The 72,089-nt window shown below is 36.0% G+C and overlaps 4 protein-coding genes across 4 annotated transcripts; 1 reads left to right on the forward strand and 3 right to left on the reverse strand.

Annotated features, from left to right (window-relative positions):
• The first annotated feature begins 14,419 nt into the window (after positions 1-14,419).
• Positions 14,420-14,923, forward strand: LOC104106670 (uncharacterized). The gene is made up of 2 exons (XM_009615269.1): positions 14,420-14,601; positions 14,725-14,923. The coding sequence occupies exons 1-2, from the start codon at positions 14,420-14,422 to the stop codon at positions 14,921-14,923; spliced, it is 381 nt and encodes a 126-aa protein (XP_009613564.1).
• A 14,695-nt stretch (positions 14,924-29,618) lies between these two features.
• Positions 29,619-32,111, reverse strand: LOC104103082 (BAG family molecular chaperone regulator 3-like). The gene is made up of 4 exons (XM_009610961.4): positions 31,451-32,111; positions 30,814-31,070; positions 30,574-30,720; positions 29,619-30,148 (listed from the first exon to the last, which is right to left on the reverse strand). The coding sequence occupies exons 1-4, from the start codon at positions 31,665-31,667 to the stop codon at positions 29,921-29,923; spliced, it is 849 nt and encodes a 282-aa protein (XP_009609256.1). The 5' UTR covers positions 31,668-32,111; the 3' UTR covers positions 29,619-29,920.
• Positions 32,112-38,169: 6,058 nt separating this feature from the next.
• Positions 38,170-44,568, reverse strand: LOC104103081 (lysophospholipid acyltransferase 1-like). The gene is made up of 8 exons (XM_009610960.4): positions 44,043-44,568; positions 42,605-42,660; positions 41,270-41,490; positions 40,754-41,159; positions 40,233-40,318; positions 38,825-38,888; positions 38,632-38,744; positions 38,170-38,542 (listed from the first exon to the last, which is right to left on the reverse strand). Exons 1-8 carry the CDS (start codon positions 44,345-44,347, stop codon positions 38,402-38,404), a joined length of 1,392 nt encoding a protein of 463 aa, XP_009609255.1. The 5' UTR covers positions 44,348-44,568; the 3' UTR covers positions 38,170-38,401.
• Positions 44,569-55,190: 10,622 nt separating this feature from the next.
• On the reverse strand, positions 55,191-58,740 carry LOC104103080 (F-box protein PP2-A12-like). Its single transcript, XM_009610959.4, has 3 exons — positions 58,172-58,740; positions 57,487-57,605; positions 55,191-56,070 (listed from the first exon to the last, which is right to left on the reverse strand). Exons 1-3 carry the CDS (start codon positions 58,472-58,474, stop codon positions 55,647-55,649), a joined length of 846 nt encoding a protein of 281 aa, XP_009609254.1. The 5' UTR covers positions 58,475-58,740; the 3' UTR covers positions 55,191-55,646.
• Positions 58,741-72,089: the final 13,349 nt, after the last annotated feature.

Consider the following 72,089-nt stretch of genomic DNA (forward strand, 5'->3'; position numbering starts at 1 on the left):
CTTATACTTGTGTAGTACAAATAGAAGAAAAGTCAGGTAACCTTTCATATTTACCTGGTATGATTAAAGTAATATAAAGATATTCAATCTTCTTTTCATTTATAGTCTCAATATGCCAACCACTTTGGCTAATATATTTGTAAATCAAAATATTTCTTTTGAGACTTACTACAATATTAATGTCATGAACAATTTCATTCATCCGGGTAGTAACAAATTAGTTCTTTCAGAGCTCTTAATTGCTTTTGTACTACAAGATCTTTTGTCACACCATCCATATAATGAATGTTTCCTTCACAAAGAGAATCATATCATAATAATTGTCATGTTCAAAATCATCACAAGCAAAATAATTTCTTGCTTTAATTTTGCTTTTAATAACTTTCATAAGGCATGACAAAATATTTCTGGCGCATCACATGCATGCTGTGAGCACCTAATTTTTTACCGTGCTTGAATATTTTCCGCTCCCATCTTTCCACGCGTGTCCCCACTCTTTGTCCCTCAAGCGTGTTCCCACTCCACTTTTCCTTGTCCCCCACGCTTGCCCCCCATGTTTGTCCCCCACACTTTGTCCCCCACTCACAACTCCTAACTCTTTTCTTCCTCATGAAAAACGGACAAAAGCAGCCCCAAAAAGAGGAGAGCTGAATCCTTTTCTTCCTATAAGAAAAAGCATAAAAATTCTAGCAAGGAAAACCAAAAAAGAGACCTCCAAAAACCCAGCTCAAAAACAGCCGAAAATCACTCAAAAAACGGCTCCAAAAGCACCTGAAAAAATAGCCCTTTTCCAGCAAACATTTGCTGTAAAAATAGCCAAAAAAGCGACGAATCGCAGCTGGAAATTCCAGCCCCCAGAAGGCAACAAAACAGCCCTTGAAACCAGCCTCAAATCACCCAAAAAATACCCTAAAACTCGGTTGTGTTACTGCTGAAAATCAGCCCCAAAAATACTTTTTTTTTCTTCCTCCAAACAACCATCAAAAGCGGTAATACACAGCTGCCGATAATCCCTAAACAGTCATTAAAACTAGTCACGAAAATAGTCATCGTCCAGGTCGGGAGTGGTGGTATTCCGTTCCAATCAAGTAGAGTTCGTCGCCGTCGTTCGAGCTACGATCTTGGTTTGAGATCCCCGTATATTTAGCTCAAGTTTTCTGGCCAGTTGTTTTGATCGTTGATTCAAAAATCTGACCTTCAATGGAGTTTCTTCATGTTTAAAATAAAGAAAGTTGCTACTAAAAGGTCATACTATACTTTACTTATCTTCTAATTTTCAGATCTTGTGTTGTGGGTGTTTGAGTTGTTTTGTTTGATTTCGCTTGTTTCTGTTTTGCTGCTTACGTGATACTAATATTTTGAGCCTTCCATTTGTGATATTTTCTTGTTTAACTGTAGAATCAATATGAAAATTTAAGTGTTTGTTTGCTCTTATTAATTGTCATAGTATCTTGTTTCATGTTAAATATGGTTTATGCGAATTCATTATTGATGTAAGTTGTCCGTTTGGTTAAGTTGAATTAACAGATGTTATAAATCGGTTTGGTTGATTTCTTTCCGTTGGAGTTAAAACTGGGAATAAAGATAATATTGTTTGGTCATGAAAGCATTTGGGTTAAAGGGATTATTATTATGGCATAGAGTAATAACAAATCATATTAGTTAGCCCATTCCTTATAAATTAATAAATCGTCCGAATCTTCCTAACTTTAGTAAGATAATTGAACTTGTTAATGTATCAAGAGCTGATCATACGCGTATTATCCACAGTCATTGCTCCATAATTCTCATGCCTCACAATAATCTCAAAATTAGTTTAGGAAAAATAATTCATAATAATCGCTAGTATTAATAAATCTATCATCGTGATTATGCACACATTCGTATGACATAATTGAGATTTTCAAAATTAAAATAGAAGTATGCGTTCGCGCAACTTTGGGCAAAAACAATCTTATATAATAAAATGTTATTAATTGTGTACACGTACGCGTAACATGATTTCGGCACAATAAACAAAACGGATTCACACACGTGATTTGTTTCAAAGATAATTTCATATTTTAATAATTAAAAGCGGATAGATAAAACGTGGAAATAAATAAATTACAGTTTATCCAAAATTAACTTAAGCCAAGTGGTAGTCAATAAAGCGACCGTGCTAGAACCACGAGACTCGGGGAATGCCTTACACCTTCTCCTCGGTCAACAGAATTTCTTATCCAGACTTTGTTTTCGCAGACCAATAATAAAAGAGTTAAATCTTCCTTTGATTAGGGATTCAAATAAAAGGTGACTTGGAATACCCAAAAATCAATTCCAAGTGGCGACTCTGAACAATAAAATAATCCCTATTTCAAATTGTCACTTTAATTGAAAAAATTCTTTAACCCACAATTCAAAACACATTATTTATCTTTTGGGGGGTAGAAAAGGGGTGTGACAGCTATAGCGACTCTGTTGGGGAACTTCAAGAATTCGAGCTTGTACATTGACTTTATTTGGCTTTATTAATTTTTGTATATATTGTGATTTATTTGTGACTAATGTGCTACTTGTCCACTCTTTTGATATTGTAGAACTGTACATATAAATTATATTCTCTCTCGCATCCCACTGGGTCTTCTGATAATTAGTTATATTGTGTTTGCCTACCAACATCACAAAAATTTTGTCTTGAGATAAAGCCAGTTAGCCTACCAGCTTCTGGTGAAAGATTTAGTCACACATGTTTAGGCGGGAGAGCCGTTAGCTAGCCAGTACTGTTCTACTACTGGTAATGCTTGACGCTCCTCGGCTCGAGTTGTCCGCCCGGGTAAGCCAGGTCTAGATACCATATCCTTTAGAATTTACAAACTTAGAAGAACAAGCCACGAACAATGAATATCCCTAGTAGGCTGCGCTTTATTTGCATCATGTGCATTTGACTTAGCAGCGCTCGACTCATGGGCCGAGTCTGTTTTAGGACAGGTACCTTGTTGAGACCATTATGTCATGTTATGTGCTACTTGTTGCATTATTTGGTAGGCTTGCATGTCGACCGACTTTAGCATATATCGGTTGAACGAAGAGAGAAAAAATGGTGTGGTTTAGTGCATATGGTTTTTAAAGATTAATTTTCATATAAAAAAAAAAGAAGAACATAGTCAATTTTTACCGAACTACGCGGGTCTGATTCTCACCGAATGTGAGATACGTAGGCAAATCTCATCGGTTTCGCTCCCAATTTTTAAAAATCCAAGAAGATATTTTCCTTTAATTACTTCTTTAGAAGCTAATTTTTTTTTTGAGACCAAAAATCCAAAAATATTTCTTCCTTTTTAAAAAAAAAAGTCTTTCTTCCAAAATCCAAAAAAATATATATATATTTTCTTTCTTTTGAAATTTTTTTAAAAAAAAAAAAATTCAAATATATATATATATATATATATATATATATATATATATATATATATTTTCTACTTTAGAAGTTTTTCTTTCACCAATTCCAAAAAAAAATCGATTTGTTTTTTTGCTAGGAAATTTTGTCGGATTAATTGTATATAAAAAAGAGTTAGTTTATCTATTTTATTTCTGATCCACCGAACTACACAGGTCTGATTCTCACCCGGAAAAAAAAACCAAAAATATTTGCTTTCTTTTTAGAAGTCTTTCATTTGAAAAAAAAATCAAAATCCAAAAATATGTTTTTTCCTTCTTTAGAAGTTTTTCTCCCAAAAACAAAATCCAAAAAAAAAAATATATATTTTCTTTCTCCTTTAAGAATTCTTCTTTTCAAACATTCCAAAAGAAAAAAAGAGCTAGCTTAAGTACTTTGTTCCTAGTATTCCTGAACTACGTAATGATCTGATTCATGCGGCGTCATGATACGTAGGCAATCCACATCGGATTCGATCATAGCCATAAACAAATTGAGTATAAAAAAAAATCGAAAAAACATTGAGTGAAAAAAAGAAAGAAAGAGAAGGAGTGACAAAAAAATAACAAAGAAAAACAAAGAGCGAAAAAACAACAAAAAAAAGAAAAAAATCAAGATATGAAAAAAAATAAAATCAAAAAACAAAGGAAAAAAGAAAAAAGAAAAAGAAAGAGAGAGAGAGCCTCCAGAGATGGATTACCCTGTTGGTGAATCATACTCGATCTTGTTCCAATGCTAGATGTGAATACCACTCTGGAGCAGTCAGACATGATACAGAAGACTGTTAGACTCTTAAGAGAGCAGTGAAAGACATCATCAATGTCAAGGAAATAATGCTTAGGGATGAAGAGGCCCCTAATATGATGAACAATTCTCTGCCTACTCACACCAATGGGCTAGTAATCGGAATGATCTGTGAAGATGAAGAATTTGATCTGGCACTGAAGGCCATTGCAGCCATTGCCGAAACAGAAGAGAAACCTAAAAACGGGCGCCAAACCTGAAAAGTTCTCTGTCATATGGGAGTCTCGGTAGCCGGTCTTGCTATCTTTTCTGCGTCCGAATTATTTCAGGATCTAATCCGAATATTTTTACTTCACTGCTTTGCTTTCTGATGTAAACCCTTCTATCTTAAAAACTTTAATAAAAAAAAATCAAATGAAATTAATATTTCATTGTCGGGGAATGTTTCTTTTCTTAATCTTGCCACTTTTCTTATTCTCTTTTTAGTTCTGTTAATGCAGATTTTAATGACATGACATGCTTGCGGACTTCATGCCCAGATCCTAAAACGCTATCAGACTCCGAAATAATAGATCAAGAAATAAAATATTTTGAAGACAAGGCTTGTAAGAAACTTGGAACGAAGTTGAGATTCCCTCTCTTCGGATCATTGTTGTAGCTGGGATTGAGGATAAAGATTGGGTCAAGAACCGATTGAAATAATTGACACTGATGGATGAAAAATAATTGGCCGTAATTTGCCACGGGCAGTTGTGCCAACAAAGAATGGTCCGTGTCTACAACAAGAAAGTGCGGCCCAATAAATTTAAAATAGGACAACTCATTTTGAGACGTATCCTCCCAACTCATGAAGAAGCTAAAGGAAAATTGGCTCCAAATTGGAAAGGTACATACATTGTAATGAGAATACTGCAAAAGAGAGCGTTGTACCTGGGAAGCAACGAAGAAAGTGTCCCTGAAACAACCGTCAACGCGGATGCAGTCAAAAGGTACTATGTTTGACCCTCTATATAGCATTAATGTTCTCTGATTGGGATGATAAAGGCTTTCATTCTCGTTATCCAAACACCATCAACCCTTTGCTAACCCTTTTGAGCCGGTTACCTTTCTTTGATTACCCTCTTTGGAACATGAACATGTTATTTTAAAAAAAAAACAAATAAAAAGAAAAAAAAATGAAAAAAAAAAAATCAAACAAGTTCATGTTAATCGAACTACGTTCGACTTGATTCCGAAAGGATACGTAGGCAGCCTCTCTCTGGGGTTCAGTCACACCAAAATAAAAATTTACATTCCCCCAAAAGTTGAAACTGGGGGCAGGTGTTATAATGGTTCGGCGATGGTTTCGCCTGAGAGGTTCCAAAGTTGTAATTCAGTCCAAATTCTTTTTACCCAAATCCTTTTCAAGCCCTTCCGATCAATCAATGTGAATGTTCAAGAATTGGAGCATACAATCACTTAGATCTGATGCCACCAAAATGAGAGAAATAAAATGAGAGAGTTTTATTGGTGAAAACCCTCACGGGCACCATAGGGCGATGACGAGCAAAGAAAATGAAAATGAGAGAGTCTTGTTAGTAAAAACCCGCAAAGGGCACTATAAGCCAATAGTGAGAAGAGAATTGAGAGAGTTTAGCTGGTGAAAACCTGCAAAGGGCACTACTGATCGAAAAGAGGATCTTCACAGCCATTGGTATTGATAATCTTGGGCAAGGTTTCTAGGTTTCGAGGCAAAAGTTGTGATGAATTTCTAAGAGTCGGACGGTTTACACAGATCAGACATCAAGTCCAAAAGGCATGTCATGTTCATTGAAGTCTGCATATACTCCAGATAAGTCATTCTTTCCTTCCCCGAAAGGGATACCTCTTGTCTAAATTCATTTTCCATTCCATTGTTTGTTTTTCTTCTAATCCATTTTGGTCTAACTCTGTTCCAAAACTAAGGCAAAGAAGGGATAACAAGACTGATTTACAGGGCTTTAGTTTGATACAAGCTAATATGCAAAAAAGGCACCCAGACTCGGCAGCGACATCAAGTCGACTCCGACTAGCCATGGCGGCTAATGCTTAGAAATCAAAAACTCTTGTAAAGATGAAATCAAATTCAAAGTGCCTACAAGGAAAAATGAAGTTGAATAGGTTAAGTCCCAAGTGGCTAACCGTTTTGGCAAAGTTTGAAAAGCTAAAGGTTCCCCAATTCTTAGAAATTGAAAGTTTTGGAGGAAAGAAGTCGAAAGTGAAATTCCACAAAGGCAAAACAAAGTTGAAAAGGTTAAGTCCCACGCGACCAACCGTCATGTAAAAGTTTGAAAAGTCAAAGGCTCTTTGGGGCCAGACATGCTTGTGGTATTCAGAAAACATCTAGTGGCAGGTTGAAATCATCATCAAAAGAAGATGGGCACAAAGCTAAGCTTCCAAAGACATCAGGGCCACAAACTGACCACTATTTTCAAAACTCACAATTTTTCTTTGTTTGCAGCATGAACAAAACAGTGAAGAATAGTGATTTCTAAAGGACGAATGTCTCCAAAGGTAAGTTTCCTCAAAATCTCCACTTTCCTTTATTTTTAGCATGCATAACTATTGTTCATACCTCTCATTTTCGTAGCTTAACCTAGGTAGAACCTTTTTGCCTACGGGGATCCAGATCATAGTTCCGGGTAGAAGCACTTTTCGCCCAGGCTATTTTATGTAGCTTAACCCAGATAGAACTTTTTTGTCTAGGGGGATCCAGCTTATAGTTCCGGGTAGAAGTACTCTTCGCTCCTCTTGTTTTTCGTAGCTTAACCCAGGTAGAACCTTTTTGCCTAGGGGGATCCAGCTTATAGTTCCGAGTAGAAGCAGTTTTTGCCCAGGCTGTTTTACGTAGTTTAACCCAGATAGAACTTTTTCGCCTATGGGGATTCAGCTCATAGTTCCGGGTAGAAGTACTTTTTGCCCAAGCTGTCTTTCGTAGCTTAACCCAGATAGAACATTTTCGCCTAGGGGGATCCAATTCATAGTTCGGGTAGAAGTACTCTTCGCCCAGGTTATTTTACGTAGCTTAACCCAGGTAGAACTTTTTCGCCTAGGGGGATCCAGCACATAGTTCCGGGTAGAAGTACTCTTCGCTCAGGTTGTTTTTTGTAGCTTAACCCAGGTAGAACTTTTTCACCTAGGGGGATCCAGCTCATAGTTCCGGGTAGAAGTACTTTTAATATTCTTCTATTTAAATAATTTGAGGACGAAGATTTCCCCATAATTAACTTATGATTTCATAGAGTGGAGGACACAAAGCAAACCACCCATTTTATAGATGTTAAGCAGTTGTTGGGCTTTGATAAACAAAGCAATTGTTGGGCCTTACAGGGAGGGTCCACTGAATTTCATTGTTGGACTTGTATTTAGAAAGTGGATCCGCCAAGTTACAGGGACTAGGATAGAGAAATAAGAAGGGAAAGGTCTAGTGAAAATAAAATTTTGTAGTAACCAATTAAAAAAGAAAAACTTACACAAATGTCCCAAATAAGTCTCAACTTACCAACCTCTAACCATTAGTCATAGATTTACAACCATACCAAGCACATAAAAAAATTGAAAAATCAAATAAATAAGGTTCTTTCTCTCAAAGAACTACATGCAAAAATCGCCTTCCATATTTTTAAGCGTGATTAGCAACATTAGGTGCAGGACGGAAAGGAAATTTTATGGATGAGGTAGCAAATAAGATGATGAAATACAAAAAAAAAATACAATATTCCAAAAATCTAAGAAAAAAAGAAACTTTTTCAATGGGTATAGTTGAAATTCATTGAAAACATATAGATAAGTCAATATACAAATTTGAGGAAGGTTGGAGGTGATTTGGACTGGTTTTGTATCAAAATTTATAATTAAATCGAGTTCAAAAAATTCTTCTGCGACCCATGTATCACGCATGTATCTCACACACAGGTATACATGTGATACACAATTGATACAAATATGATACATATGTGATACACAAATGATACACAGTGTGATACACATATAATTTTTTTCATGTTCATTTTTTATTTCGAATTTTCAATTCAAACCACCTCAAAACTTCACCAAATCATTCCAAAACTGAGATTCAAGCTCCTTAAGATGTACCCAATCTATTCTAATAACACCCACTTAAAAGAAAGCAAAAATTTGATTTTTTTTGCTACAAATAGCTAATTAGCTAATATTAGTAATATTTAGCTAATATTAGTAATATTTTATGAATTGATTAATTTTTATAAAGATCTATTTATAAATGGACATAGCTGATAGTTTCTCATTAAAAATAGCCAATGTCATGGTATTTCAAACTTCACAGATGTATCTGTCAAAATGAGCTAGCCCCGCTCAACCCAACTCTGGCTTCACTACCCATGGAATTTGATGGCTAGGGCGGGCATACCCAACTTTCGAAAGGGCCTTAAAATAGCCGGCATAACTCAGCCTTAAGCGGGCTGAGGGCTAGTACGGGCTAACCCTTAATCTCTTTTTTTTGTACGAATATTTTTTAATCTATATTTGAACCTAAAATTATACAAAATTTGTTAATATTCTCAACATATGATGATGTGTAAGTAAATAAAAATTGTAAAACTATAAACTTTTACAAAGACAATATGTAAGTATTATATAAAACTTCATAGTACTCAAGAAAATTAATTTTATTTGCAAACTGACGAATTTAGTTGTTAATAAAACTTTGTAGTTGTCAGTAAAATTTCAAGAAATTTTCAATCAATAATCGAAATAAAGTAAAAGACACTCCATAAAAAGAAATCTTAACCTAAATCACGGACATATTCAAATCAATAAATACCTACTCAACAGTCACATATGTATAGAATATGGTTAACAGTAAAAGAAACAAAATAAGCTGAAGGGTTCCTAATAAACCAACAATTCTTATAATTTGTTGAAATAGATTTTGTTGCATTAATAAAGTATTGAGACTGTACAAAACACAAAAATTAATTTCAACTACGACATAAGAAATATAAAAATCAAGTAAATTCCTTTTTAAGAAACCATATCTCAGCAACTTAACTCAAATGACTCATTTATTTAATTATTATCTATGAGTAGAATTTGTCTCTTTTGACTCTTTTTAAAAAAATTATTTTACTTTGATATTTGAATTATATTTTTGGCCCACGGGCTGGCCCCCTCAGCCAAGCCTCAAGGGTCGACGGGTTAACTTGATTCCGGCCTATAAGCCACCTCACTTTTAAGTGGGGCTAGAAATATTTAGAGATTTTTTCTTTTCTATACAATAATTGAAACTTATTTATCAAAATTGTTCTAATTTTGTATATTACCCGCCCTAAACAAGTATTACTTACAAATTATATACATTCTACCTTAAAAAGCTCTCAATCTATTATTAGTGCCTTCAATCAAGGGATTTAATTACACCATTTTTCTTTTTTCTCTCCCCTCTCCCCTCTTCTCTCCAGATCGAACTTATATTTAGGAATTTCTATTTGATAATTGTTTTAAAATACATCCGTCAAAGCCATGAGATATTGCTGAAGTTGTCATCTTTCTTTTTTTGGGTCTTTTTTTTCTTTATTTTGCTGGTGAATTTAATCTGCGTCCTCAGCTTGCCTAGGGCTTTCCAATCGACTGAAACCTGAAATAAAAACCCCAATCACAGTAGGAAACCATCAGAAATTGCGTCGTTTATTCATAAATTCTCGCTGAAAACGAAGAACATTGGGAAAAGGGCTACAAAGAAGTACTTAAAAGATGGACTTTACAATCAAGAGAAGGTAATGTCTCCAAAAGCAGGCGACGAAAAACCTCCATTGAATGTTGCAGCCGAACTAAATTTAGTATCTCCTCAAACTTCAGAGAATATAAAATCAACTGAGAAAAGAACAATATATGGTACATCAACATACAATTAAAAATAAATTTCGTATAAATTTAATGCAAATTTAAATATCTACAACAACATACATAGTGAAAACAAATTTCATACAACTAATTATATATTATACAACTTATCTACAACTTTCATACATTATTTCTACACAGTTAAATAAAATTACAATATCATACAACTTAAATATAATTTTTATACAATATGTCTTTTGTATATATTTTGTATCTAATTTGTATATATTTTGTCTGTGGTGTGTGCTTCTTCCTCTCTAAAATTCCAATTAAAACTTATTCTCTTAATACAATTTTGATACATATGAACAATTTTATGTAAACAGACAATATTGATAACTTGAATACAAATTTTATACAACAATTCATACATTATACAACTATTTTTCAACTTTCATAAAATATTCAAATCAAAAATATATATAACTATAACAGAATACAATTTACATACAATTATAATACAACTTTACTACAATTTCGTAAGTATATTGTATGTCATGTCTTCTTATTCTTCTACTTCGAGTTTCAATCTGAAATTCAGCCAAAAAGAAGTCTAATCTTCACCAAAACACCCTCAAAATTGAGATATAAACTCCAAACAATATTCCTAATTGTTTGCAATAACACCCAATCCAAACAAATAATGGTTTTTGAAAACTCAAATTCAATTTCAAGGCTTCAAGGCTTTTTATTGACTGTCAATGGTGGAGAGTCAAATACCTTCAAAATTTATTGATTGACAAATTCAATTTGAACACCAGTTGTACAACATGAAAGTAAATTGCTAAGTTAAAACAATTGAAATCCATTGATGAATTCCATTAAAATTCTATACAACAAGAAAGCATAAAAAAGATAGAGAACGTCAAATAAAGAAAAATTGGGGAAAAACATATATATATATATATATATATATATATATATATATATATATATATAGAGAGAGAGAGAGAGAGAGAGAGTGGGCAAGTATAAAGGGATAAGGAAATAACTGATATTCCTTATTCAATTCCTAATATAAAGGGATACTCATTTAAAACTTATTTGTATATAATTGGTAAATTATATATGACCATGTAATTAAATTAAAACTTGAGTAGGGAGGGTAATAAAATTTCAAATAGTGTTAATTACCCTCAAAATCGGATAACAATTGAATTTGTTAGTGCTTTAAAGGATATGCAGATTAATTTGATACTAAACGATAAATTTGATAGCAATTGAAATAAATAACGATAAATTAACTGCAAACCACACGAATTGGATAATTTCAGCCTAGGAAAGTTGGCCACCGTCGAGCTGAATGTACTTTGATCGACAACAAGACACCAAAGAATAAGAACTTAAAGAATAACTGTAATGATTGTTTTTGAGTGTATGTTACAATATGTTTTATGAATTGTCAGGTCCCCTTTATATATTATGGGAGACCTACTTTTAGGGTATTATTGTATTGTTCTATAAAAGGTAAAAAGTCATTGATTTGTTGACTGTTGGTCCCCCTTTTTTGGTATGTTCCGTGATTTCCGCCGCAATGTCCTGTTCGTTGTGGGAATTTCGGACCCTTGTTGGATAAGCTAGCAATAGTTTCCTTGAGAGCTTTAAACCGGGACCGGTTATGACCTCGGTAAACTCGAAGGCATGTCTGGTGGTTTCAGTGGCTAATTCGGCAAGGCAGGAGACGATCTATGGGATTTTATCACCATCTCTCGATCCCGGCCTATTGTGTTGGATGCTCGGTCAAATTTCGAGTTCTATTTTACCCGTATACAGATAGTCCCCTCATTTTTCGGAGAGTAAATGACGAGAAACGATATGAGCTCCCAATTCTCACTTTAATAAATCATGACGTAAGCGATAAGAATAATTGAAACGTCCCGTCGGTCCAGTTTTTAATGCATTAAACGTTTGTCAGTCGTTGGTCGACCACTCCCAGATGTGAACCGTCGCTTGAAAAACTATAAATACCTCTTTCTTTGTCCATTCAAACTTTACATCCAAACCTTATGCCCTCGTGTCTAAGAGATTTCAACACTTCCAAGTTCTTTTGATTTTTCATAAGAGTTCTTCATTCGCCAATCATCCATTGTTCTTCACTTAAACCTTCTTTCCTTTACTTCTCTTCCATTTTTAAAGAAATGGCGAATACCTCAAAATATGTTCCCCAAAAAGAAACTCCATCTGCCTTGTGACAGGTTGTTGCGAAAAATATTTCTTTTGTCGCTGCCGAGGAACATGGACCAGAACCTCCTCTTAAAATGTTCATCCCCTGGGGATGCCCGATTAGTGTTGATTTCAAAATCGAAAAGCCCTCCCCGGTACCATGTCGGTGTGAGGCGGTCTCGGGGTATATCTGCTCGGTCACCGAGGATGTTCTCTCAGAGGTAAAAAAGGATTGCAACTGGGCCAACAAACATGTAATGGTCCCTAAACCCGACGAAGCTATCACCACCCATGTGGAGAGATTTTTAAGTGTTTACACTTATCCCTTTACGCTGGGTCCTTTAGACCCGGTCATCATTGATTTTTGTAAAAGATACAATATGACCCTCGGTCAAGTTCATCCTTCTTTCTGGAGGATTGTAATCCTCCTCTATTTTTCCATAAACAAGATTGAAGGATACTTTTTTACCATCGACCATCATATGCGCCTATACAGTCCCCGACTCTATCGAGGGGGACTGATCAAGATCGCCCGTCGGGCTAGTAAGGCCCCATTCTCGAGCATCGATGAAGATCGAGATCGAGGCTGGCTAGACCGATTCGTACGAGTGAAGACCTCGGATTTGATCCCAGCCGAGCAAATGGCATTCCCTGAAAAGTGGAACATGTTACGTAAGTATGCTCTTGCTTTTAAGTTTTACTTTATTGCTTTTTCTTTTCTCATCACTGTTCTATGGTGGCACAGCTGTTGCTCGAATCCCGGATGCAGTTCCTCGACTCAAGCAATAGTTCAAGGGCATCGTATCTCAAAGGCCCTATTCCGAGCTCTCGTGGCATGAGCTTTCAAAGGGCCGATGGTTGGCTTGTTCCCATGGTGAGATCCTTTTCGTAAGTGACATTTGGTTTCCTGTTTGCACGACTACGTTCTCACTTTTTTCTATTTCCTTTTGCAGGTTTATCAAAAGACGTTATAATGAGCCCTACATCCGGTAGTGATGATTTCCCCACCAAGCCCCCTGCTCCGAGACAAGATAAAAAGAAGAAAAGGAAAAGGGCTCCGAGTTCTCCGAACCCTGAGAAAAAAAGGCCAAGGAAAAGATTGGCGCATAAACCCAAGAAAAGAACCATTGTTCGAGCACTGCCTGCGGACTCACTCTATCGATTGAGGGATGAGTCTGAGGGGGAAGGAAAAGCCTTCTATCTAGAGGCCAGTGTGCCGCCGCAGCTCGTAGGGCAAGGGGCCTCCAAACCAGGGGGAGGTGAGGCCGATCTTCATCAAGTCGGGGAGGCCGAGGAGGAGGTAGGAACTGAAGCTTCCCGGTATGCGGGCAAAGCCCTGCAAGAAGCACTTGGCCAGATAGATATTGCCGAGTAGCCCTCGTTCAAAGAGTCAATGTTCAACGAGGCCCCATCGAAGGAGCGCATGAAGCGGATGACCTTTTTCGCGGCTTTTTCGATGTCGTGGATTCGTCGGCTACGGAAGATGTCACATGGTTGGGTGGCTTAGAGATACCGAGGAAACGCCAATCCCCGGATGCAAACGGACCTTCCTCGATCCCAAAATTAGTCAGTAAATTCCCTACCCCAAGTGCATATCCCGATCGAAAACGTACCATTTTTATTTCCCTTCTGGAGGACGCCTATGTTCTTTTCGCCCCCATAGAGGTGGCTAGTTATCTTCAGTGTCTGGTGACCGAGGATGATCAGGCCAAGATGAATGAGGTGGGTGCACCCTGCCTTATCAACGAAGCACAACAGGCGTTGAACCGGTAACTTCATGCTTTCCTAAGTGATTTTTTGATTTACACTAAGATTATTTTGTAGATAAATTAGTGTTTCTCTTAGTGCAGGTAGGCCTCATTGCTTCATCATGAGACCTTTCTAAGGTACCAGGATGAGCTAAAATAACTCGAAGTTGAAGTTCGAGAGCTCACTGAGAAGAGAGGCGCCTTTAAACTTCTTAGCGAGCAGTTCGAAGAGGAGGCCAAGAACCTCCGTGTCGAGCTGGAAGTTGCTCGAAGGGAACATGTTGATTTGGTCGAGCAGGTAAAAAATTTTAAGGTTAGTGATGATGAATTTGATTCGCTGACTGATGGTCAAAATCCACAGGTCCAACAAAAACTCAATCGGATTGACCAGCTCCGAGCTGAAATGGATATAGTTAAAGCTGAGACCGATGAATAGAGAGGCAGAATGGATTGTCTGGCATCGGGAAAAGAGGCTGCTCGGGCACAACTAACTTTGGTTGAAATCCAGTTTAGAGCGGCAAAGGAGAGGGCTGAGGTTCAGACCAAAAAGGTTGAGGAACTCCAATCCCGGTTAGGTTCGGCTATCTCAGATCGAGAAAGTCTGGACAAGGAGCTTAAAACGGCCATGTCAGAGGTCGTTGTGGTCAAAGCCGAAGTTGGCTAAATGGCGGCCCAGTACAAAGCCAATACCGAGATGGCTCAAGACCTTGTAAAAAATATAGTTGAGCATATGAAGTGGCAATCCTGAAGGGAGATCCTCGAAGAAGTTCAAGCTTGGGGTTTTGATTTATCGGTTGAGATTAAGGATACCAAGGTTCTCGAAGCTGAGGCCAAGAAGCTGGCCTATCCCGAGGAGGAAGATTTCGAGGACTCAAGTGGGTCCGAGGGTGGAGAAAACCTCGGGAATCCCGGTGACGAGGCGGGCTCTGGCCAAGATCAAGCTGCTTAAGTGCCTTTGTTTGATTTTGTTTCTTTTCTTTTTGTATTTAGTACTTTTTGTCAAGGCCGTTTGGCCTTTGTAAAGATTATACTTCATAAATACAAATTTTCTATTTCTCTTTGATAATTCTCGAGTTTTTCCTTTGCCTTTCTTTTTATTTTTTGCAAAGATTGAAATGCCTTAGCATTGAATAGCCATGTTCGGAGTTTCGAACAGGTTTTGCCTTTGATTTCATTTTTTCTAAGGCATCGTGGGGATCCGGTATGATCGGAAAGTTTTTCCAAAGTACTTATAATTCCTTAGATTATAATTTGCCGAAGGAACCTTTTATTACGGGTTTCGGACGTCTCCGAGCCGTTTTAATATAGTCGTAGCCTTTAGTTTAGGCGACGCTAAATAGGCTTCGTGGCCTCGGGTTTCAATATCCTGGAATGGCCGTAGCCTTTTAGTTCGGGCAGTGCCAAATAAGCTTCGTACCCTCAGGTTTCAATATCCCGGAATGGTCGTAGCCTTTTAGTTCGGGCAGTGTCAAATATACTTAGTGCCCTCGAGTTTCAATATCCCGGAATGGTCTTAACCTTTTAGTTCGGGCAGTGGCAAATAAGCTTCTTGCCCTCGGGTTTCAATATCCTGGAATAGTCGTAGCCTTTTAATTTGGGCAACGCCAAATAGTCTTCGTGCCCTCGGGTTTCAATATCCGGAATGGCCATAGCCTTTTAATTTGGGCAACGCCAAATAGGCTTCGTGCCTTCGGGTTTCAATATCCCAGAATGGCCGTAGCCTTTTAGTTCAGGCAATGTCAAATAAGCTTCGTGCCCTCGGGCTTTTATATCCTCGAATGGTCGTAGTCTTTTGTGGCAGTCCTCGAGTGATGTGACCCTTAGGCTTGATATCTTCGGGGAGCCAACTGAAATATCTTTGAAAGGACAGGAACTTTTATCCATAAGGCATAGACTTCCTTTCAATTTTGTGCTTAGTATACAAAGTTAAACTTGTATTTTGTGTCTAGGCTCGGGTGATCTATGTGGGTACTGTTCAATCAACTGTTTGGCATTTATAGAGAATCTTATTAACTGAGCCTAGATTGTTCGAGCACAAGAATAAAAAATAATCCCCCCGGATTATGCCCCCCTCCCCCGTGTTCGGGGTTTGTCGTAGATAAGCCTCGAATACTATTGACTTCGATTATAAGTTAGCACGATTTCATTGTTGTCTCGTTAAAAACCTTGCCGTAAAATCCATTTTAGACAAAATCAGATCAAGGGAAAAAGAGTGCAACGCGTGCTTTCAGGCCTAAATAATTGTGTTGGGTACCTGCAAGTGTTAGTAAAAAATGTGGTTGAGTAAAAGAAGGTGATCGAGATCGTACCTTAACAGTAATATCGCTTTAAGTGAATTATATTCCAGTTGTTTGGTAGTTGTTCACCGTTTGTTGTTCCGATTTGTACGACCCTTTTCCGGTGATCTCAATAATCTGATACGGACCTTTCCAGTTAGGTCCTAGATTTTCTTTGTTCGGATTTCGAGTGTTTAACGTGATCTTCCTCAATACCAAGTCTCCGACATTGAAGTGTCGAAGTTTGGCTCTTCGATTATAATATCTCTCGATTTGTTGTTTCTGGGCTGCCATTCGAATGAGGGCGGCATCACGTCTCTCGTCTAGTAGTTCGAGACTTATGTTCAGGATCTCGTTATTTGCTTCTCCGATAGCATATCGGAACCTGAGACTCGGTTCTCTGACTTTGACCGGTATCAGAGCTTCAGCACCATAAACCAGCGAGAACGGGGTGGCCGCAGTACTAGACTTCGAAGTTGTATGATATGCCCAGAGGACTTCGGGCAGGATTTCCTTCCATTTTCCTTTGGCGTCAGTCAACCTCTTTTTGAGGTTTTGGATTATGGTTTTATTAGTGGATTATGCTTGTCCATTTCCACTAGGGTGATAGGGTGTTGATAGGATCCTTTTGATCTTATGGTCCTCGAGAAACTTGCTTACTCTGCTGCCAATGAACTGTTTCCCATTGTCTAACACGATCTCGGCAGACATTCTGAATCGACATATAACATGGTACCAAACGAAATCGATGACCTCCTTCTCAATGGCCTTCTCATATGCCTGGGCTTCCACCCATTTAGAAAAATAGCCAGTCATAAATAAAATAAATTGGGCCTTATCGGGTGCTCGTGGAAGCGGACCAACGATGTCCATCCCCCATTTCATGAATGGCCACGTTGACAAGACCGAATGCAACAGCTCTCCGGCTAGATGAATCATCGGAGCATTCCTTTGGCACTCATCACATCTTCGTACGAATTCCTTCGCATCGTTTTCTATGTCGATCCAGTAGTAACCGACCCTGATTATTTTACGGACCAATGCTTCGGTACCTGAATGATTTCTACATGTGCCTTCGTGAATTTCCCTTAGAACGTACTCGGTATCTCCCGGTCCTAAACATATTGCGATCAGGCCATCGAACATTCTTATGACTAAGGTTCCATCCTCGGACAAACTAAATCGGGCTGCCTTCGTACGTAGGGCCCTCGATTCCTTTGGATCCGAGGGCAATTTTCAACTTTTCAGGTATTCTATGTATTTGTTTCTCCAATCCCATGTTAGGCTCGTTGAGTTTATTTCGGCATGGCCCTTTTCGACTACTGACCTCATTAGTTGTACGATTGCCCCTGAATTGAGCTCATTGTCTTCTACCAACGACCCCAAATTAGCGAGGGCATCGGCCTCGTTGTTTTGATCATGAGGCACGTGTTGTAGAGTCCATTCCTTGAACTGGTGTAATGTTACCTGTAATTAATCCAGGTATCTCTGCATTCGTTCTTCTCTTACTTCCAACGCCCCATTAACTTAGTTTACCACAAGGAGAGAATCGCACTTAGCTTCTATCACTTCCGCCCCCAAGCTTTTGGCTAGTTCGAGACCTGCAATCATGGCCTCATATTCGGCCTCGTTGTTAGTCAATTTTATAGTTCAAACAGATTGTCTAACTACATTGTCCTTTGGTAGCTTTAACACGATGCCAAGTCCGGACCCCTTCGCGTTCGAGGCGCCATCTGTAAAGAGGGCCCAAATCCTCGAAGAAGTCCCCGAGTTCAATAATAATTCTATTTCGACTTCGGGTACCAGCGCCGGCGTAAAATCGGCCATAAAGTCTGGCAGAATTTGGGATTTAATAGCGGTTCGGGGCCGATATTCAATATCGTGCATGCTGACCTCAACATCCCACTTATCTATCCATCCCGAGAGTTCGGGTTTATGCATTATATTTCTTAATGGGTAAGTAGTCATAACACGTATAGGGTGGCATTGAAAATACGGTTTCAACTTCCTAGAGGCGCTTAGCAAAGAAAACGCCAATTTTTCTAGGTGAGGGCATCTAGTTTCGGCATCACCTAAAGTTCTGCTAACATAGTAAATTGGAAATTACATACCTTTTTCTTTCCGGACCAGGACTCCACTTACCGCTATCTCCGAGACCGCCAAGTATAGGTATAGTTGTTCGTCTATCTTCGGCGTGTGGAGCAGCGGTGGGCTTGATAGATATCGCTTGAGCTCTTCCAAGGCCCGTTGGCATTTCGGAGTCCATGAGAAGTTACTCTTTTTCTTCAATAATAAGAAGACTCGGTGACTCTTATCGGAGGACCTCGAGATGAATTGTCCTAGAGCGGCTATGCATCCGGTTAGCCTTTGCACAGCCTTTACGTTATCTACAACTGTGATATCTTTGATGGCTTTGATCTTATCGGGGTTGATCTCGATTCCCTGGTTGGATACCATGAATCTGAGGAATTTACCCGATCCAACTCTGAACGCGTACTTCTTCGAATTCAGCTTCATGTTGTATTTTTTCAATACGTTGAAGGTTTCCTGCAAGTGTTTTAAATGGTCCTCTGCTCGCAGGGACTTAACCAACGTATTGTCAATGTAAACCTCCATTGATTTTCCTATTTGTTCTTCGAACATCCGTTTTACTAGGTGTTGGTAAGTGACACCGACATTTTTTAACCCGAATGACATTACGTTATAACAATATGTATCGTATTTAGTGATAAAGGAGGTTTTTTCCTGATCATCCGGGTTCATCCATATTTGGTTGTACCCGGAGTAGGCGTCGAGAAAAGTGAGGATCTCATGGTCGACCGTGGCATCGATCATGCGATTGATGTTAGTCAGAGGAAAGGAGTCCTTGGGACATGCTTTATTCAAATCTTTATAGTCTACACACATTCTTAATTTATCCACTTTCTTAGGAATTACCACTACATTTGCTAACCAATGCGGATATTTAACTTCCCGAACGGACCCTATTTTAAGGCGTTTAGATACCTCATCCTTTATGAAAGCATGTTTGACCTCGGACTAGGGCCTCCTCTTCTGCTTGACCGGGTGGAACTTCGGATCCAAGCTTAGTTTATGAGTGGTTCTTTTCGGCGGTATCCCAGTCATATCGAGGTGGGACCAAGCAAAACAATCATTGTTAGCTATAAGAAATTGAATGAATTTTTCCCTGAGCTCGGGGTTTAACCCTGTGCCCGGGTATACCTTTCGATCGGGCAAGTGTTCACTTAGTACGACTTGCTCCAGTTACTCGAACGTTGATATTGTAGCGTCGGAATCATCGGGGGCTATGAAAGACCTCGGGACTCCATAGTCGTTGCTCTCGTCTATCCATCGCTCATCCGATTCTGTCGAGGTTGGTATCAGTGATTGCGATTTGGCCCCATTTTCGACCACCGAATTCAGACCCTTAGATACCGAGAGTGTGGATGCCAAGATCTCCTCATCGACCGCGAACATCCCCCCCAGCGGCCGGTTGGTCCCCGTAAACTGTTTTGATTCCTTCGAGCGTTAGGAATTTCAGCACCTGGTGTAATGTCGAGGGTATTACTCTCATGTTGTGAATCCATGGCCTTCTGAGCAAAGCGTTGTATCTCATATCCCCTTCGATTATATAGAACTTGGCTTCCTGAATGGTTCCGATAACGTTCACCGATAATGTTATTTCCCCTTTAGTGGTCTCACAGGCCATATTGAACCCGTTTAGGACTCGGACTACAGGTACGATCTGATCTTGTAGGCCGAGTTGTTCCACGACCCTCGATCTGATGATGTTGGCCGAGCTACGTGGATCACTCAACACACGTTTAACTCGATATTTATTTATGAGTACCAATATTATCAGTGCATCATTGTGGGGCTGTGCGATCCCTTCTGCGTCTTTTTCGTTGAATGACAAGGTTCCTTCCGGTAGGTAATCTCGAGTTTATTTCTCCCTTGTGATGGAAAGTTTGGTGCGCTTCAACATCGGACCTTGGGGGATGTCAGCCCCACCGATAATCATGTTTATGACGTGCTGAGGTTACTCTGGTTCGTTTCGTTTATTAGAATCCCTGTTCCTAAAATGGTTGTTGGCCCGATCACTGAGGAATTCTGGGAGATGTCCGTTGTTGAACAACCGGGCTACCTCTTCCTTTAATTATCGACAATATTCCGTTCTGTGACCGTGAGTGTCGTGATATTTGCACATTAGGTTAGGATACCTTTGGGCTGGATCGGATTGCAAAGGTCGAGGCCATTTGGTATCTTTGATGTGTCCGATGGAGGACACGATAGCAGAGGCATTGATGCCGAAATTGTACTCTGATAGCCTCGGTGCTTCTTTAGGCCCGATGGACCCGTCAAAGCTGTTTTTGCTTATGAGTCCTCGGTTGTTTAGTCCTCGGTCATTTCTTCTTTCATTTCTCATAAGGTTTTGCCCGGATCCACTGCTTATCTGATCCCAATTTTACGGTTGATACCGATCCCGGTTTGATCTAGGTTCATGAATGGTGTCTCTCTTGACTCGGTCGATGATCGTGGCGGGGTGTACATATCCGGAAGGGGTCCCGAGTTGGTCATCCTCAACCCTGATTTTTGATTGGTACCGGTTATGGATGCAAGTCCAAGTGATGGCTGGATATTTTACCAAGTTTTGTTTCAACTGCTATGAAGCCAATGAGCTTCGAATGTTGAGTCCTTAGGTGAAAGCCTGAATGACCCAATCATCCGCGACCGGGGACAAATCCATTCGTTCTATTTGGAATCGAGAAACGAATTCTCTGAGCATCTCGTTATCTCTCTGCTTTACTTTGAAAAGGTCTCACTTCCTGGTCTCGACCTTTATAGCACTAGCGTGTGCTTTTACGAAAGAATCTGCAAGCATAGCAAACGAGTCAACAAAATTAGGAGGAAGGTTGTGGTACCAAATCATATCTCCTTTTGATAGGGTCTCTCCGAATGTTTTCAACAAGCCAGACTCAATCTCATCATATTCCAAGTCGTTTACTTTGATGGCGCATGTATAAGAGGTTACATGCTCGTTCGGGTCGGTCATTTTGTTGTACTTAGGGATCTCGGGCATGCGAAACTTTTTGGGGATCGGCTTCTGAGCCACGCTTGAAGGAAAAGGTTTTTGAATAAATTTCTTGGAATCCAGGACCTTCAATATCGGGGGTGCTCCTGGGATTTGGTCGACCCTGGAATTATAGGTTTCCACCTTTTTATCATTGACTTCGATTTTCTTTTCCCCTGTTTCTATCCATTTTGTCAATTCTTCGAGCAATTTCATGATTTCGAGGTTAGTCCCCGATTCACTCTCGCTCGTTCTTTCTAAGATTGGTTCTTTCCTGCGGATGGCTTCCCGAGGGATATCGGGTTCATTCCTGCTCGGTGTTCGACATTAGTTCTGCAATTGAGTTATCGTCGTCTGTTGAGCCTATAGCATTTCGAAGATCATACGCAGGTTGATCTCATCATTTTCGCTGTCGTGCGTGTTTTGGGAAATCAAACGCACTTCCATGCGCACGTTGTTTTCGGGGTCGGTGGGCTGGTTTATGTCGGTGGCCATATGCGAACATGCGTCGATGGGAACCACCACCGGAATTCTACCAAGATCGACCGGTGCTGCCTCGTTACCGAGCACTGCATTTTTGTTCCTGCCATGGTGGTCAGATTATGTGTCCATGTTTAGAGGGACAGACTGTAGGTTTGACATTTCAATCCTGATCTGAAATCAGAAATACTTCAAAGAACAAGTGTAAAATGAGGTGTGTTATGGTGATTTTTATCAAATTGCCGCTATTATCCTTAGCCCCACGGTGGGCGCCAAACTGTTTACCCTCAAAATCGGATAACAATTGAATTTGTTAGTGGTTTAAAGGATATGCGGATTAATTTGATACTAAACGATATATTAACTGCAAACCACGCGAATTGGATAATTTCAGCATAGGAAAGCTGGTCACCCTCGAGCTGAATGTACTTTGATCGACAACAAGATACCAAAGAATAAGAAGTTAAAGAATAACGGTAATGATTGCTTATGGGTGTATATTACAATATGTTTTATGAATTGTCAGGTCCCTTTATATATTAGGGGAGACCTAATTTTAGGGTATTATTCTATTGTTCTATAAAAGGTAAAAAGTCATTGATTTGTTGATTGTTGGTCTCCTTTTTTGGTATGTTCCGTGATTTCTGCCGCAATGTCCGGTTAGTTGCGGGAATTTTGGACCCTTGTCGGATAAGCTGGCAATATTTTTCTTGAGACCGTTTGAACCGGGACCGGTTATGACCTCGGTAAACTCGAAGGCAAGTTTGGTGATTTTGGTGGCTAACTCGGCAAGGCAGGAGCCGATCTCTGGGATTTTATCACCATCTCTCGATCTCGGCCTATTGTGTTGGATGCTCGATCAAATCCCGAGTTCGATTTTACCCGTATACAAGTATATAGGAAGGTAAAAATCCCAAAAATTTAAACCCAAGCCTTATGGGCTCCAACTCTAAATGTATGGAATTTCACCTGTGAAATTTAACACTAAAATTCTGCACCTTTTAAGATGTAAGACAACAATTCTAACAATGAATTGCCTTTGAATTCTTCACAGTATGATCTTAATCATGTTACCAGAAAAAAAAATGATTCGGGCAGTAAGACTATTGTCCCATAAAAACACAAAGGGCATTTATTAATGTCAAGACTTTCTTTAAGCAAAACAAAAAGAAACAGGAAAATGAACGCCCCTTTGGATTGATTATTAGTAGAAAATCAGAATAAAGACAAACTGGTCATTAAAAAAGATTATGCAAATCTTACTTAATATATTAGGAAATTAAATGCGATGGTAGAAGGCGTGTTTGATCAAATAAAAACAAACCTTATCATTAGTTGCTCTTAGGCCTGGCAAGTGGGCCGGTCCAGGCCCGGGACCGCGGGCCAGACGGGCCAGACGGTTAAACGGGCCAGGACCGTATGGTCCGATTTTAGCGGGCCTGGTCCGGTCTCGTGTGCCGGTCCTATGATTTGGCCCGTCAGGCCCGGGACCGGTTGGCCCGCCAGGGCCCGGGACCGGCTCGGTCCCCTTAACGGGCCTAGCGGGCCCAACGACTAATTTTTTTAATTTTTTTTTAATAAAAAAAAATGTTGGACTATATATATATCTTAAAATATACTATATATATATATTATACTATACTACATATACATCTTAAGATATACTAAGTATACTAGATATATATAGTAGATATACATGTATATATAGTATATCTTAAGATGTATATATAGTATATAAATCGAATATAGCTTATATATAGTATACATATATATATATATAAGCTTATATATATATATATATATATATATATACTATACTATAGTCTATACTAGATATACTAAGTATACTAAGATATACTATATATACATCTTAAGATATACTATATATATTATACTATATACATCTTAAGATATACTATATATACTATACTATATATACATACTAAGATATACTATATATACATAGTATACTAGATATATATAGTAGATATACTATACCACATATACATCTTAAGATATACTATATATACTATACTATATATACATCTTAAGATATACTATATATACTATACTACATATACATCTTAAGATATATTATATATACATCTTAAGATATACTATATATACATCTTAAGATATACTATATATACATAGTATACTAGATATATATAGTAGATATACTATACTACATATACATCTTAAGATATACATAGTATACTAGATATATATAGTAGATATACATAGTATACTACATATATATCTTAAGATATACTAAGTATACTAGATATATATAGTAGATATACATGTATATATAGTATATCTTAAGATGTATATATAGTATATAAATCGAATATAGCTTATATATAGTATACATATATATATATATATATATATATATATATATATATACTATAGTCTATACTATAGTCTATACTAGATATACTAAGATATACTATATATACATCTTAAGATATACTATATATACTATACTACATATACATCTTAAGATATACTATATATACTATACTACATATACATTTTAAGATATACTATATATACATAGTATACTAGATATATATAATAGATATACATGTATATATAGTATATCTTAAGATGTACATATAGTATAACATAGTATAGTATACACACATATATATATATAAGCTTATATTTATACTATATTATATATACATCTCATAAGATATATAAACTCTATTCGATATACTATATATACATATTAAGATATATATATATATACTATACTATATATAAATCTTAAGATATACTATATATAGTATACTACATATACATCTTAAGATATACTATATATACATAGTATACTAGATATATATAGTAGATATATATTAAGATATACTATATATACATCTTACTATATATATATATATATATATATAGCTTATATATCTTAAGATGTATATATATATTAAGATCTACTATACTATACTATATATATATAGTATATCTTAAGATGTATATATAGTATATTTTAAGATGTATACTATGTGTATATATATATATATATATATATATATATATATATATATATATATATATATTTTAAGATGTATATATAGTATATAAATCGAATATAGCTTATATATCTTTATTACTATTTTTTTCTCTAACTTCTATAAAAAAAAAATAATTAAAAATAAAAAGTTTCTGTTGGGCCCGTTTAGGCCCGGGACCGGACCGGGACCGGCCCACTAAACCCAGGCCCGTTAGTTCATGGTCCCGGTCCCGGGCCGGTTACAGCAATAAGCCCGCGAGGCCCAGGACCGTTTAGGACCGGACCGTATAGGACCGGCCCACTTAGGACCGGGCCCGCGAAACCCACTTAGGACCGGGCCCGACCCACTTGCCACCCCTAGTTGCTCTAATCAAATATAACCCCACTTACCTAAAACAAATTATACATATATAAATTACTAACATAGAAGGATGTGCATGAATCTTGGGGCTGACAATAGAGACCAGGAAAACGCCTAATTAACTTGCACGCTGTATTGAGAACATTATACATTGGTCCATTGCGAAACTACAAGGAACATCAACTTAGTTTAGGTAAATTAATGTAGTTTAGCTTTGGTCTTTTGGATTTTGTTTTTGGTGTTAGGGGAGGAAACCAATTACCAAACATTTTTTTATTATTATAATTAGTTGTGAAACTATAGTGCTTTCTCAAATTTCCTATAACAAATACAACCTACTGCTAGGTCCGGAAATTTTGCAAGGTGGAAATGGCGTTGTACTCCTTAATGAATCGAATTGTCCTTCGACCTTCGTTTGATTCCGTTGGATGACCCAAGTAATGCCTAGTTAAGTGTAGCATCTAAGTTCTGTCTTCTCCTTGCTATAAGGGTGGAGCTAGATTATTGTGATAAGGTTTAATTGAATTTCCTTATTCGAAAAATTATACTGAGCAAATAAGGCATCAGCTTTTTTGGTTATATATAAAATATTGCCTTAATATAAGAAGATTCTAATATCGTAACAAAGTATTAACAATTTCCTTGCAGGTTGTTTTGCTTTTAATTCACAAGTTTTCCCGCTCTTTTTTTGGAGGGGGAGGGGGAACCAATAACGCAATGTGTCATTGTGCACAGGGGTGGATCTATGTATATGATTGGGGGTGTCATGCCACCCGGATGCTCGAGTAAAATTTTGTGTATGTATTGATATTTTACACAAAAAGACTATATATGTAAAGTGTGACACCAAGCAGTCACAAATGGACTCTAGGTATCGTGGTTAGTATGCCAAACTCCAAGATGCAAGATCCACTATCGATACTCATTGCCTACATTAGCATTCCAATTTGTCGTTGTTCCCCCTTCTTTCTTTTCTTTCTGGTCCATTTCTTTATTTCTTCATCTTTTTGTTCCCTCCTCTTTGAACCCATTTTTATCATTTGTTAAATTGTTTCATTTTTCTTTTCTAGTTCTTCAAAAAAATTCTTGAATATGATTTAAATTTTTTCTCTTTTTATCCATCTATTGTTATCTTTTTTTCTTGATTTGCAATTTTTTTTAAGAATGATGATAGGATCAAAAGAGATAATATTAATCTAACTATATGTAGATTGAAGGGGTGTAGTTGCTAATTTTAAATTTTTACTTTTATTTATACTTTTTAATCACAATGAATCAAGAGAATTAGATTAAATTGGATAAACCTATTCGGTTTGGTGATCAAGTATTTATTCATGAACCAAAATTGTGCACATCAAACTGAATTAATTATCTAATCGACTAAATGTACATCCTAATTTAATTTCTTTTGTTAATGGTTAGTTCGCATTAACGATAGTGGCACCCGTAATTACTAAATTCTGAATCCGCCTCTGAACCTGTGCTTGTTTCAAAGTAAATGTGAGAACAAATTTTGCTAACCAAAACCACTCATTGATACAATTTGCCAATCATTATCATCATGCACGACACCATGCCCTATAATTTAGAGTTGGATGGCTGAAATGTGCGATACTGATTTTGCACGTTCTAGGATATATTGGTTGGCAATTGAACTACATTTCCAAGTCTAACACATTATTTTCTCAGCCTATTTTTTTTTTTCCAAAAAAATAAGAGATTGTTGAATTTTAAAAGATATAAAGATGGCATTTGAACACACATTTTTCTTTTTAGATATATATCACATATATAAACATTAATAATTTACAAGAAAGTGAATTGAACTGAATCCTTTCTCATGAAACTTGTTTTTCCTCATGATTTAATTTATGTGAATATAATCGTACAAACTCATATTGAAAAGAATAAATTTGCTTTCAATCCTCCTCAAATTATAAATTAACCTTGAGTTTTAATCACTTGATAAGATATACTTTCGCCTTGGCTATATATGCCACTAATTCACGTATCTACCATGTTGTCACAATAATGTAAAGATAGACAAAAGAATGTTCTCGTTATGAGTTTATTCTCTGTGCCTTAGGTCCCATCTAGCGTGAGATGTCTCTTCTTCTAAGCAGCATCTATTCTCTCTTTTTCCTTCTTTTTTTATTTTTGAAGAGAATATAATTATACCTACAGCTTTGACATAGCTAGCTTAATTCCATGCTCTGAAAAAATCTTCTATTTATTTATGTTACATTATTCATTTTTTTTTGGTATCTCACCCGATGTCCGGTATTCGCATTGGAGTCGATTATATCGGGATTCGCTTCGGATAGGGCCCCATTCGGGAGGAAGCGCTCCCTACCAAAAAAAATTCCATATACAGGGCTCGAACCCGAGACCTCTGGTTAAAGAAAGAGCAGCCTCATCCACTGCACCACATCCTTTGGTGGTATTATTCCTTTTTTGTGTTGGGGGGGGGGGAGGAGGAGGTAAATATGGCCGGCGAAACAATTAAGAAAGCAATATTCTTTGACATTTTTGAATTTTGTTCAGGACCAATTATACTAACATGTCAAACTTTCACTTCACGTACATGTCAAGAATGTGACTTGCTTTAAAACAACAATAAATCTAGTATAATCTCATATAATGGAGTTTGGGGTGAGTAGTATGTATGCAGCCTTACTCCTACCTTGTGGAATGGACTTGCATTTGCTATACCAAATTTTGTCTCATTAAATCTTTTCTTACATCCTTCTATTTTCATGAGATTTTTAAAAAATCTTAACCATTCAACTTAAAGAGGGAAACAACCACTAATGCTAGCTTGTATTAGGGTTAGTTGTTTACATTACACCCTTTGGGGTGCGACCTTTCTCAGATTCTATATGAATACGGAATATTTTGTACACTAAACTGCGTTTTTATTTAAACTTAGAGGGAAAAGGAATAGGAACGACTTGTGCGGTTGTTCCACTTCTCTTTTCTTTAATTTGTTCGAAGCTAACTTAGAAGATCATATTTGGATATGCCTAAGAATACGATTTTCCTCAATTTATTAATGATTTTTTTTAGTTCTAATTGCTAAAAGAAGAACAAAATCAAATAAAACCGATTTATACTACATTTTAGTTCATAATCCAAGGTTCCTCATTTGTTGGGACAAAGCATTTCAATAAAATGAAGGTAAAAGATTCTTTCTGTTTGTGATATACTATATAGCATGATTCTTGTCTGCTTTCACGTTGGCTTTCTTCTTGATCATTAGCACAGTGCTTTGTCCTTGATTCTCATTTCTTATTTACCTCGACTGTTGGATGTCAATTTTCAGAATTTTGATTATTTTTTAACAAAAACTCATTAGCAGTTATCAGATAACTTTACAGATAAAAAGAAATCACATAGTGTATTTTAATTTGATGTTGTTGAGTAGGTTTAATCAAATTTTATGATTAAATTGAAGAAATGAAACTTTCATTTGGAAATACTTTTCAATGATGAAGGATTTGAAATTCACCTAAATCTCATGACAAATACTGCTTATGATATCATCAAGATGATTCACATTGACAACGGCCTGCTTGCTGGCTGGCTTAGAAAGTTCTTTTTTATTTTATTTTTTTAGTTTATTTACTAGTAGTATTATTGTTTGTCTGTTCAAGCTCTGAGAGATAGACTAATGAAACAAAAATATAGTTGAAATAATTAAATAAATAAATAAATAAATAACAAAGTGGAATCCAACCTATTAAACAACCCCATTAATGATCATTACCATGTCCTCCAAAGTCAACCCTATACTTTTTATCATTTTGGAGTGATTAGTTAGCGATAATATAATTAAATATTACCAAAAGGTTATTCTTTCGGCTTAACGTTAATTTTAATTAATTACCTTTTGGAACCTCACAACAAACATTAGATCTTTATGCTTCCAACTAACTTATAATCATATCTTCATTAAATGGCATCTAATCAAAAAAGTTTTCCACATACACCAAAAAGCAAATTTTTTTGTTGGCAAAATGGTCCCAAATCACATTGAATTTGGATGGCAAAATGAAAAGGAAAGCACTGAACGATACAGAAAATAGTTGTGTGAAGAGGAGGTATAAAAAACAACAATTGCACCGATTAGATCAAAGATGTTAGGATTTTAAGTTTATGGGTTCTGATTATAGAAAATGCGGCTTACTGGACTCTAGATAAATTATTTATACATATTAAATGGATTTTTTTATGGAAACATATGGTTTGAATCAAAGCTATTGGATTCGGTCGAACGTGGCTCCGCTCCGAGTTAGATAGATTTTTTTTGATATAACCATTATGTGGCCTTTGAAAATTTTATATCCTAATTAAAAACGACAATTAATTAGTTTGACCATCGTACTCCGGAGTGCTAAATTTGTAATCATTTTATGAAACAAGAAATTCAAGTAAAACCATAAACTTATCTATATCCACCAGATGCTGGCATATATATATAATATATACACATTTATACAACTTAGGATTCAAAGGCCACATAAGAAATCACCATATTATCTTTTAACCCAAGAACAACTGGGGTCAAAATATAAATAGAGAAACAATGAAGGCAATGAATCCATATACCAAAATTTATTTCTGTGCCCCCTAACTTTATACCCTTTCCACCAAAGCCACTCTAAAATATGCAATCTGAAATCTTTTCAAAACACACACTAATATTCCTTAGGCTTTTCTTATCAATTTTAGAAAGTTTCCCATTTTGTTGTAACTACAACTGGGCCTGGATTTCTCTGATCAGCAAAACTAACCCTCTTCCTCTGTTCTTGATTATAGTACATGGATTTTGGCATTTGCCCTGTGAATATTCCATTTTTGTGGTGCATTTGCACTTTGTCATTGTGATTTCCAAGGGCTGAATTTCTTATTTTCAACATGTCTAGTGTCTCTATGTATTTTTGCACCCTTTTCACCTACCATTTATCAACAAAAACAATTAGTAATTTAGCAAAAGAATTTAACAAGTATAAAAGAATTTTTATATTATCATATCGCTTAAAAGATAACTACATACTGCCGTCCGTTTATAAAAGGTTGAAATAGTGACTCGAAAAATAAGGCAAGTTCTATATTACAAAATGTTAAATCGCAATATACTAATCTTTTGGAAGATTCATCCAACAAAGATAATGTTAATCACTTTTAAAGAAAAAGAACGATGCATTATCTTGTGATTGAGTTGAACGGAGGGACGAAGCTATCTGTGGTCAAGGGTGGTCAAATCGTCGAAAAATCATATTAGGTATGGGATAAAATATTAACTTGTTATTGTTAAAAAAAATAGATTTTGACACTTATTAAATTTTCTGGCTTCGCAACTAATTGAATGAATGTGTACCTGCATTCTTCTCTGCAACTTGAGATCACCATCAGCAGTAATTCCATCTAATTTTATCAATTGTGTCATCAACAATTCAATCAAACTCAATATCAAAGTTTCTGTTACTTTCTTGCCACCATAAATGTCCATTTCAACATTAGCAACCTACATAAACATAAAAACCAATAATCAAAATCCCTTGAAATGAAAAATTAAGAGGAAAAGAAAATGTAATTTAGAAGATAGAATTATTGTTACCTGCTTAGCAAGTTTATCAATATCAAGTCTAATTGCTGTGATTTCCTTTGATGCATTCTCCATTTTTGCATTTCTTCTTGATTCAACAAACCTCTTTTCTCTGCTTATCTCATCCTCAATTAGTACAAGTTTTGATCCATCTTTTAAACCAGCAACATCAAGAAAACCCCTTGAATCTCTTTCTTTTTCCTTGTAAAATATTTTCTGATCTTCAGGATGTAATCCAGTTTGGCCTGCTAGCATTTTCTTCAATTCCCCTGTAAAATTCAAGATTCCTCATTTTACGACACCCCTTTTAAGAGATGAGTGGAAAAAATGCATATTAAAGTATGAATGTGCAATTCCATTTCAAGATATCTCATTTTATGACAACCCTTTTGAGAGATGAATGGAAAAATGCATAATAACAAAAGTAACTGATAAAGTTGATATCATGTGACCAGGAGGTCACGGTTCGAATAATGAAAATATCCTCTTGCATAAATGTAAGGTAATTATGCGTACAATAGATCGTTGTGATTCAGCCTTTCCCAGGATCCCGCGCATAGTCGAAGCTTAGTGACCACGAGAAGGCAAGGCTTGTTTCCGGCCGATACTCGGGTCAATCAAAAATAAAGTAAGAATGAATGTAAATTACCAAAAGTTGCTTGCGAACTGATTTTGACTTCATGATAAGATGAACCATATTTGACTTTGACTTTAATGGTTGGAACTGTAATGGAACTTTGATAGGAATCAGAACTTCTTTGCTGTACTAACATTCCTCCTGGCCTCATCTCCCATCCTGAAGATGAAAGTCCATTCCCATTTGGCTTATTTGGCTTAGTCTTCATTTTCAACAAGTCTTTGCTCATACTGAGAAATTTTTGTTGTAATAATGAATGGAATTTATGTTGACTACTTTCCTCAAGAAATGTCAAAAGTTGATGAAAAAATGGGGGGGTTTTTTTGTTTTTTTTTTAATTGAAAGTGCGTGTCTGCTAAGCTAAGAACAACCCCATGAATGAAGAAAAGAAAGAACCAGAAAGATTCTGACCCACAATGTCAGAAGCACAACAATAATGTTATGTTCCTATGACAGAAAATCCTTGTAACTAATCAAGAAACACCAAACTGGTTTTTATGCTAAAAACTTTAGGCTTTTTATCTTTGTGCTCGAGTCTAAAGAGAAAAAAAAAAAAAAAGGAACTTCAGGGACTTTTCTAGAGAAGTTTCAGAAATAATGTGATAATGATTTTATAGAAACTTAAATGTGGAGTGATAAGAATAGTAAGAAGAAAGAAAAAGAATGAATGGCTATTGGGGTGGGTGAGAAGTGAGGTAGAAGGGAATATATGGATGTTAGGATATAAAATAAGAATATAATTTTAATTTCTTTTTTTTTTAAATAAGAATTGAAAGACCCCTTTTTTAAAAGAATTATAGTGATTCAAGGGTAAATTTATTTTATAAGGGCAAAAGAAAAGAGGTGGAGGTTTGGTTTATAAAATAATGAGATTGATATCCTAGTGTCAATATTGAAAATATGTTAATTAATTAAAATAAGGGGGTCAAAATGCCAAGTGTTATCTTTTTATTTGTTTTCTTTTTCCTGGAAAGAGACTTGAGAAGAATAGCTTTAGCTTTTGATAGTAACTGATTCTTTGCCTGTACATAATTTCATTATCCATGTAATTTCTTGTCCATTCATATGTCCCTAATTAACACTATTTGTTTTTGGCAAGAGGGAAAATTCGCAGCCGCTACAATCTGTGCCACAACTTCTATAATTTGGGTGAGCACTTTATATACACTGGGTAAATCTTTCCATGTGTAATAGCATGCAAACCATACAGGGGATGTAAACCGCACTAGACAAGGCATGTGCGACAGGCTCAACCCACAAGGCATTGAGGGGAAAATCGATCATAAGTCATCCATGTGGATAACCGTCCTCCAAACCAACTGGACAACTCTGAATGGTTAATTAACACTATTTTTGTTATGTTTTGTATGCAATAATTGTAAATTGATACCAGAAGTAACTTACTCCAACTTGTAATTGGCTAAGATATTCATCTTCCTTTGTATTGGGGAATTGTACACACACCTTTTAATAATATTCTTCTACAAGGCCATAAAGAGTTAAGAAATGTTATTCACAAATCACATAATTTCAGCAAAACTTTGCTATCACCTACATGAATTTAGCCAAACTTTTCTCTACTATTTCAATTTGAAGTATTTTGGGAAAAAACAACTAAGTTCAATATAGTAAAGTACTCATGAACCTTTATAGTGGATTAAAAGAAAGAACAAGCTCATATGAAAGTTTCAAAAAAAAATGACTGGTGTTGAATCAATGGTGAAATACGCTCTTGTTCACGAATCTATTGTTCTAACTCATACCAGGCTATCTTCGAAAAAATAGGGGTCCCGAAGTTCCGAATAATTTTAAAAATGACTATTGTTGAATCAACGGTGAAATACGCTCTTGCTCACGAATCTGTTATTCTAGCTTAGACCAGGCTATCTTCGAGAAAATAAGGGTCCGAACGATTTTTTGAAACAACCATCATCTTTAATATTGGTGTATTTTCTAGGACAAAAAAAATTGTTTTCTCTTTCTAAGATTAAGTATAATTTTTACCAACTTTGGTGGACCTGTTGGGAAAAGGAAGAAAGTAAACCAATAGTAAGGAAAGCAATCCCTTGAAGCAATAGTAAATTGTCAAAAAGATTTTAGTTCCAAACCCTTTTTCTCCTACAAGCATGCAAGAAAGTTGTTAGAATGATCTCTAGGTGAGGGAAGTGAAAGAGAATCTTCACTTTCATGAGCAAAGGAATTATTAATCTTTTGCAGAACTAGCAATTTAGAAGATAAAAAGTAACGAATCAAAAGAGGATGATTAGAAAGAGTGCAAAGCAAAATTAGAAAATTGATGATGCTATATTATGGACAAAAACAATCAAGACTTTGAACTTCAAAAATGACGTCTTTTTTGGTTCATTGCTTACTCTAAGATTCAATTATTCCTTTATTACTTGTATTCATGACATTTGTATCTTTATTTGCAAAATAAAAAAAACTTGTAAACCATAAATTTAAACTAAAAGATCTTATTAGATGAAGTATAAAAATTATTTTTTAATAATAATGTAGAGAGGGCTATCTCCACAGTTGAATTAATATGAGGGCAATTCAAAGCTCTTATTTATTTATTCAATAATTTGTTTTGGGCTGGGGGTGGTGGCCAAGAGGGTAGGGGCCAATAAGTAGGGGTGTTCAAAACCGAACCGAAACCGAAAACTGAATCGAAACCGAAGCTTAATGGCTTATTGGTATCGGTTTAACGGTTTAACGGACGGGGAACGGATTGAAATTTTTTTATTAACGGCTTATCGGTTTGGGAGCGGATTATTCAATTTTCTTAACGGATAATCCGTTAACCCGTTAAGAATATATATAAAAATTATTTTTATCCATATATATATATATATATTAAATAATCAAAAACCATTCTTCCACTTCTAGTACTTTATCTCTATTCTCTATTACTAATTTACTATTAAATATTTAGTTATAATTTACTATTCCATTTAGTTACTATTAGATAATTTTGATTATCATGTATTATACCCAGTGTTCTTTTCTATTTCTTCTGATAGTTATAAGTTGTTAATATGCTCATCCCCAGAGATGATTCTACTGGGAAATACGTTGGAATACACATCTCTCTATTTCTTCTATTTAGCTCTCTTCTTAGGAATTTTATTTTGAGTCATAGCGGTTAACAAACAATCCGATAAACCGCCCGATAAGAGCTAAATCGATACCAATCCGCCCGATATCTTATCGGGTGGCTAGCGGATTAATACATTTAAAAGCCGATAACTGATAAGCCAAACCGTTAAGAGTATATAACCGCTCAATCCGCCCGATAAGCAGCCCTAGCAATAAGAAATTCTAAACTCTTATTTTGGACGTACAAACTGTTCAAAAACCCTTTCTAGTCTGTAAATAATAATAGTCTTGAATCACTTTCTTAAAAAGCTTTTCTGGTAGAATAATATTTCCTGAAAATTATATCTATGTAACCATGTTTTTTAAGAAAACTTCTTTTCAAAAAAAAAAAAACTACGTGGGACTTGATTCCTTTTTTTTTCTTTTTGGTTACTCGAAAAAGATGGTACATAGGCAGCTCTCCCAAAAACGTATGTGAACTTATCAAGTAGAAATGGCGTGGGATAGTCATTTTTTAACGCGGTATTTAATTTTTATCCGGTATTTTTAATGCTGAACAAAAATAGTCATTACTCTATTAAAATTAATACGAAAAGATATTTTTACCCTTCATTCATGAGTGCTGTGTAAATATTAAGGACATGGTATCCTTAATATATACACTGCACACATGAAGTTAAGGACGCTATGTCCTTAACATTTACACTGCACATATGAAGTTAAGGACATGATGTCCTAAAGTTTAACAACGGAAGGTGCAAATACATGACACTTTGTCCTTAATATTTACACAGCATTTTTGAAGTTAATGGCATCATGTCCTTAATATTTGCACAACGCCCATGTCTAGCACAAGGGTATTTTCGTCCGGGCAGGTAAAAATTTATTAAGCACTGGCTAAAGAGTAAATACATTTTAAACAATGGCTAAAGAGTAAAGACATCTCTAATTAGTGGCTAACTTTGTACTTCCCCCACTTATCAACAAGAAGAGGCCCTACTCAAGTTCTAATTTACTAAATCATATGCTTATATGTTCATAACATCGCATGTAGAGCTTTTCGGAAGAGAATCACTATCACAAAAATAATTGAGGACCCAAAATTTAAGAGCAAGAAAAAAAATGAAATACTGAAGAAAACAATGGAAAAAGATAAAGAAGAACAAGGGGTCCATGAATTGGCTGCATTGGCAGAATGTGCTGCTAGCAAGAATGTCCCCTTCCAAATGGAAAAGGAAAACAAAAAAGGCCAGCTTTCTTGGGTCAGTTAGTCCTTGGAAAAATCTGCATCCAATGAGCTATATTGCCCATCCAATTTGTTAGTAGTCAGTTCTGAATACTTATTAGTAGGGCTGCCCCAATAGCTCTTTTTGAATGGACATCTGAGATAGCATCAAGCCGAGCACAAAACAGATCTGAAGGGCAGACATCATTTTGTTTCTTCAGCAAAACATAGCAAGTGAACTACTTGGTAAAGTACCTATCTACCTGGAACCTTCATAAATGTCTTGTTTCTTTCCCAAATGGCAAGCAGCTTTTGGTTCATTGGTTTTAATAATAAGTTAAAAACAACCATATTATGACATGTCTTTTTTTTTTCTTTTTTTTTTTGATAACCGTGGTGTCCGGGCCAACTTGCGCGCACCTCGACTAATTCCATATTATGACATGTCTTTTGTCAACTATAACTGTATTCTTGTAAAAGCATGAATTAGTGTGTAACAACCTACCTGTATGCTAGTCATGCCATTCCTCCTGCTCCATCGAATGCATTGAGAAAAGTAACTTAGCCAGATTAAACAGTGTATATTGTAAGACAACTTTATTTCCTTGTTTAACCATTCGGTATCCGAAGTCTACTAGCCCGACTAACACAAGATTCGCGTCAGGTAGACCCAATAAAGGGGTCAATGGATCCTTACATAAAAGCTATGTTGCGCGGGCTCTCCAAAATACTGCCACACTCATGTTGGATTCTTCAAAAATACACTGCTTTTGGAGAATCCGACACGCACCCGGTAATATTTTCGAAAAGTTCGAGCAACATAGCTTAAAAGTTCTCCATTCTCAAGACTCGACCGTAAACTTTGATCAAGGGTGAAGAGATTTCAACCATTCCATTACACCCCTCGATGGTAGAAACAAAGTTGATGTTACTAAAGGAACAATGTATAAGAATGGTTATCTTTGAGGGTGTGATCAAAATCTATAGGATGAATGGGCCTGCAGGCATAAACATAATAAAGTGGGGGCTACAAAGTGGTGGCATAAGAGTGACATGCCTAATCCAAGGGGAAAATAATTCCAGGAGTATAATACATAAAAGAGAAAAATCACTGTTTAGGCCTTTTCAGCCTTATCCTTGAACAAGCAGTCCATGTTTTCAAAAAGGATAATCAAAGAAAAGTGGGGCTAAAGCCAGTTCATCTCTCTACAGTAGCATATGGAGTACCAAATAGAGGAGAAAATGCATGCATTATCAGAAGCTTTAGTATTTAATCTCTATAGTTTCACTCACACAACTCACAAGCTGGTTTAGCTAAGGGTGGTCCAGGATAACATGCCTTTCTGGCATTTCATCAGAGCAGAAATGGCCACAAAGTCAAGAATCCAGCTGCCTAAAAACATTATTAAAAAAACACAACTCAAGCAACTTACTGGAGCTGAAGGTCCTACAATGTTCCACTCATCAATGGTATTGAAAGAGATGATGTACTTCATGAAATATGTCAAAGCTGATGAATTACCAGAGTTTTGAATAGCAACAAAAGATCTGAAGTCAACAAAAGAATAAGTTTACTATAGTACTAACTTCTATGTTATAGGGCAGCCCGGTGCACTAAGCTTCCGCTATGCGCGGGGTCCGGGGAAAGGCCGGACCACAAGGGTCTACTGTAAGCAGTCTTACCCTACATTTTTGCAAGACGTTGTTTCCACAGCTCGAACCCGTGACCTCCTGGGCACATGGCAACAACTTTACCAATAACGCCAAGACTCTCCTTCACTAACTTCTATGTTATAATGGTACTAATTGCCATTCCACCTCAACGGCTCAACCATACAAGAATGTAAATTGACTAAGCAGATTGCAAGACAAGTAATGTAGAAACCAAAGGAAGGCAGCATTTTGAATTGCTAGCATTTCAGTGCTAACTGGAGCATAGTATTTGCATCAGCTGTCCTCTCCTTTGTTAAGCTAATATTTCTACATTTCCTTTCCATGCTATTCAATACTACAAAGCCTGAAGGCTGCAAGCAGTGCTTGAATCTAAAGTGCCAAAAGAAAAGAGCAAGCAATTATCCATACAAAAAAATGTGAATAAAATCGAAGCAATTGTTAAAACATTTCAGCATGAAACTTCAAATCAAAGATTGTAGAATGTCATCCAACTCGTCCTGATATCGAGATCTTTTGGTATCTTACACTAACCATAAGCATAAAAGTTTTCCCAAGCTTTTTTTGTTTTATAAAAAAAAAAAAAACAGTCACAGGAGAAAACATTCAATACTATGTTGTTTCTTTTTCTTTTTCTTTTTCTTTTGGGATAAATAGCAGCATTGTTGTTTCTTATGAAGACTCTCCCAGGAAAGGTACACAACAAGCGCACCAGAAAGTGGTTATGAACATTGAATGCAAGAACAGAACTTGATTAGATAGTAGCAAAAACAATCATTTATCGATTCTTTTGGCCAAGATTTCCCCAATAATTATACAGTTGGATACATAACTTTTAAGTGGCCAGGTAATTGGAGGAATAATGCTACTTCTCCTGTTCTGCTCAAATTAAGTGCTGTCCAGCTATCAGAACAGAGTACATAGTCAAAATGAAATCTAAGCAACAATCTCAAGAAACTGGCTCGGACTCACTCTACTTTCCTAGCTTTAGATGTCGCAGGTTTTGGAGGCTTAACTACTTTACTAAGCAGGATGAGTACAACTGGTACAATTGTTCCAACATAGTATACACTTCCATATGCAGTAAGGGTTTCATGCAGGCTTAATACCTGTAACACATGAAAGAAAACGATGATCAGCTTCTGTCGAATACAATTAGCTTTAGAGTAAACATCATTCCAACAAATATGAGACTAACCATGAACCCAACAGCGGAATAGTTTAGAACCAGAAGTGTGTATGCAAAGTTCATCAATACCAGTATCTTCTCAAACAGAGTACCAGTAGCAGCTTGCTGCCATCTGTAAATGACTGTTCATAGACAAAACAACATTAGGAAAAGAAAACCAAAGTTAAATGCATCTGATCGAGTGTGTGTGCAAGTTAAATACCTCTTGATCCAGCAATCATCAAAGCGGACTGTACAAAGAAAATGATGTACCCAGGATACAATCCCTGTAATGTAACACGGAAAATTATACCATTAGGTACACAACACACAAAATAACGGACGATAAGAAGAGGGTGCAATGACAGAAAACACTTCAGAAGAGCATAAAGTATTTTATCCAGTTTCAAGCCAATCTTTGAATTAACATGAGAACTCAAAATGTCAATCAAAAGCATTGTGTCTAAGAAAAAGGGTTCTGAAGTACCAGACCATGGTGGATTAGATGATGTGCACAAGTTGGTTCTGACACCGTGTTATTAAAAACAAATTTACAAAAAAAGAAAAGAGAAGAAAGAAAGGGTTCCATAGCCTACTTTTTGAAATTACTTAAGTTTAAGAACTAAGAAACTAGTATTGAAAAGCATAAAAGATTGGGAGCTCCTTTTTCTTAAAATTGACAACAGGCAAGCATGCGGTGGTGTTCAAGAATTGAATAAGTGCAAATTGCTTAGGAAGAGAAGGGAGGATGTGAATACTCCAGTCAAGATCAATAGGCTTTTTAGTAAGATATATCAATGGCAGCAAAAGATAAAATTCAAGAGCTTGTATCTCACCTGGGAAATATCAGAAATGTCCTTTCTTAAAAATAAAACAATAATTTTGAGACACCAAAAAACGGCAGATGAATACTGAAGTAGAGGTGAAAAGACTACAAAACATATAAAGTTGTGAATGGTACACTACAGATTCAACTCGATTGGTTTTACATAGGACCTACACCATGACTTAAAAACTGTTTAAGTTTCTCATAAACACCAAACTGATGTAGAGAAAGATTCTCAACGGACACAAGGATAATCCCCTAGCCGAATCCAATGTTTTACAGTAAACCAATTACTCCTGTTGGCACACTCATATCCCAGCTGGATTTTTTGGCATGCGCAAGAAGAGATTTCCAGTATGTAAGGATAGTAGACTATACAGAAATTTATGGGTACATAAAGGGGAACTACTAAGTCCACGGGATCAAAGCCTTTCCACCATTAGTAACTAGATACGAACACTGCAGGTAAATAATACACGCACAAAATTCTTAAGCCTATTTTCCAGTGGCAGGAGCTACCACGCAAATGATTACGACACACAGTATAGCTAAGCTTGAACTTGACTATTGCAAACATCAAACAAATATCAGTTGACTAACTGAACAAGAAATAATTCCTAAATAGTAAAACTATCTGTAAAGCACTTTCCTAGCAGATTATCACGCCTCAATTGACATAATCAATTATTTGTGCTAGATGCAGTTAGATAATACATCAATAAAGGTTATGCATATATTATGATGAATCTTTCACAGTACAATATGTCAATTTGCATGCCCATCTGGCCCTAAAGTATCCACTTACATGCCATACAGCACTGACAGTCTGGGTAGCTAGCAACTGGAAGAAACCAGGCTTCCTTCCTTTTTGTATGAGCCTCTCATATACATCTGCAGAGCAAAAATGTAAAGTGATTAGAGATCAGATTGTATTCACATGACATGACATGAATAGTGAATCCGTACTAGCTGCACGCACTATTGCCTCAAAAGTCAAAACTACTAATCTACCAACAATGTAAATTAGTATAACGGGATAAACTACCAAAATTCATTGTTTGCCACGATTGAAGAATCATTTAGAAGATGTATGACGTATGGTGAATAATCAGTCTCAAAATACTGCAAAGTTTATTCACATTAGAAATGAATAACTTGCCCGCATCAATGTCTACCATGATGGTGAATAGAACGTAACTAAAGAACATCTCAATCACAAGTATTTACATTCTTACCAGTAGACAAAATGGTTCTACTAGTCTAATAGCTTTACAAAACCGAAGCATGTGATTGGCTTGCAAATGACTAGGAGAGAGATTCACTTACAGTGGCGCAGCCACGTGCTGACTTGAATGTTCCATACAAGTGGTAACTGAACCGAGCTCTTTGCTAACTCAACACCCAATACATCAACATTTTTGGCACGGTCCCAACGTGGTTTTGGTGAAGAAGAGTTTGTCCAACCACTGAACCCTAGTCCGGATATGATGATAGCAGCTTCAGAAATTGACCAGATAAAATAATATTTCCACCGGGCGGTAAAGCAAGCCATATATTGGTAACCCAACCGTTTGAAGAAACACCATTCTTGGTATAATGGATCAGTGAACCTGGAAAGTGGAAAAAGAGGCACCAGGTAGAGATACAACCCCATACAAATAGCAGCTTGAAGAAGAGCCCTTAAAGTTGACCCTAAAGGTGAGGGATTTCCTTTCTCTGAAGGTTTCCAGATCTGAAAGGAAGAAGGATTGAGTTTATTAGCTGCAGTGGGACTTCTTTTGATGAAGTAGTTGCAACAAAACTCAACATGCAGGAAACAATACAATGATGATATTAACTTACTCCTTTTCTCTCTGTCCAGTCAAGGTAATCCTTCATCTCATACACTGGACCTGCAAAATGACTTCCACAACAGAGACAGTAACCAACGTACTCAAGTAACGATGGCAATTTGAGCAGACGATTTTTCTTCTGAGCCTCACGCAAATCTTCTTCCTTCAACAATCCATCTTGGTAATTAATCACACATGAAATTATTTTCAGCGTTATGACCATTAGAGCTCCTGAAAATTTGGAGAAAATAACATCATCATTTTGGATTAGCTAAGTCTAGAAACACGAGAAGTGAAGTACGTAACTGTGAGTAGTCTACTAATAAGAACAATGTGAACAATATAACAATACACCATTCAGAAATGTAATCATATAACAAAACAGTCATTGCTCCTCGGACGGTCTAATATTTTCATCCACTATGAAATAAATCAGCTCACTGCCACTCCTAATTTGTGTCTATCATCTTGCCACTAAATGACAGTCATCGACTGTTTTGAACTTAGGAGTCAGAAGATCTTAATGATGGAAACCAACCAAAGTCCTGACCTCATCGCAGGAGACTCCAGGTAAATTACTTAGACCACCTCTCTAGCTTAGTGACACTAAATGGATCTCCCGGTACTTTAAAAAAAATATGCAACGTCCTCTCTAGCTCAACATGTCATTTCAAACCTCCTCCGCCATCATCCTCCAAAAGCCTTTTGAGGGACAATGATGTCACGGACACTATCATAGATTTTATTTCCAGCTTTACCTGCTGAAGTAATTCTATTTCCTAAACACAATAGCGAGAGAATTAAAAGGAAACTGTGGGGGGGGGGGGGGGAGTATCCAGATGCTTAAATCTAACCCGTCAGAATGTTTAGATAAGCCTTTCATGTTTAACAAATGATAAACAGACCTAGTTTTGTCCAATTATGGCTACATCAGTTCCACCTCAATCAATGTATGTCTGAGCCTACTTCATTCTCTGTGATTTTGTTTAGTTTTAAGAACATGCAATTTTGTTTACAATTGGATGAAGAGCATTCTCATCAAGCGTGGCAAATTTTGACATAGTCCAAATTGAACATTTGATATGAGAGGTATTTATATGCTTCACGAAACACCGACTTTATTTCTAAAAACTGGGGGGCAGGTGTAGTAATTGACCCATAAATCTACTTTGGTTCTCTTAATAAGTAAATTTCCAGCTAAATCAGAATGCATTTGCTGGGTTGTATCAAAATATATGTACTTACCACATCAATGAAATAGGGTCAAGAGCATGATTTGTATATATTATTAGTTTATTACATTGAAAAGAAACGAGGCAAGGACAGAGATCGAGCCCCTGCTTACCCGTAGCATCAATTCCTCCTTCCTTCCATGCATCTCCACTCATGTAGTATACATGGCTGCAAGTTGTACCAAATAACTGTCAAATATCTTAGCGGAAATTTAGAAGTTTCCATCAGAGTTATTCCCATGAAGCAACTATGATAAATCTCTACTTTTTCATTATATGAGAAACTTTCCTTGTAAGTTGTATGATTTGAATCAATTTACAAAGAGCCATCCCTCACATTTACATGAACTTGGAATAAAATTCCAATGTGAACAATATACCATCCTAGATGAGTACTAAAACAACTAGGTAAAAGATAAGCAGGGTACAGAACCTGACACCTTAACTCAGATTAAAAATCGAATTTTTGACACGTGAACTCCCAAATTTCACAGCTTTCCAGATTTTAAATCCGATTGCTTCAAAGTTTACCAAATGAAACAAACTCCAACAACGAAACCCATGGTAGGATCTTTTCTTTCCTATTAATAATGGTCCTATGTGCACCTAGACTAATTCACCATCCAATTACAACCTACAAACACAGTTGATGGATAAATCAGTCCACTGTCTCCACCAAGTTTAGGACAGATGGACGCCGTTCAGTTGGACGGATCAAGAAAAATTATCCCAGTACAAAATCTGTATTTATCCTGTGTTTGGTTGGCATATTTATTCTAGCATAACTGATACCTTAATCTAAGTATTGTGCTGAATACCACATGGAATAACTGATACCTTGATCATTGTATTAACAATCCAAACAACATAACTAGTTGAGTAAATAGTAACTTAATCAAACAAAACGCATAACTAGTACTATGTGAACCAAACGGCCCCAATATAGTGGGAATTCCAGCTGGTCGACTGGTACTTCCCCACGCCTTAACCATTTAGCCATGACCATGGTAGGAGCTTGTAGCCAAAAAAAAAATATTGAATCATTGTATGTGATACTCTTTCTATTTTAGTCTGTCCAAAAAAAACATATTCTATATTTTGAAACAATTAACTTTAAACTTCTAATTTGACCATTTATAAATACATACTCACTCCGTTCCAGTTTATGTGAACCTATTTTCTTTTTGGTCCATTCAAAAAAGAATGGCCTCTTTCTAAATTTATAAATAATTTTGCTTAAACTTACAATTCTAACCCTAACGAAAAGTTTATAACCACACAAATACTCTGACCCCTTTTTGACTTGTTTAGGAACACAAATTCCAAATATACTCATTTTTTCTTACGCTCCGTGGCCAGTCAAACAGGTTCGCATAAATTAGAACGGATGGAGTAAATGTTTATGACTTGTTCTAGACCATAAATTTCAAATTCTTTCTTTTTTATCTTAAACTTCACGAGCAATCAAACACCATTACATAAATTGGAATGAATGGAGTAACTTTTTCAGAGAAAAAAAGAAAGAGCTTTATGAATGGGACTGTAATGTACCATCCAATAAGATATCCAAACGCAGCGAAGAAAGTGATGATCCCGCAGAAACGGCGAGAGAGAACCATGGAAGCATAACCGAGAAGCATAGGCCCAAAGAAATGAAGATTTGAGGAGAAACCAAATGACAGGTACGAGAGAACAGCGCCGGTAACGGCGGCGTAGAGGTGCCTACCGACGGCGCTCGGGACAAAACGGTGGAGGAAGCTCATCGGAATGGTGGCGACGAAACAAAGCAAGAAACGGAGCACCGGTACTGATACTCCGATCGCCGACGCCATTGATTCCATCTCCGGCAGCCCCATATTGGATCAATTGGGTCGGATTGACTCCGAAACGGGTTTGTTCAATCAGTACACCTAGACAAGTTATTCTGAATCTTGGATTTCAGGACCAGGGCTTATGAAAATGAAAGAAGAAATTGGACAAACTAAAAAGAGACAGCGAACCAAATAAATACGGAGTAAAAAAATTGGAAAAGAGAAATAGATCGTATAGTGTGAGATTACGTGGAGGGACCTGGAACGATATTTTTGTTTGCAACTACCCGATATAAATGTATGCACACGTACTTTATTTTTCCAAAGTATTGAGGAATCACATATTTGTGAGTTAAAAAAAAATCACAAAAAATATAAATAATAAACTCTGAACTCAATAAATTAGATGAATTGTAATACAAATTCTAAATTCATATTCATAAAGTTTAAATCTTGAATTCGAAGAAAGCACACTCACAATTAGAACATTTCTTTGGCAATCAATTCATACAAATTATTTTCCCCATGTTACTACTTTTCTCTTTTTACCGGGGCGAACGTAGAGTAACGGTGTCGGGTAAATTTAAATCCATAACTGTCGACGTTGAACATAAATTTATGCGTAAAAATTTATTAAAATTGTAACAAATGGTAGGTCTGAACGCATAAGTTTAAAAATATAATAAGTTCAATACTAAGAGTCTTAAATGTTGAACCCATAAAATTTAATCCTGGATTACGACTATCACCCAACTGTATTAGCCAAATTTGATCATTCGTAGGTGGTACTAACTACCATTTACTGTTTCTTTTCGAGCTTATAAAATTTATTAGTATTCTCTAAATAAGTTTAACCAAAATAAGTTTTAATCGGGGCGGCTAAATTATAAGGCAGCTAAAGCAATGGCCAGAGCCCCAACTTTTTAGGGGCCCATTATTTTCTAAAGTTATATGTTATATATTATAAAAATATATAAATAATCGTGCATATACTGTTTGAAGCAATTTTTTTTGAAATAAAGTAACTTTTTATCTTTTATGTGGGGTCAGTTGGTGTCTAACTTCTTGCCTAATTATATCCTATCACCTAACATGAGCCCACATGACTATTCCTATATTTTTGTCTTTTTCATTGTCTCTTTCACTCATGGTCCAACGGGACGGGACGACATTTAGCCGGAACGGTGGCGGGACGGGACGGGACAAACGAGACGAAACGGTAGGCCCATCCCGTTCCGCTAACAAACGGGACGGGACGGGTTCGCGGGCCTTAAGTGCCGTTTTAAAAAAAATTATTTAAGCATTAAGTTTGGCAACGGCTATTTTTTTTTTACAATGACTAAGTTTTTAAAGTTTGCAACGACTAGTTTTTTGACTTATTTAATAAACTTAAAAATTAAACGAAAATTAGGAAACTAAGTAAAGAATTATAAAATATTAAAATAAAAGACTTGTAATGAAATATTCTAGTAATTATAAATTTATAATAGAGTTATAATTTTTTTAGTATAATTTCAAGCCATTAAGTAACTAAGTAAGAGTGTAAGACAATTCATAAAAAAAAATTCAACGCTTAGAGCCTTTTATTTTATTAATAGAACTTTCAAATCTCACATACAAATATAATTCTTTTTAAGAGCACCTAATCTATGTATCCACCTTATAGGAAGGTTTTTGTTTGAACTAGGCCTCTTAGTAGCCAATTACAAATTATCATACTAATATTTGTAAGCTCCTATATAACTTCGTTCTAACTTATGTATAATTTCTCTCGAATATTGTTCTAGAATTGGCAATGTTGATTGATGTTCCATGAGTTTCATGCCGTCATCGCTTCCAGTGCTAAGTATCTCATTGTATTCTTCTTCTTCCCTAGTGGTTAATTTTTCAAAATCAAGATTTCTTCTTTCTGAATTAATCCAATCTCTGAATAATACGGAAAGCTCTAGGCTGTCCTCCGCTAATGAATGTCTGATGCTACTGATGATGCTTGAATAGCAATGATATCTCGGTCCATTATTGAAAGTGTTGGAAAAGTCTTGCCACGCTCCCTCCACCATGCCAAAAGTTGTTCGTTGCCTTCTTCGTCTTTAATACTTTCCGATCCTTGATTAAGATAAGAATCAAGTTCATCGTCAATAGAGGAATCAAAACTTGTTATATCATCTATATCTTCCCATAGAACTTCTACTCTAGGCTTAGAAATAGAAGGAGCATTTTCACCACCTGTTTTTTCCATAGATTTATATTTATCAAACATTAATCTAACAAAAGAATATATATGTTAGCTTGGCAGTCTTCGAGAGATGGTTGTTCATTTTCTTGAATTGATAAATTCTCATAAATTTTATGAGTAAATCCCTTTGCACCTCTTAATTTTAAAGATTGGTTAAGTATAGTAAAAATGAAATAAACTTGGGGAATAGGAAAAAAATACTTTTTAAATTTTGCAATCATTTCATTAATGGCCGGTGCATAAGTTGGATTAGTTTTATACTTACCAAATACAACAGAAATTTTACAAATATACCATAATATTTGTGTAACAGTAGGATAATACATACCAGAAAATTATTTTGTAGCATAATAAAAATTTTCTAAAAATTTAGTAAGCTCTTTGATATGATCCTAATCAGAATCAACAATTTGATCAGCGGGGATACCATTATGCATATTAAATACCTTTTGTATAGGCACCCGATAATCATAAGCAACTTTAAGCATTTCATAAGTAGAATTCCACCTAGTACAAAAAAAATTTGGAACTTTTCTATATGGAAGGTTAGCACTAGCGCATTGTTGAGCAAATTCACCAATTCTACTCGCTTTATTAGCACGAAAAATATAGCTGCAAGTATGTTGTACTTTACTACAAGGATCAAAAAATAAATAAATATAATCTTTTACAATCAAGTTAAAAATATGGCATGCACATCTAACATAAAAAATTACTGGATTAGTTGGACAAAGTCTAGTTCTTAAGCTAATTACTGCAGTTGTGTTAGCAGAAGCATTATCTAAGGTGATAGTTAAAACTTTATCAACGAGTCCATAAAAACCAGCAATTTGTAGAACAATAGTTGCAATTTTGGACACTTTACGATCTAAGTGAAAAAATACACAACGAATATACTGAAGATATTCGGTTTGAAATTTAAAAACATCATTTCTAACCGTGGTCTTAGGAAAACCTTGAAAAGCAAGATTATAAGTTTCTTGTATATAATGCACAAAAGCAGGGTGAGAAGTAAAAGTAAAAGGTAAGCCACAAACAACCACCATTTTTGCTAAGTTCTCACGATCTCTATCTTTGTTATAGGGGCGTAAAATAGTACCATAAGCATGGTCAAGTTGTTATTGTCAAAAATTAGAACTCCCGCCAGATCCACTAGGAGTGCTAGTACCGATGCTAGGATCCGCTATTAGTACGACTTCTATTTTAGCTTGTATCCATAAAGCTTTGTGCTCCCTACCTAAGTACCTAGTTAACCACCCCCCCGTCTCACCACTTTTGGTGTGCGCAAAGTTTTGCTTACATATTCCACATGTAGCACGTTGATTGACTTTATCATGTTTTAAAATTTTCCATACAAATGATGTTTTGGGATGTTCACCCTTAGGCTTACCCCTTACAGGAGGTACATGGGGTAAAGCTCCAGACCGAGATTCAGTCTTAGTTGGAGCTTGTGTTGCGGAACTAGTGGGTGTTTCATCTAAATCTTCTTCCTCATTTTCTTCGTCCTCAATAAAATTATCATTACCAAATTATCTTTGTAAAGTTTCATGATCTAGTTGTTCTCCGAAATTAATATTATAACATGTGGGGGGTTGGGAAAATAAAATTTCATCAACATGAGTTATTTCATCTATATGATTTCTAATTCTAGGAGAAGGGTTAGGATTAATAATTTAACAAGTATGCGACCTCTGCGGGTCCCAACAGTACTATCACATAGCCTAATTTACAGTCAAAATTCTTTAACACATAGAGAGCATATAGCTAACAACAAGTTATTCAACTTTACAGTTTCACGGGACGGATAAAGTCACAATCCCCTCGGTGCACTCCCACACGCCCGTCACCTAGCATGTGCGTCACCTCCAAAATAATCACATGACAAAAACAATCCGGGGTTTAGTACCCTCAGGACTATATTTAAAATTGTTACTTACTTCAAACCATGAAATTCTTATTTCGCTAAGCCTTTGCCTCGTGAATTGGACTCCAAACACCTCGTATTTAGCCACAAATAATTCGATTCAGTCAATAAATTTTATTGGAATTAATTCCATAATAAAACGCTAATTTTTCATAAAAATCCGAAATTTAGCTCAAAAATCGTCCGTGGGGACCACGACTCGGAACCCGACAAAAGTTACAAAATCCAACAACCCATTCAATTACGAGTCCAACCATACCAGTTTTACTCAAATCCGACTCTGAATCGACACCGAAATCTCAAAAATTCGTTTCTATGAGATTTCTAAAATTTCCCCAAATATCAATCTCAAAACTCTAATTAAATAGTGAAAACAATGATATATTCGTGTATATTGACCAAATCCGAGTTAGAATCACTTACCCCAATATTTTTCCTTGAAAATCTATCAAAAATCGCCTCTCCTATAGCTCCAATTTGTCAAAAATGGCGAATGGGACGAAGTCCCCTGCTTTATAATTCAGTCCAGGTAGCCCTCGGTCCTGGCCCTCGATCATGGCCTCGATCATGGTCCTCGATCATGACCCTCGATCATGGGCCTCGATCATGGCGTCGATCACGGGCCTCGATCATGGGCCTCGAGCATGGCCCTCGGTCCTGGGCCTCGATCATGGCCCTCGATCATGGCCCTCGATCCTGGCCTTTGATTCTAGCCTTCGATCATGGCCCTCGATCATGGGCTCGATTTCTGGGCTCCCCGAATTTCCAGCAGAAGATAAATTGCAGAAGCTGTTTTAGTCTAATTTTTGATTCATTAACCATCCGAAACTCACCTGAGGCCCTCGAGACCTCAACCAAATACACCAAAAAATCCTAAAATATCATACGAACTTATTTGACACCTCAAATCACATAAAACGACGCTAAAACCACGAATCACACCCCAATTCAAGCTTAATAAAATTTAAAATTTTCTAACTTCTACATTCAATGCCGAAACCTATCAAATCAAGTCTGATTGGCCTCAAATTTTTCACACAAGTCATAAATAATATAACGAAGCTATGAAAATTTCCGGACTTGGATTCCGACCCCGATATCAAAAAGTCAACTCCCCGGTCAAACTTTTAAACTTAAACTCCTATTTTAGCCATTTCAAGCCTAATTTAACTACGGACTTCAAAAAAAAAATCGGACATGCTCCTAAGTCCAAAATCACCATACGGAGCTATTAGAATCATCAAAATTTAAATCCAGGTCATTTACATATAAGTCCACATCTGGTCAATTTTTTTAACTTAAATTTTCAATTACGAGACTAAGTGTCTCATTTCACTCTGAATTCCTTTCGGACCCGAACCAATTAACCCGGTAAGTCATAAAACAAATGTAAAGCATAAATTGAGCAGTTAATGGGAGGAACGAGGCTATAATACTCAAAACGACCGGCCGGGTCGTTATATTCTCCTCCTCTTAAATAAATATTCATCCTCGAACGAGTTTAGAATCATACCCGGAGTCTCAAATAGGCGTGGATATTTGCTCCGCATATCCTGCTCAATCTCCCAAGTAGCTTCTCCGACTGGCTGGCCTCTCCACTGTACCTTCACTGATGCTATGTTCTTTGATCTCATCTTTCGAACCTGCCGGTCTAAAATAGCCACCGGCTCCACATCATAAGTCAAATTACCGTCCAACTGTACTGTACTGAAATACAGAATATGAGACGGATCCCCGACTTACTTTCGGAGCATGGATACATGGAACACTGGATGAACAGACTAGGTGGCAAAGCAAGTTCATAAACCAACTCTCCAATCTTCTTAAGTATCTCAAAAGGCCCAATATACCGAGGGCTCAACTTGCCCTTCTTCCTGAACCTTAACACACCCTTCATGGGTGAAATCTTGAGCAGAACCTTCTCCCCAACCATGTAAACAACATCACGAAAATAGGGCCAAAGTGTAATTTAATAAACTTAGGAGTTATATTAAAAATTTGGGGGTAGGGGTGTTTTGGAGGGGGGAGGGGACAATTATAGTCGTTTTAGGCTGTTAGGAACGACTATTTTTGCAATTGGAGCCGTTGCCCAACGGCTAGAATTTATAATATATAAAAAGAATGCGGGACAGGACAAATGGGACGAAATGGCCATTCCGTCCCATCCCGTGTCCCGTATAACATGGGTCCATCCCATTTAGAATTAAGTGGGGCGGGACGGTACGGAATGGCCCGTTGGACAGCCTTACTTTCACTTATTCTTACTCTTTCTTATTAACTATTTCTATATTCCATTCCAGAAAACTTAACGTTGCGTGCTCACAAAATATCAAAGTTTGCTTTTGGGTGTATTCTTCGAAATTTCAACAAGAAAAAAGCAATCGTTATTTTGAAGCAGTGCAATACTATTTCGATACCGTTATATCAACTTATCAAAATTTTGAGCCAGATTTTATTATTCTAACCTTATATTATATTTTTCATTGAAATTTTGTCATTATTGATATTCTTACTTCCTAAGTATATATTCTTGTTTTAGTTATTATTAGATTTTATTCAATTTAAATATGTCAACTAGAAAATATGAATCCGGTTATGCAAAAAGAGAAAAAAAAAGTGAAGAATTAATTAAATCCCAAAAGGGAGCCCTTGATAGATTTTTAACAAATAATAAAAAACTTAAATCAGAAAACATGGGAGGATGTTCTTCAAATGAACAAGTCAGTGATAGAGTTGAGTTAGATGATAATAACATCCAAGAAGAAAATCTAGAAGAAGTTACTACGAAATCTGACATAGTTTCAGAAAATTAAAAACTCTTAAATGATTTGACTAATTACATATCTAAAAATATATATGACGATTTTTTTTATTTTTTTAAAAAATAGGACCTCTATGTGAAGTTTGGCTTTAGGGTCAATCTTGTTGAGCCGGACCTGAGCCTAACCTTTAATTAGTATAGTTGTGCGCTTCTGGTCCTTAAAGAAAAAACGAATATTGTCTCAAATATATCAAACTAGGGGCGAAGAAAAGATCTTCGAAATTTGGTTAGCAAAAATAAAAATAATAAATGCATGATATGTATTTGTACATGTATCTCTATTGCTTAATATGATTAATTAGTAACATTTTTCACTAGATTAAATTATTTAGACATGGTAAATACCGTAAATTGAGTTAATTTGACATAAACAACCTATACGAATAAATATTCGGCAAGTGGCCAAATATACCCATCTACTTTTGAAAATGGTCTAAGAATACCCCTCGTTATACTATTGGGTTATCTTTATCCCTGCAGTCATACTTTGGTTCAAATATACCCCTCATTTAAACGGAGAAACACGTGTCATTGTCCTGTTGGTCAATTCTAAATATCTCATAATTAATTAAAAAGACCCATTATCCATACCCGATTTTTTTTTTTTTTTTGTAAAAACAGGAAAAAACTAAAAAAATATTTTTACTAAAAACAGAAAAAATGAAACCATTTTTTTTCCTAGTTTTTACAAAAATCTGCTTTAAAAAAACTGAAAAATATTTTTTAAAATAATTTTTTTGTAAAAACTGGAAAAAAAAACTGAAAAGCAATTTTCTAAAGCAACTAAAAACTGAAAAAAACTGAAATATTTTTAACTAAAAACTGAAAAAAAAAATATTTCTTTTTTCAGTTTTTACAAAAACACAACTTTAGAAATTTGCTTCTTTTTTTTTTTCCAGTTTTTACAAAAATATTTTTTTATATTTTTCACCTTTTTTAAAGCAGTTTTTTTATAAAAACTGGAAAAAAATATTTTTATTTTTTTTAGTTTTTAGTATAAAAAAAAAAATTCAGTTTTTACAAAAAAAATTGCTTTAGAAAATTGATTTTCAGCTTATTTTTTCAGTATTTTCAAAAACATTATTTTAGAAAATATTTTTCAGTTTTTTCTAAAGCAGTTTTTTTATAAAAACGGAAAAAAAAATATTTTCGTTTTTTTCAGTTTTTAGTAAAAATAATTTCAGTTTTTTCCAGTTTTTACAAAAAAAACTACTTTTCGGGTATGATTAATGGGTCTTTTAATTAATTAGAAGATATTTAGAATTGATCAATAGGACGATGTTTAAATTAGAGGTATATTTGAACTCAAAGTATAACTACAGAGGTATAGATAATCCAATAGTATAACGAGGGGTATTCTTATATCATTTTCGAAAGTAGAAATGTATATTTGGCCCTTTGCGTATAAATATTTATCTTTGTTATTTATATCGTTATAGGGACATTTGTGTACCTCGATATCATCGATTGGGTGTTGATGTTGGCAATTGGTAGTGCATTAAATGGTCTTTCCTATCCACTATCAAATTTTTATCTTCATTTATTATTGACGAATTTTTCACCTGTCAGTCTCCTTAATATTTTCAAAAACCAAAGTGCTGTAGTATGTCTTTCGTCAATAGAAAAAAATAACATTTTAAAATTTTATGTGTATTATTTTTAAATCTTTTATATGTAAAAATGAAAATCTCTTGTAAAAACAGATGAAACTAAAAAGAATTTGTAAAAGACTACAAAACTAACTCTCCCCGTAGCTAGTCATATTAAATTCCAGTTCACAATAACACATTAATTTGCTACGATATTATGAAATAATATTTTTTTTCTATATACTTAAAACAGCACTAGTGTATTTCTAATATCATAACTCAAGATTTTCATTTGAGTTCCCAAAGTAGAAACAATGTAGTGTTGTTTCAGACTCAATACAATGTTTGATTGACTTTATTAAATTCCACATTACTAATATCTGCATAAGTTATTGAAATTTTTGTATATTATTTTTATTCGGGATAAAATGGAACAAGAGTTGCATATTAGCAATACTAAGCAATTCTTGCACAACAAACTCAACTTTATTGTTAATCGTGTACAATTTCTACGTTACTTTTCATCGCATAACCAATCTCTATATTTTGATTCCTGTATAACTAGTTCGTGCACCGAATGGTCCTTCCTTATTCTTTCCCTTATAAGGCCAGGGAACCAAATTACACAAATAGCCGGCCGGATTCATTGTTTACTTTTTCTCGTTGGTATACATTGATTATACATAATTATACACATATTATATATGAATTTTACATATATTATACATCTGTCGGTTATTTTTAGTTTAAGAAATTTGGTGGGTGACTATTTGGGTTAATTCTTCAAGTGAATATTTCTGAAATTTGCTTTGATAGCCCGTTAACGCTCAAACTTGGTACTTCATTGGGCCCATTTTCTGGGCTGATAGTCCACATTCTCAAGGCCTTACATATGCCAACAATTTTTTGTGGCTATTTTTTAAAGATTTCACGGCGTAATGAAGGAGTCCTCCCCATTTTAATTTTTTTAATATCCAACACGATGCCTAACACCGACTACTAATTCAACAACAACACAATCGGTGAAATCTCACAAGTGAGGTCTGAAAAGGATAGTGTGTATGCAAACGTTACCCCTCTTGTGAAGGTAGAGAGGCTGTTTCCGATAGTATAATCCAACAATCATGAAAAAGAGGTATGGTAGTGAAGAAGCCATGAAAAAAAAAATAATAACAAGAAGAAGAAAAATAAGATAACTGAAGCAAACAACAACAAATAGTAATAGAAATCTAAGAATGAGATAAAACGAGCATAATACTAATATTACTGATATGGAGAAGGAAAACGCGCGACCACCTATTAAGCCACAACCTTAATCCTCGACCTCCACCCCTCCTATCAAGGGTCATATCCTCAGGAATATTACGTCGTGTAAGGCCCATTAAAAGAAAATTCGATCTCTAGCAGGATTTTTTCTAAAGGAATCATATCCCATGCCACCATAACTATTGTGGTCATATTTCAATTTCATACAAGGTACAATGGTATATATGTAAAGGAGTGATCCTCTTAATTTATATGCTTTCATAGTGAGAAAAATAGGCAACATGTGTATAGGGATGGGCTTATCATTCTTAAAGTAGGAAACTAGAGGTTAGGTTATAAGTTCCCTCCTTGTTAAATATCTTTTGATATTTATTAATATTCCCACCCAGAGATCCAATTTTGAAACCTATGCGATTCCAGAAAGAGAAAAAAAAGTCAAATTGTGTCCATACCTACAACTTCGCCCTGAAAAAGGCATCATATCATTGTTCTAGAACAACTTATACCTTTTTGAGTAACCAAAAAGAGTAATTCAATGCACAAAACATCTCACATTCACACATGTCATTCATGCAAGGTCCAGAAAAGAATCGCACCCCAAAAAGTATAACATGACCATTCATGCAGGATCCGAAAAAGAATCGCACCCCAAAGGGTATAATGTAAACATTCTACCCTGACACAAACATTGAATAATTTCATGGCTCAAACCGGTAACCAATAGGTCAAACAGAGACAACTCTAAGTCTATACTATAACTCCTTCAGCCCATTGAGTAACCAATCTGTTAAAATAATAAGTTTGCATTGAGTACAAAAGAGAAGGGATTTTCAGTTCACTTCTTAAGCAACTGAATATGTTCTGGAAAATAGGATCTTATTTAGGCAGTGAACGAGCTTCCAAATAAATTTATAGTGACCACTAATCCAGATTACCAATTATCTTGAGACATTGAGCAAAGAGCATAAACATAATACTATAAGACAGAAGCATCAAGCAGTAAAAGGAAAAAAACGAAAAATAAATAAATTAAAACATACACTACATTTCAGTGCAGCAAGATGCAATTATTGTTGAAAAAAAAAGAAGATGCAATTGTTAGTTCTTGACATTAACTAGAACTGGAGATAGAGAAAAGTACGTAACTAAACAGATCCTAAGAACTCACTGCACTAAAGAGCAGTCCGGCACACAAAGCATCCCACATTCACGCAGGGTCGAGGAAAGGCCACACTCCAAGTGGTGTGACGTAGACAACCTACCCTAATGCATGAACTAGTGTCTGCTTTCACGGCTCAAACCCGTGACTTATAGGTCACACGAATACAACTTGACCTAAAAACTCACTACACTAAACGGATAAAAAAGCCCGTCGTTGACATATACAGAAATTGCCTCAGTCTAAGATGATTATCACTCAAAACTAACAATTAAACACTGAAAACTCCAGAACTATGGATAGTACTACAATTAAACTCTTAAACACTTTCTCTAGAGACATCAGCAAATCAAAAACGTTGCTTCAACCTCTCTGCAAATTCTACTGGACATATCACTACAGAATCTACACAAAGTCCACCTTTAGTGTGTGTGCAATCGATCTGAGTCATAGAATATTTAACTTTCATGGGTGTAACCGAACCTGTAACAACAAAATCACCTACACGGTGGTACTTCCACATTCCAGGTTCATTCAAGTAACACTGGGTTGTAGCTTGTTGACCATCTGATGTTGAGAGCTGAAACCGCACGGGCTTTTTATCCCACCCGTGGACGTGCTCGGAGTTGCAGATCCGGCGGCCAAATTTCCGAGAGGCACGTCCTACTTGCAGTCTAAAGAATATGCTATAGGACCCAACAGGGAATGGGAAATCGACTTCTCCGTCAACTTCGAACCACCAGATTTGTTGGAGATATGCAACGGACTTGAATCTGCGTGGACAGACAGGAAAAGAAATCAATAAATATTCAGTCTGAGCATGTACTAGCTTTTCAAGATTATTATAGCAATAGAATGAGAACATACAGGCACAGTACAAGCATATCAGTGATTAGCCAGTATTAGAACAAGAACATGAGTAAGAAAAATGCAGATATTTATCCATTTTCCTTTGCTTTTACTTTCAAGAATGAGCTACAGAGATCCTCGAAGAGATCCTCGAAGCAGTCATTCAGGTACCAAGACATCTCAAAAAGGCCATGACCCCATGTAGAGCTAGAGCATGAAATTTCACCGTTATCCCCTAAAGCTCAATCGTTTTTCTTTTATAATTGTGGTGTCCGGGCCAGCTTGCGCGCACCTCGACTACTTCCACAGGATACCTGTCACCTCCCACCAGCAACAAATATCAGGTAACTCTATCCATCAAGGTTTGGACAGATTAGAAGAAATCACCTAGTGTTTTTGCCTCCGCTGGGATTTGAACCTGAAACCTCATGGTTCACCCACTTCACAATTATCCCCTAAAGCTCAATCATTTTTGCAGATATAAAAATATGTGCATTCCAAAAACAACCTCTTCTTTTTGGTTAATTATGGGGCAACACGAGGAACCTTACATCATATCAATCTGGAACGATAAATAGGCTTCTATAAGGTTTTATGAGGTAATGGGTATAATCTGGTTTCTGCTCCCCTCCCCCAACCCCACCACCTCAAAGCCTGCATACTAATGTTAAAGAGTGGTCCTGATTGGAATTGCTAGGTAAACCATGTGGACTAATGATTAGCTGTGATTAATTGGATTTTTTTCCTTTTAAACAAAAGTTTCACCTGCATCAGCAAGCAACGAGCTAACAAGCAATGTTCCACCATGACGACAATGTTGAAACTCCTAATTCACCATTAGATTGCAACAATAATACTATTGAGAAAGACAACACGAATTCCCCCTCAAATATCTCAAGCACTAAATCTTCCAAGGATTATTTAGAACAAATAAAAAATCAAAAATAATCTACAGGGTAAAGACACACTTATCCAGGCTTCTTCAACTAATTTTGGTTATTTTCTAGAACGAAAACTCCTACATAATAGGAGAAAGAAATGTCATCCTGGCATCTAGCAGACTAATTACATCATAGAAATGACAATTTAAAAAGATAAGACTACATTAAACAGCTGCAATTCACACGCTTGAAACTTCTTACGAAAGAATTCACAAGCTAAACAAGAGAAATCATGTCACAAAAACCTTTTATTAGGAGGATCAATCGCAAAAAATGCGCCCAACAGGCGAACTCGGATTTGATCAGCCATTCTAAAAACACATACATCATTAACCACACAAATACAAACATTCATTCTCCCACAATTATACATCAAGCAAAACAATCTCAAAACCTCACCTTGATTCATCAGTTTCAATCCGACTCCAATATCTCCTATCATCAATGCCTGTTATTGCCAAGCCACTTGAAGATACAGACAAACAAACTCCTCCAGTACTCTTATCTAACCAAACTCTCTGCACATATCCCAAAGAGCAATAAAACCATCAAACTCATTTTCCACCCTCAAACAAATTAGGAGCCTTTACACTACTTCTCAAATTTTAATACTAATGGGGCAACCCGGTGCACTAAGCTCCCACTATGCGCGAGGTCCGGGAAGGGCCGGACCACAAGGTCTATTGTACACAGTCTTGGCGTATATTTCTGCAAGAGGCTGTTTACACCGCTCGAACTCATGACCTAATAGTATTAAATTTTAATACTACTACTAGCCTTTAAATTACTAGCCAAATCTAATACTACCACTTTAACAGCAACGCCTCAATACCAAACTAGTACAGATTTACTAGTTAATGATAGTAATTTTTATTTTCAGGAAAAATCCAGAGGAACACAAGGAAAAAAAACTAATGAAATTCTTCATAAATAGGGTATAGAAATTATGGATTACATCTCAAATTTTCATAAAACTAATAAAATAACACCACCTCGTTAGTACAACCGATTTCCCAGTTAATGAATTTTTGGGCACACAATTAATATCTTGATTTAGCAATAGAAAGAGGGATAAAGATTGGACCTTTGTACCACCATCAAAAGAATTGGGTCGACAAAGCCTAGCATAAATGTCTCTTTTACACAAATTGTTAGGAAAATTTTGGACCCTTTGAATAATAGAGCTATAATTCAAAGGCAACTTAGATTCCCACACAAAATCAGCAGAAGAAGCTCCTCTGAAAGCCCTGTTAAGCATAGACAATTTACAGATCTCAGGAGGGTCCATATATACAAGAACTGAAGCTACACAGCTCTCTGGCAAATCACCAAGACTAGGATCAATTGGCTCAGTAGATGAAATCAAGAAAGAAAAAGCAGAACCCATGTTGGGTTTGGCTTAAAATTACAGAAAGTTCAATTCTTGGCAATTGGTTTATAAAACAAAAACAAGAAATTGTGATTGTGGGTATGAAAGAGAAACAAAAGTGGAAAGTTACAGCTGGAGTTGGAGGGAATATGTATATATGTGGAATGGACGGTGACTATATGTTTGTGTACTTTTGTTGTGTTTTCCCCCCCTATATGTTTCTGTTGGATTCTGCTAGGGGTTTTTTCTTGGGGGTGGGGGTGAGGAGTAGGGAGTTTGGTATGTATAGGATGATGGGAGGTATAGATTAGTAGCAGTAGTAGTAGTGGTTGGATTAGATTGAAAAAATGAAATGGATAATTAATGCAAAGGTTGATTGGATAATTATGACACAATTTGACTATATTGGCATGGAGAACAAATTTAAATTCATATTTTAAAGTAGACATTTAGTAGCTTTAATTAATTATAAATGTATTTGTATAATTATTAATTATGTTTATATTAAATATATTATTTAATTGACACTCTACTAATTAAAACAGTGATTTGATAAAAAATAATAACTTTTTTTGTATTTTGGAAAACGATAGAATATAGACAATTCTTTTTTAAAATAAAAAAAAAATGAAGATGATTTTAGATAGATAGAATTAAGTTTCTCATCTTAAGTTTTATTTTGTTCTATACCTAGCCTGCATTTATCCTTAATTAAGTTTTCTAAGTTATATATTTTTTGTGTTACGTACCTAGCCTGCGTAATCTTGTTTGTCCTCCTCTTCATATTCTTTTATCCTTTAGGCTTTTGGTGATTAAGAATAAATCTAGTAGTCTTTATTTTATTGAACTCGAATAATAATAATTAAGTTGAGAAGGAATAGAATTTTCTGGAAGACACGGTAATGTGAGAATTTTTTGTGGATAAGGCATATCTTTATTGCATGATCTAAATGAAAGCGTATACTAATTTGGATAAATTAGATGAACATCAGTTTTGGACTGCTATGGTAATTATACAGCCAATTAACTACTAGTAATAAATAATTAATGACATAAGTCATCTTTACTCTCTGCTCATTATTAGCCAACATTGATTTTACTATTTCAAATTGGGATTTCAATTGGGATATTGGGTTACATAGCAAACATGGTTAGATTCAGAATAAGTTTTACATTAATCCGCTGCTTGCATTAGATTAATATTATTTATTGTATAGTTACATATTAAGGAATTATCATGATTAAGTAGTAATAAAGTATGTATAATAACACATATTATGCACTTACTAAATTTATTACAGTGCAAACATGAATATATACAAGATTCTTTTTATTACGCCAAACGCCTCTCGAACAGATGCATATACCTACCTATTGAAATGCAAAGGTAGAGTAAAAACTACATAGTTATAAAATAATAAATTGACAATGTCTTATATATGTTCGTTGTTATACAATGTAATTTCCTTTTTCTCTTTTGACATTTTTTACTTGATAATGTTTTGTTAACAAGCTTAGTATTAATTTACTCCGTGCTGGTGTGAAATGGTCATTTAAAAAAAGTAAATTGTATATTAATCTTTATAGTACATTAGAATATTATGTAATAACCTGAAAAGGAGAGTAATTTAATAAATTATTTAAATTTCAGACCACCAATGAATAAACTTTCAACTACAAATTACGATATGAACTACCCTAAAGGGCGGAAGTCCTTTCCCTATCATTTCATATTGATGTCTAATTTTGTACGTGGTCTATCCTTTTTTTACTTTTTCTTTTACACTTCATTTTTCTTCTATTTCATCTTAGGCTGTTAAAAAGCAAGATTGAACAGATACGTTGTATTTCAAATATTCTTTTCCAATAAAGTATGTAAATTGTACGAACACAAAGCCAAATGATCACCCATAAAATTTACTCGAATAACCGATAATGCTAACATCCAATGGAATAACTAAAGACTGTACGACAAATATGAATATTTGTTATGTTGACTACCAGGTTGTGAGGCTGCTGCCGAAGATATTTTCTATTTATATCTCCGTCAAATCCTAAATAGAGCGCCAAATATGTAGATGATAAATGGCCCATATTTCCATCTTTATATTCCGCAACAGTTTCCTATCTCTTCCATGGTTAAATTAGATCACTCTCAAATAGACCGTAGAGTATGAGAAATATACTAGTTATATACTTCCTCCGGTCCATAATAAGCGACTTATTTGCTTTTTTATTTTGGTCCAAAATAAGTGTCCATTTATATAATCAAGAAAAAATTCAATTTGTTTTTCCAAAACTACCCTTACGTATGTATCCCTAAAAAGTCTTTTACTCCTCACATTAACTATGCTGCAACATTTAATTAAGGGTAGTTTAGTCACACTAACTATCTTTGTCTAGAATTTAATATTTTCTTAATGGGTGTACCCGAAGCAAATTGGTCACTTATTATGAACCGGAGGGAGTATGAAATAAGAACATGTGTATAAGCAATATAAGATGAGAATATCTAAAGAATAAAAATTATATCTTTAAACTAAAGTTTGAACTGAAGTTATTGGACTCTATCAAACCCGTAACTCTAATGCTAGCTCCTACTAGTTAACAAACGAAAGTTGATGAAACCATACACAACTGCTCGGATTACAAAAAGACAACTAAGGAAATTACCGAGAAATGTCAATAATGGAGCATCCAAAAGTTCGCGGGCTTTCCTGTATAAGTTCACCAGATCAAATATTAGTAAAGATTAAAAGATAGAATCAATCAAATTTAAATAGTGGATCCGTCTCATGTCAGATATCAATAAGCATATAAATTATATGTACTGACGGTATAGAAAATTTATATATGACATAATTTACATTTATAACATATTACGTATTAACTATTTATTCTAGGTTACTGGTCAATATTTATTAAATAGTGCAATGGACTTTAACTCAATCAATGAGTATGTTACAATCATATCGAATAGTTAGCTGTTGATAAAACTACCATAAAAGTCTAAACATTCTCTATATATTAAGGCAACAAATTAAGGTACCAAAATGCTTATTAGAAATCATGAAAACAAAAGCTTTACACTACTGATATAATTAATCGTATTAGCACACTTTCCATCAGATATCTTGTGTATCACACGTCTAAAAATTGCATTACCAAGTTCTTTACTTTTAAAAAAACAAAAAAAAACAGGTTATGGTCGGTCACATTTGCCACTTTTATTAACCAAAAAATACAAACATAAAACAATCATTTTGCATAATCCATTCGCATACCGAACTAGCTTTTAGTTTTATTAAATAATATATTCCACAAAATGAGTTGTTTTATCATTCCTTTTTTTTGTTTCTTTTTTGCACTTTCGGCTTCCACATTCCACTAGTATGAAACCGTGATCTTGTTGAAAACAACTACGTATATTTTATTTATAAAGTGAAATATAGGCCATACAAATCAGTCTTTAGTTTACGTGTAAAAGTTTAACAAGAAAATTTAAAATAACATACTAGGTAATAGGTTGCATTGAAAAATTAAAATATTTAGGTGGTTTGTGGTGGGAGTATCCTATGTATTTATTTATTTAATTTAATTATTTAATATTATAAAATTTGGAACTAATAAGTGGCAAATCAATTACAGAGGTATGTATCTTTCACCCTCTACGTGTGTATGAGTCAGAAAACCAGTTAACAACTCATCCTCCAGGTTTACACCACGTAGCTCAAGGTCAAGTGTGCGTGGAATTGATCATGATAAGTAGTTGTGTTCATAAGAACCCGAAAAATTGAACCAAATCGAAAACTGAATCAAACCGACCAAAAAAACCGATACTTTTTAGGTTTGATTTACTTTTGGTTTTGGTTTTAATAAAAAAAAAAAAAAAACTGAACCAAACCAACTATAAAAGTAGCTATTTAAATTTGTTATTACAACTATATATATGTATATTTTTATATAAAGTTTCTAAAATTTTATGGTACATATTAGTCATTTGTATTTTTAGTCTAGTTCTTTGCTATTATAATAATCTAATTCTTTACCTTTACATTTTAATTAAATATCCATCGGTTAAGTTCAAATTTCACGGAATTTATGGAGATCTAACATATGGTCTAGATTTAGAACCATTAAAATTGACACCACATCCTGAGTCACGTAATAAGTTATATGATACATTATGACCTATGATCCTTCTTGTGTATCAGAGTCCCACATCGCCAAAACACAAGAGGGAGAGGTCTGGGGTGTTATATACACCCCCTCTTATGGACTCAACGCCCTCGCTAAGGTTTGCCCCACCGCATGGATTCGCCTAGACTCAGCACTGAGGTTTGCCCCTTCTAACCGGGATTTGCCTAAATTCAGTTGAACTCTGACCCACCATCAACATGGCTGATACAAGAGTGGCTCTAATACCATTTGTAGCAGACCAGTCCGCTAGTGATATTGTCCGCTCTGGGCCTAGGCCTTCACGGATTTAAAATACGACACTAGGGTCTAAGGCTTGTTAACTTATATACCCAGCATCACTCTTGTGTTTTGCCGATGTGGGACTCTGTCTAAAGTCTGGGGTGTTACAACATCATTATGGAATGGAGAAAAAAAATAAGTCAAATAATACAACTGGAAATTCTGAGTTTTTCATCTCTGATTATCTTTAGGATAAGAAACACACCAATAATTAAGAAGGGGTATAAGGGACGCATATACACTAAAAACTCTATATATATGCACCAAGAACCATTTCTTACTTACAGACGTTATACAAATTCAAAAAAAAAAGAGAACTAGAGTTTGAAAGAAGAGAGAAGCATAACAGAACGAGCGCTTCAAGTTCATCGAACATTTTCAATGAAGATTACTTGGAAATTGTTTCGTGGAATGTCAGTCACTGTTATGAGAAAAATACATTTAGAAAAGAGGCTATAGAAGCGTATCTACGGATGCACAAACCTCACTTGGTAATACTGCAACAGTGCGAAATGCACATCAAATACAAAACTAGCAGTAAACATGAAAACTTGGTGTTACTATGGGACAAAGAACGCATCAACTATGATATATCTTTTAGATATCACAAAGAAAACGCTAGAGGGATTGACAAATATATATCGGCAAATATTCATCTCGTTAAATATCCATCAGTTAAGTTCAAATTTCATGGAGTTTATGCATATTTAACATATGGTCGAGATTTAGAATCATTAAAATTGACACCACATCCTGAGTCACGTAATAAGTTATATGATACATCATGACCTATGATCAGGGGATGCTAATCTAACTCGCCCATCAGAGAGAAGCATCGGATCTCCAAATACAAAAGAGCAGATGAATATCTTCATCAATTTTACGGCTAGCCCCGGTATTTTAGATTTAGATTTCAGTCCCTTTACATATGGAGATACCAAATCTCCACAAAAATTATCCAAACTTGATAGGATAATCTGCATTTCAAAATTTTACACTTCATTTGAACATGTAACACCAACGATTCTAGGAAGCGATATTTCAGACCATATGCCGCTAAAGTTGAGATTGGCACGCCCAGAAAAAGTTGCACAAATGGAGAAGAAAAAATTGGTATCCAAATAGGCACTATGTGAGAATTAAGTCCAATTGCAGTTATGTTGGTTTTGTGAAACTACTAGATTGACAGTTCTCTTCTCTTCACCCCCTCCCTCCCCCCTCCCTTTTTTTTTTCTGGGCCATGAACAATAGACTTCTTCTAATGCTTTCAATTAGGGGTGTTCATAAGAACCCGAAAAATCAAACCAAACCGAAAACTGAATCAAACCGACCAAAAAATCCGATACTTTTTAGATTTAGTTTGGTTTTGGTTTTGAATTTTAAAAATCGATCAAATTTGGTTTGGTTTTGGTTTTAATCAAAAAATAATCAAAAAAACCGAACCAAACCGACTATAAAAGTAGCTATTTAAATTTATTATTACACCTATATATATGTATATTTTTATATAACGTTTCTAAAATTTTATGATACATATTAGTCATTTGTATTTTTAGTCTAGTTCTTTGCTATTGTAATAATCTAATTCTTTGCCTTTACATTCTAGTTTGATTGGTAGTTTTTTTTAACTAATTACAAGAATTTATTTTATATTTAAAATAATCAATTTTTAATTGAGTACTTAAATTCTTCATCGCTATTTGAATCGATTATCATTAATATATCTTGAAAATGATAGATTTCTCAAAGAGCAATTAATTTGATAGTGTTACATTGAAAATGTAGTCGCCGGAATATGCGTTTGGTAGTATATGTCTCATATTTAAGAAAAGAAACCGATAAATACCCAAAAAACCAATAAAAACTGACATAAACCGAATCGATAAAAAATCGACTCAACTGGTTTGGTTTGGTTTGGTTTGGTTCCAATATTTGAAAAAACCACTTACTTGGTTTGATTTCTTTTTAGGGAAAAACTAACCCAAACTGAACCATGAACACCCCTAGCTGTGACATAGCAAGGGCTCAAGTCAAGTTTTCATATTTCCAAAAGTGAGCTCTGCAGAAAGCTGTAAGCAAATTGCAAGTAGATGAAAACACCGGTTGCGGTATTACCCTTTTAATATTGTACCTGAGAAGATAAAGTTTAAAAAAAGACAATAAAGAGAACAAAGGAAGATCTTAAATCTTTTACATTAATGTTCTAGAGTACTACAAAGTATCAAAGAAAGCTGAAGATGTACCTCATATGAAGTGTAATTTATTTGGTTCATATTTTAGAAAGGAGCAGTCTGCATCTGTAAAACCCCAGACTTTAGACAGAGTCTCATGTCGGCAAAACACAAGAGTGGTATCAGAGCCTTCTTTTGTTTTGGCGATGTGGGACTCTGTCTAAAGCCTGGGGTTGTCACGACCCAAAAATCTTACCCGCCATGATGACGCCTATCTCAATACTAGGCAAGTCGACAATATCAATAAACTTCCATATCTTTTAAATTTGAGAACAGAATGATTAAATTTAGCGAAATAAATCTTACAAGTACAAATATAAATATTCCCAAAACCTAGTGTCACTGAGTATATGAGCATCTAGTATGAATACAAGTCGGAAAAATACAGTCTATAATAGTCTAAGACCAAATATAATAAACAAGGAGATAGGGAAGAAGAGACAAGGTCTAGTATGAATACAAGTCGGAAGTCGCAAGCTTTGCATGTCCCATCTTGATCCGAAAATCCGAAGAAGAATGAACTACCACCTGCAGCTAGCAAGCATCGAGGTTCAGATCAGAGTCTGCATGAAGAACCAGCCAAAACTCAAGATCAAGCTTCAAAAGACTCATAGATAGGAATCTTGTAACTCGTAGCTGATAGGCTTAGTTAGTCTTTTTCATTTTGACTTTGGCATAATAAGGAGCTCAGCAAGCAGCAGCAACAACAACAACAACAACAACAACAGTGAAATCACAGCTTCTCGGTAGTCCTAGCTATCTAAACTTCCAGAACTACACTGACCTGATTCCTTTATAGCCAAGAATATGTAGGCAACCTTTGAAACACGGTTCGGTCAAATATTTTCAAAATGCTTCCCATGGAGTGTCAAACGGACAAAAATTGCTCATAATTGCTCACTTTATCTTTGCCCGAAAACTCTTCATGTTCTCGAGCAAAGAGGGGCAGCTGTGAGCACCTAATTTTTGCTCTAATATAAAATTACTCCTAAAAAATCCAAAAAATAGCTTTAAATTATTTTTCTATATTTTTACTTAGTTTGCTTTGTACATATTCATATTTGATGCATCTTTAGGTTGCATTTTAAATCCTAAAGAAAATACAAAAATATTTTTAATTTTCACATTTTTTAGATTTTAAATGCATAATCAATTGCATTTGTACAATACTAAAATACCAAAAAAAAATACATTAGTAACTCTACATGCATTTATTGGCTAGTTAATTAATTAGGTCATTAGTCAATTAGTGAGTAAAATATATATAATAGTTTAGCCACACAAATTGGTTTAGTCAAGCTCATCCCTTTAGAAGCCCAATTTTCATGACCCACCTGGCCCAACCGGATCCCCCTTCTCTTTAAAACACCCATTTTTCCAAACCCTAAAAAAAAGGGAGATCAGAGAAAGAGAATCGGTGCACTCCCCCTGACTTCAGTCCCATAGAAAAAACAGAGACCAAATCCCTCCCTCTTGGAAACCCTAGCTTCCCCTTTACACAAAAAACTCAGCCACTGCCCCTCTCTTATTTTTCTCTCTATCACACAACCTCACTCTCGTTGAAGCCTCTAGTAACAAGTGGGAATTACAAAGTTTAGAGCTAAAATTCAAAAGTTACAAAGCTGATTTTCAGTTTCAAATCCTTTTCCTCTCTCACATTTTCTGGGGATTTCAGAGCTTGATGGAGCTGTAGAACTTGTTTCGAAGCTGAGAGTTCGATTTAAACTCAAATCATTGTTCGATTCCGCTAATTTTACTATTTCGGGAACTGCTGAGCTTCGGTCACGTTTGCCTCTGCCTTTAGTCTGTTTATTCAAGTTTTCTTTGTTCAACCAGGTATTTTGCCTACTTCTTGTAAATTTATGAAATGAATGAAGTTTTCATGATGGTATGATTGATGTAGCGAAGTTGAGTTGTGGTTTATGAGTTTCTCTATTAATTGGTTTATAATGCTTTAAGATTTTAGATTCTGCTGGTCTTTCATAACCCCCATGAGCATTCATGATTCACTATTCCCCGTTCGTGTAATTTATTTTAGATAAAAATGATCCAAATCTAGCCTGCCTGTGGTGATTTCTTTGTGTTTAAGTCAGCAGTAAAAATTTAGTTGTTAGCTATGGTTAAGTCAACATGTACTTGATCTAATATATGTTAGCCATTAGAAGACTAGTATCTTCATTTTATTGCTTTCTTATTGGAGATTGTAAGATTTTAGACTACTTATGAAGAAATGGATTTGTGGTTGCCTAGTACGGATTTCTTTAATTTGAAGGTTAAGCTAAAGGCGTGGGGATTCTAGATCTAGAAACCATTTCGTTTTTTTGGAACCTGTTTAAAAGAATTTCAGGTGAATTACTTGAGTAATAACTTTTGAGATTTGGAATTGAAGAAATGGTGTTACTTAACCTTACTGTCAAAGCTAGAGTCGGTAAATGACCTCTACGAACCAAGCAGCTTGGGAAAATAATTCATAAATACCGTAGTTTGCTTTAGGCTCGATTAATAAATCATCGTGGCCATGGGTACGGTTCCCGTGGCATGGTCACAATACGTAAATTCCAATTCGGGTGTGCATTTCATGTGACCTGACCATAACTTCAAACAATAATAAAATAAGCATGTCGTAACTCGCGTGTGCATTTCATGTGGCGCGGTTTGCAGTGTGTACCAAAATAACAAGTGTACGACATCATGACTTGTTCCAGAAATAATTTCATAAATAATTAAAAGCGGTTAAAAAGTAAAATGCACAATAGGTTTAAAACAGGTAATAAATCAGAAAATTAAGCCAAGTATTAATAGTTAAGCAACCGTGCTAAAACCACGGAACTCGGGAGTGCCTCACACCTTCTCCCGGGTTAACAGAATTCCTTACCCGGTCTTATGTGTTCGCAAATCATAAATAAGAGTCAATTTCCTCGATTTGGGATTTAAAATAAACCGGTGACTTGGGACACCATAAATTATTCCAAGTGGCGACTCTGAAATAAATAAATAATCCCATTTCGATTAATGTCACTTTAATTGAAAAAATTCCCCTATCCCCCCTCGGAAAAAAGGAAGTGTGACATGATACGCAGGCAAAATCATGATTGAGTACATGACAACAATTAGTAAATAATTCAACAAGTACACGACCTCTGCGGGTCCCAACAATACTATCACATAGCCTAAGCATGATTTACAGTCTAATTTCTTTAACACGTAGAGAGCATATAGCTAACAACCAGTTATTCAACTTTACAATTTCATGGGATTGACCAATTCACAATCCCCTCGGTGCACGCCCACACGCCTGTCATCTAGCATGTGCGTCACCTCCAAAATAATCACATGACACAAAAATCCGGGGTTTCGTACCCTCAGGACCAGATTCAAAATTGTTACTTACTTCAAACCGTGAAATTCTTATTCCACTAAGTCTTTGCCTCATGAATTTGCCTCCAAATGCCTCGAATCTAGCCACAAATAATTCGATTCATTCAATAAAATTTATTGGAATTAATTCCATAATAAAATGCTAATTTTCCATAAAAATTCAAAATTTAGCTCAAAAGTCGTATGTGGGGCCCACATCTCGGAACCTGACAAAAGTTATAAAATCTGACAACCCATTCAATTACGAGTCCAACCATACCAGTTTCACTCAAATCCGACTCCGAAATCTCAAAATTTTGTTTCTATGAGATTTCTAAAATTTTTCCAAATATCAATCTCAAAACTCTAATTAAATGGTAAAAACAATGATATATTCGTGTATATTGACCAAATCCGAGTTAGAATCACTTACCCTAATATTTTTCCTTGATAATCTATCAAAAATCGCCTCTCCTGAAGCTCCAATTTGTCAAAAATGGCGAATGGGACGAAGTCCCCTGCTTTATAATTCAATCCAGGCAGCCCTCGGTCCTGCCTCATTCCTGGCCCTCGATCATGGTCCTTGATCTTGACCCTCGATCATGGGCCTCGATCATGGCTTCGATCATGGCCCTCGATCCTGGGCCTCGATCATGGCTTCGATCATGGCCCTCGATCCTGGGCCTCGATCTTGGTCCTCGATCCTGACCCTCGATCCTGGCCCTCGATCCTGGCCCCCGATCCTAGCCTTCGATCATGGCCCTCGATCCTGGCCTTCGATCATAGCCCTCGATCCTAGCCTTTGATCCTAGCCTTCGATCATGGCCCTCGATCTTGGGCTCGATTTCTGGGCTCGATTTATGGGCTCCCTGAATTTCCAGTAGAAGAAAAATTGCAGCAGCTGTTTTAGTCCAATTTTTGATCTGTTAACCATCCGAAACTCACCTGAAGCCCTCGAGACCTCAACCAAATACACCAACAAATACTAAAACATCATACGAACTTCTTTGAAACCTCAAATCACATAAACGATGCTAAAATCACGAATCACACCCCAATTCAAGCTTAATGAAAATTAAGAATTTCCAACTTCTACATTCGATGCCGAAACTTATCAAATCAAGTCCGATTGGTCTCAAATTTTGCACAAAAGTCATAAATAACATAATGAAGCTATAAAAATTTTCGGAACTGGATTCCAACCTCGATATCAAAAAGTCAACTCCCCAGTCAAACTTCCAAACTTAAACTCCTATTTTAGCCATTTCAAGTTTAATTTAACTATGGACTTTCAAAAATATTTCCGGACATGCTCCTAAGTCCAAAATCACTATACGGAGCTACTGGAATCATCAAAATTTAATTCCGAGGTCATTTACACATAAGTCCACATCTGGTCAATTTTTCTAACTTAAATTTTCAATTACGTTTCACTCTAAATTCCTTCTGGACCCGAACCAACTAACCCGGTAAGTCATAAAACAACTGTAAAGCATAAATTAAGCAGTAAATAGGAGGAACGAGGTTATAATACTCAAAACGACCGGTTGGGTCATTACATTCTCCCCCTATTAAACAAACGTTTGTCCTTGAATGGGTTTAGAATCATACCTGGAGTCTCAAATAGGCGTGGATAGTTGCTTCGCATCTCCTGCTCAATCTTCCAAGTAGCTTCTTCGACTGGCTGGCCTCTCCACTGTACCTTCACTGATTCTATGTTCTTTGATCTAAGCTTTCGAACCAGCTGGTCTAAAATAGCCACTGGCTCCACATCATAAGTCAAATTACCGTCCAATTGTATTGTACTGAAATTCAGAATATGAGACGGATCCCCGACTAACTTTCGGAGCATGGATACATGGAACACTGGATGAACACCTGATAGACTAGGTGGCAAAGCAAGTTCATAAGCCAACTCTCCAATCTTCTTAAGTATCTCAAAAGGCCCAATATATCGAGGGCTCAACTTGCCCTTCTTCTCGAACTTCAACACACCCTTCATGGGTGAAATCTTGAGCAGAACCTTCTCCCCAACCATGTAAACAACATCGCGAATCTTCCTGTCGGCATAACTCTTCTGTCTAGACTACGCCGTGCGAAGCCGTTCCTGAATCACTTTGATCTTCTCTAAAGCATCCCGAACCAAGTCAATACCCAATAGCCTAGCCTCACCTGGATCAAACCAACCCACCGGGGACTGGCATTGTCTCCCATACAAAGCCTCATATAGAGCCATCTGAATGCTTGACTGGCAGCTATTATTATAAGCAAACTCCGCGAGTGACAGAAATTGATCCCAAGAACCCCCGAAATCAATGACACAAGCACGTAGCATATCCTCTAATATCTGAATAGTGCGCTTGGACTGTCCGTCCGTCTGAGGATGAAATGTTATACTCAACTAAACCGGTGTGCCCAATTCTCGTTGCACTGCTCTCGAAAACTGTGATGTAAACTGCGTGCCCCGATCTGAAATGATGGACACCGGCACATCGTGTAAGCGAACAATCTCGCGGATATAAATCTCAGCCAACCGCTCCGAAGAATAATTGGTACCAACTGGAATAAAATGTGCGGACTTAGTCAACCGATCTATAATCACCCAAACCGCATCAAACTTCCTCAAACTCCGTGGAATCCCAACTTTGAAGTCCATGGTAATATGCTCCCATTTCCACTCTGCAATTTTAAGTCTCTGAAGTAATCCTCCCAGTCTCTGATGCTCGTACTTTACCTGTTGACAATTTAAACATCTAGCTAAAAACCCAACTATATCTTTCTTCATTCGCCTCCACCGATAGTGTTGCCTAAAATCCTGATACATTTTCGCGGCACCTGGATGAATGGAGTACCGCGAACTGTGAGCTTCCTGGAGAATCAACTCATGCAAACCATCTATATTAGGCACACATAGCCTGCCCTGCATCCGTAATACACCGTCATCTCCAATAGTGACTTCCTTGGCATCACCGTGCTAAACCGTGTCCTTAAGGACAAGAAGATGTGGATCATCAAACTGGCGCTCTCTGATGCGATCATATAAAGAAGACCGAGAAACCACACAAGCCAAAAATCGATTCGGCTTGGAAACATCCAATCTAACAAACTGGTTGGCCAAGGCCTGAACATCCAAGGCTAAAGGCATCGACCACCACATTAGCCTTTCCAGGATGATTGAGAATGGTGATATCATAATCCTTAAGCAACTCCAACCACCTTCGCTGCCGCAAATTAAGATCCTTCTGTTTGAACAGATGCTGCAGACTCCGGTGATCGGTATAAACTTCACAATGGACATCGTACAAATAGTGCCGCCAAATCTTCAAGGCATGAATAATAGCTGCTAACTCAAGGTCGTGGACTGGATAATTCTTCTCATATACCTTTAACTGTCTGGACACATAGGCAATCACCCTACCGTCTTGCATCAGCACTGCGCCGAGACCAATACGCGATGCGTCACAATATACAGTATAAGACTCTGAACATGTAGGCAACACCAATACTGGAGCTATAGTCAAAGCTGTTTTGAGCTTCTGAAATCTCTCTTTACATTCATCCGACCA

Source organism: Nicotiana tomentosiformis, chromosome 8, assembly GCF_000390325.3.
Source record: "Nicotiana tomentosiformis chromosome 8, ASM39032v3, whole genome shotgun sequence".
Lineage (NCBI taxonomy): Eukaryota > Viridiplantae > Streptophyta > Magnoliopsida > Solanales > Solanaceae > Nicotiana > Nicotiana tomentosiformis.

Bases quoted from the DNA above. Each gene is read 5' to 3' on its own strand.
- LOC104103081 (XM_009610960.4), bottom strand. From the start codon at position 44,347: ATGGGGCTGCCGGAGATGGAATCAATGGCGTCGGCGATCGGAGTATCA. The intron at 42,661-44,042 runs GTACATTACAGT...TACAACTTGCAG, and splicing joins TTTGGATATCTTATTGGATG to CCATGTATACTACATGAGTG. The intron at 38,745-38,824 runs GTATTTAACTTG...GTCTATGAACAG, and splicing joins GATGATTGCTGGATCAAGAG to TCATTTACAGATGGCAGCAA.
- LOC104103082 (XM_009610961.4), bottom strand. From the start codon at position 31,667: ATGAGCAAAGACTTGTTGAAAATGAAGACTAAGCCAAATAAGCCAAAT. The intron at 30,721-30,813 runs GTAACAATAATT...ATGTTTATGTAG, and splicing joins TTGATAAACTTGCTAAGCAG to GTTGCTAATGTTGAAATGGA. The intron at 30,149-30,573 runs GTACACATTCAT...GATAAATGGTAG, and splicing joins AGTTGCAGAGAAGAATGCAG to GTGAAAAGGGTGCAAAAATA.
- LOC104103080 (XM_009610959.4), bottom strand. From the start codon at position 58,474: ATGGGTTCTGCTTTTTCTTTCTTGATTTCATCTACTGAGCCAATTGAT. The intron at 57,606-58,171 runs GTCCAATCTTTA...GGATATGTGCAG, and splicing joins CTTTTGATGGTGGTACAAAG to AGAGTTTGGTTAGATAAGAG. The intron at 56,071-57,486 runs GTGAGGTTTTGA...CTGTCCACGCAG, and splicing joins ATTGAAACTGATGAATCAAG to ATTCAAGTCCGTTGCATATC.
- LOC104106670 (XM_009615269.1), top strand. From the start codon at position 14,420: ATGGATTGTCTGGCATCGGGAAAAGAGGCTGCTCGGGCACAACTAACT. The intron at 14,602-14,724 runs GTCAGAGGTCGT...GCAATCCTGAAG, and splicing joins AAGGAGCTTAAAACGGCCAT to GGAGATCCTCGAAGAAGTTC.